General features: G+C 41.7%; 1 long non-coding RNA gene across 1 annotated transcript; it reads left to right on the forward strand.

Annotated features, from left to right (window-relative positions):
- The first annotated feature begins 930 nt into the window (after window positions 1–930).
- Window positions 931–34419, forward strand: LOC124717324. The gene is made up of 4 exons (XR_007005736.1): window positions 931–1117; window positions 33063–33297; window positions 33429–33691; window positions 33892–34419. It is a non-coding gene; the product is annotated as an uncharacterized LOC124717324 (long non-coding RNA).
- The last annotated feature ends 37670 nt before the right edge of the window (window positions 34420–72089 follow it).

Here is a 72089-nt window from a genome sequence, read left to right on the forward strand (position 1 = left end):
TTTTATCTTATCAGAACAAGGCAGGAGGGTATGGATTTTTTATTCCCAAAACAGTGAAAATGTGCAAAACGATAGAGGTTGCTGTCAGGGAAAGTGTTACAAATTTGCACACAGTTATTAGCCAAATATGCCATGCCAGGTTGCGATTTTTTTTCTTGTCTAAACTCCAACACATTAAATTTAAATACCGTGGATGCACATGTTTGCAGAGCAATACAATATCTGAACATTATACTGAAGGTCCACAATGCCCATGTAACCAAACTCGATCACAGACCTGTTTATAGCAGACTGAGCATTTTCAGGGATATGTAAATGTAACCTGTCAGTTTCTTTTGTATGACTGCATTATTCTGAAACGAAATTAATGAAAATACAAAAAATTCAGTTTCCCTTTACTTTTCGTATAGTAGTGGTAGCATGATTGTTCAGTACGAGTTAGTATACCCTAACGACTTACCATGCATTTAGGGTTTTATTTATTGATATATTACTAGTTTTGAGTTGGTTTCTTTTTCAGATGGTACACTTATTATAGCAGAACTTCTGGAAATGGGACATAACATTTGACGTTTATAATTCTGTTTACATCGGTGTTTTTTCGAACATTTAAGCGTTCTGTGGAATCTTAACATGTTAGTACAAGAAACTTGTGTTCTTCTTTGTTATTCGTGGTCTTGTGATATGTACAGTGATGAGTCACTTTGATTTCGTGGCGTTACTGTTTTATAAATCTCTTCAGCTTCGATCAACTTTGGATTTTCTTCGAACAGTCTGCTCGTTATAAAAGTGCTCCTATAAGTATAACGTGCTGTTCGTTTTTATTAAGAAGTATGTTAACTCATTTTAGGTTCTTACGAAAACTACATCTACTTTAAACATGTGTATATGTAATTTGATGTTCTCATCAGAACACTATTCTGCAACGCATGTGTTAGTTAAACTCAACTACGACGTGCATATTAGCTGAAGTGCAGAACTTGTTTTGACCAGTTTCTAAAGCTTACTTCGTCATTTCTTTTCAGAAAATCGATGTGTATAAACTTCTTGATGTTTGGTGAGGTACGAAGGCGGCATCAGGCTTCAGTAACAGGTGCATCTTTGCCGGCCCACTAAGGTACGCCTGTGAATCACAGCTACGTTTCGGACATCTGACTGCTTACTTTCAGTTTTAGTTTCTTTAAATGAAATAATGTTCAAAAGTCATCATATATAGTCAGTTCATGATATCCAGTATTACAAATTCATTCTTTCTGATGGACACACGTCCAGATCGTCCGCTCTCAAAATTCTGCCATCTCTCTGCCCACATCCACCACTGCTGGCGGCTCACCTCCAACTGCCCAACGCTACGCGCTGTTGTAAGCAGGCTGTTTAGGTTTTTATATTGGTAACGCCACGTAGCACTTTGTATGAAAATCACTGGCTGTGCTGTGTGCAGTCTGTGGTTGGTTGGTATTGTTGAAATAGTCGCCATTGTAGTGTTGGTCAGTTGGATGTGAACAACGCGTAGCGCTGCGCACTTGGAGGTGAGCCGCCAGCAGTGGTGGATGTGGGGAGAGAGATGGCGGAGTTTCAAGAGCGGACGATCTGGACGTGTGTCCGCCAGAAAGAGTAAATTTGTAATACTGGATATCATGAACTGATATATATATATATTATGACTTTTGAAGACTATTAAGGTAAATACATTGTTTGTTCTCTATCAAAATCTTTCATTTGCTTAGTATGCCTATCAGTAGTTAGTGCCTTCAGTAGTTTGAATCTCTTATTTAGCTGGCAGTAGTGCCGCTCGCTGTATTGCAGTAGTTCGAGTAACGAAGATTTTAGTGAGGTAAGTGATTTGTGAAAGGTATAGGTTAATGTTGGTCAGGGCCATTCTTTTGTAGGGATTATTGAAAGTCAGATGGCGTTGCGCTAAAAATATTGTGTGTCAGTTTAGTGATGATCAGAATAAGTAAAGACAGAAATGTCTGAGTACATTCAGTTCTGCTCAGCTGTTTAAAAATCAAATAACATAAGATGTTTATCAGCACAATAATTCATTAATTTTTCTAAGGGGACGTTTCACTGTTCACATCCAACTGCCCAACACTACAATAGCAAATATTCCAACAATGCAAATCAGCCACAGACTGCACACATCACAGTCAGTGATTTTCATACAGGGCGCTACGTGGCGTTACCAACACAAAAACCTAAACAGCCCACTTACAAAATGTACAGAAAACAAATAAATAGATGAATAAAAGTCAACTATACTAGCCCCATACGTGATTTTGGCGAGTAGACAAGCACAAAAAACCTAAATTATCTGGCGCACAATGCGAGAATGTAACTGGGCTCTAAATCGTTAATATTACTCTAAACTAGCCCTCTGCCAGCTGCCACATGTTGTACATTGCCTTGTATAGACATATGTCTCTTTCACCATTGACTCTTTCATCATCAACTTACAAAGACTACATCCTGTTTCTGCAGACCGTGCTACAGATACCATTCCAGAATTGTTCGCAGCACTTACTGAACGGTGGACCGTTGACTGTTCAGCTGTCGTGATGCAGCTCGAGATCGCACACTGCGTCCAGCATTCTCAGCCGTGGCAGCACTGACTTCTTCAACAATGTGAGGTGTAATTGGCCGTCGGCCTCTCCCAGAATCGAGTCCCAAACGTCCGGTTAATCCGGACTTCCGAATCATGTTGTTGAACTCCGGTGCGGAGAAAGGTACTCTCCACATTCCTTTAATGCACTGTTGGCGTTGTTTTGATGAAGCACCTGTATGACCCCCGTTGACTGTCTACAACTCCAATGCACTCTGATGCTCGTGTATCAGAGCCGGCGCCTAGGGGCGTTCGTGACACTAACGCTGCTAACAATGCTAATTCTGCCTTGTACAGTCTGAATATCATTCCTGTGAATGTTGGTACCCATACGGTAAGTGGTTTTTCCGCGTACACTGGCTGAAGCTGCGAAAGTTTAATTGTAAACACAGCGTAGTTTTGTCCAGAGCCTGTACGACGACTCTTTTGCACTGACCGCAGCCTGAGTTTACAGCGCACCCTTGTAATGCTCTCCCGCTTACTGAACGAGCCCGTGACAAAACGCGCCGTTCTCCGTTGGAACTTCTCTCTGTCTTCATATAATCCTACTTGTTATTTTTCCGTCTGTTGTGAAAGCATAATCGCTCGCGGTGAAACGTACCCCTTTGAACAATTACAAATGACTGTGCTTATACTGACACACAATATTTTTAGCGCAACGCCATCTGACTATCAAAGATCCCTGCAAAAGAATGGCCCTGAGTAACATTAAAATATACCTTTCACAAATCACTTACCTCACAAAAATCTTCATTACTCGAACTACTGCAATACAGCGAGCGCCACTACTGCCAGCTAAATAAAAGATTCAAACTACGGAAGCCACTAACTACTGATAGGCATAGTTAGCAAATGAAAGATTTTAATAGAGAACAAACAATGTATTTACCTTAATAGTCATAATATATATAGCAGTTCATGACAAATTACAAAACTCCGCCATCTCTCTCCCCACATCCACCACTGCTGGCGGCTCACCTCCAACTGCGCAACGCTACGTGCTGTTCACATCCAGCTGCCGCTGCCCAACACTACAATGGCAGACAACAATGCAAACTAGATACAGACTGCACACAGCACAGCCAGTGATTTTTATACAGAGGTGGCGTTACCAATAAAAAAACCTAAACAGCCTACTTACATAGCCCCCATGCTCCCCACAAAAAATTTTACAAATTGTTTTGGGCAGTGGCCAATAATGATTTGATAAAATTTTTCATAATTACAATAACAAAGATATCAAATGCACCCACTTATAGATACAATGTTGGTCAAAAGCTAAAATTTTCTCACAGTCCATAAAGATAGTCCTGATCATTCATCATAATAGTAATTACAGTTTTTTTTTTTTTTACAAAGTCTCATTAGTAAAAGAAATTGCACACAGAAGTAGTGGATTTCCATGCAGTCTTGAAGAAGTAGTGTTGTCCTTCCGAGGAAAAGACAGTGCTGACTCTTCACATGCAGACAGGTAATGCGCCACAACACAGCAAACCCACAGCAGAGTCAGTCGAAGTTTTGAAGAATATTGGTAGGTAGGTCATCACAGAGTAGACCCCCTGTAGTCCTGGTAGAGATTACGGTATTTGTGGGCCACCAGAGGTGCAGACCCACTGCAGTCCTCGTAGAAATAATGGTATTGGTGGGTCATCAAAGATGCAGACCCACTGTAGTCCTTGCAGAGATGGCCAGCAGCCATCTGTTGTGACTGTGTAGGTGCACAATCACCATTGAAGAGTCTTGCGGATAATATAGCAAGTCCATAACCACCACTTGTGCACTCACAAAGTTTTTGGAATTGTCCTTAGAAGTCTTGCAGACAATATAGCAAGTCCATAAACCACCAATTGTGCACTCATGAACTTTTTTGGAATTGTCCTTAGAACCAGCAATGCTGTTAATCAGTCCCTTGCTGAATTATTAACACACGTCCAGACACTAACAGTCCTCTCTTTCTTCACATATTGTGCATATACTATGACCAACAAAAACGTGTGCAGTGAAATGTAACTTACAAGTTACTTAATTTGATGAACTGGTGTCAATTACAATTTTATAACATAAGAATACAATAACAAAGGTACAAAATACATCATTAAAGAACATAACAATACAGATAACATTTGTAGTAAAACAGGCTTTACAAAAGAATAGAAATAGACATATACATCAGTGTTACACTAATTATGACATGAGTACATACATAAAAGATCAGAATAATTATTGAAACATCGACTTCACACATGAGCATTAAAACAAAACAGAATAAATAATGTCTAAACATCTTTACAAAGAAAATAACATATTATCAGAAAAATTCTACAACATAACTCTTTTTAGCTAAACACATTAAGACTGGAAAAACACAAGTTCACAAGGGTACACAAACACATAGTAGAATAACACAAGAGGAAAGTGCAGGGTTTGTTTTCAGTGTAACATTTGGTACTGCAGTCCAACCCAAAACTTCATTCCATAGATCTTTCGTCTTATTTCAACATTTGTTTCCACCAAAAAAATTCTATCCAAGCATGCTTTCTGTATTTATATGTTCACATATTTCTTACTTCATTATTTATTTTCCATTATCTTACCTCATCATTTATTTCCAAGAAAATCCTACCTATACCTGCTTTCTGTACTTTTTTTCGTATAACTTCTCAATGCATTTCTTCCAATTCATCATAGTTAGTTTCTTATATAGTCTACCCCTCTTAACCTAACTTAAATCTACTGAGCTCAGATGCTAAACTAAGGGACGAGGCAATGCAGCAGCACAAAACAATTAACACAAACAGGAATGACAAAAAATGCAGATTTGCAAAGCAAGCAGCATAAATTACAACTAATATAAGGCAATGAGCAGCAAACAAGAAAAATAAATCAGTAGTAAAACTGGCTTAACAGAGTAATGTATAGTGAAATTTAGTAGCACTATGCCTGGCAGACAATAGCAGAAAATGAAATACCTAAACATGACATAGCTCAAGCAGAAAAACTAGTACACTAAAGATAACAATGCAGATAAGGGAAATGTATAATCACATCTTAATGTCTAAGTAATTAAAGTGGTGCACCACAAAAACTAATTCTACAAAAAATTACGAAGTACTTGAAAAGAAAATTATGTATGTAGTTACTGTTACTAGTCCCTTCTTATTGTTCTTTCCTTTCCAAGAGCTCCTTTTTTGAAGAATGTGGATCACAAAATTATTATTTAATAGATCTGTTGACAGAAAGTGTTCACATTAGCAAATGCATTTAATTTTATTTTATGAAACCAATGCTGCAAGACAGCTGGAAACCAGATATCAAATGAAATAAGCAACTATGTACAAAGTAAAGTATAAAATAATCATTAAGTAGTCATGATGCATTTCATAAGTTAGTAGAAATTCTCTCAATTCTCGTAGATAGACACTTGTCCTAATCAGGTGTGCAGATGTAAGAATGTTTCCAAGTTATGAGCGTGTCGTATTTGCGATGCTTTCTACAAAGGAATGTCAATAGCGAGGTTAATGGTCTCTCTCTTTTTTTCTCCAGGCAGGTGGCACAGCTGGGCATCCACGACACATTGCGTGAAGGTCACTTAACTTTCTTGCCGAAATATTTACGACCAGTGACAGTCTCACCAAAAAAAAAATTTCACAAGTCGAGAATTTGCGTTACAAATGTGTAGAAACAAAATCCTGTAAATATAAGTGTCCAAAAAATTTTCGCCGGCATTGTGATACATTCACGCATTTACACACATTTCGTAACTCTTATAGTACGATTCCTGGTTTCCAACATCCTTTTCATAAATCAGAGTCCCTAACCACTACTCATTATTACTTACCTTAATCATCGACACTTCTTCAATATTTCATCATAACAGATACGTGGCATAATCAAATTCCTCATATAGCATCAGCTTATTGATCATAAACATACCTTAACAGCATAATACACATAGTCGTCGTAATAATAACATCATAACACCTCAGTCAAATCTCAAAATCGTCATAGCTTCCTCCAATAATTTCAAAACCTAAAAAAATTCTCTGCTCATGTCAAAAGTGTCATCTGCCTCAAACACACTTTAAAAATCATGATCCCATACCAAATATATCATTCAAAGCTCTCATAGTATCACAATGGTTCCGAAAAAATATGAACAGTTTACAAAGTACAGACAAAATACAATTTCGTAAGTGTGAAGTTACCCAACTGTGTAATTGCATAAACATGTGTCACTGATGTAGTAAAAAAGTTTGTCTCTCTCAGTTAAATGATCAGATAGCTGTGTAATTATGTGTTAGAGAAACATGGTACCGATGTCTAAAGTTGTGTAAGCAAATACCATATTAGCTAGGGCTCCTTGTGCTTGCCAAACACATGATACACAAACTAAGCGTGTACCCTCCTGAGGATTAATGTAATTATACCCTCAGGTGTTACAGATTACAGCAATGGAAAGAAATGTATCACGGAAAACCTTTGTATCATTGTACTTCAAATATCTTTAAAAATAAATGATTTAAGTGCAAAATTAATCACTCAAATACGTGTCCTGTAGCGCTAAATGTGCGTCTTGCTGTAAGATAGTCTTTGTGGAAGTGCCGTAGTTATTGTCCTCCGAAAGCTAATTTCTGCAGAAGTCAATGTACTTACCTCATGATAAACAAAAGTGAAATGCTTTGCATATAGATATCTTAGTTATTACGCTTATTGCCGTGATGAAGAAAGTACTGTGCTGTAACGTATTGTTGTGCTACGGAAAAGGCAGTCTCATTGTAGCTATACCACAAAAGTTACTACTAAAACATGTTTTACTTTCCAGAATAAAACAGAAAACTGTGCAGATATAAAACAGAAACACTGCAAAAGCAACATTGTAAATTGTCACTCATTAGTAGCGTCGTGATAAAATCGTGTAGCTGTCACATAAACTAACCACTGTGTCATCTGGTATTTCACTGAAAGTACCTTAAATCCAGAATGTATTTTCAAGTAAACGAAAATGTTGCATTAGAATCTCATTAGCAGTGCCAGTATATGTTGTAAGTATGTAAGCCTTATAGTCGTTACGTAATCGTGCAACTAACAAGCAAGAATGTACAAATAACAACACTGTGTCGTCTGTTCACTATAACAATGCTTTCATAATTTCTGTTGAAATAAGTTCTCTTGGTTCTTGACTGGATATTTAACTTCAAACATTGTTGAATATTAGCAGATTCTAAGTCTGACAAAGCATACTAGTAACGTGAAGTGAAAAATTTTATAGCAAAGACTAAGTTATAAAGCAGATTATCTTTCATAAACGGTTTTACATGTGAAATTTGGTGCAATCCTTTAATCTTCCTAGTATGCAGAGGTTCAACTTGAACGGAATTATCATGTGGTATACGTCGGTGAGGAATGCTAAAATTTTTCTCAAGGTTAGCGTCTATGTTATTTTTCTCTGAGCCAGCCGGCGCACGCGGCTGCCTGCGGTGCAAGTCATTGTCTGTTCCTTTGTTGGCGCGTGTCGTTATTGGGATTAGGAGGTCTAACTTCTACAAATTCACCTTGCCCAGAGGGCCCAGCCCTGTTTAAATCCCGCCAGTTCTGATGAAATTCAGGTCTGTCGTTATGATTATATCGTCTGTCGTCATGTCGGTAGTTCCTGTAGTTTCTTTCTTGTCGGTTAAGTGGTGGAGAATTTCTCCCTGAATTATCACTGCATGGTGGACCGTTGCGTCTGAAGGTATTCTGTCTCCCGTGATAATAATAGTTCTGGTTGCCAAATTGTCTGTTTCTATGATTGTCTCTGTCATATTCATTACTACGGAAATGCGATCTTTCTCTGTAACTATTACTCTGCCGGTGGTTGTCATATGGGTGGTGTCTGTTTTGGTCACGATTTACGTTGTAAGAATAGGCTTGTCGTGTCCAGTTATTGCTTCTGTCATCACGGAATTGTGACGGATGTGACCTGTAGTGATTGTTTTCCTGTTTTCGCATCCCGCGACTGTCTGTGTCAATTTCTAATTCTTGTAAGAGTCCTTGAAAAGCTTCAATGTCGTCTTTGCAACGTCCTGCTAAAATAATATGCCGTAAATGTTCAGGTAATTTGATTAAGCAAATGTGGATGAGTTCTGAGGGGCTGTATGGGTTTGAAAGATACTGATTCTTATGAAACATGTCTTCAAAATATTTCATAAGACTGGAAAATTCAGATTGTTCGAAACGTTTCATCATTATGATGCTATGTTTTACTCGGTCTTGTGTAGCTTGAGACCAATACGCTGAGAGGAAGGCATGATAAAATTCTCCTTCACTGTGACAATCGTGAATGACCGATCGCATTCTTACAGCTGGTTCATTCTCCAAGTAGCCACACATAAATTCTAACCTGTGCTCCAGTGACCAGTTGGGAGGAAAACAATGAGAGAATTGATGGAGCCACGCTTGTGGATGAATGTCGTTGGCAGAATTCTTAAACGTTTTGAATTTACATGTAGTAATGAACAGCTTATAGTCAAAATCATCATGTCGGCGAGTCGCAAGTCGGTCATTGTTACGTCGTGTCGGCTGTTCCATCTCAAAATTCGGTGCACATTGCCAATTTCTTTCATAACTTCCGAAATGCCCTGTGTTATTATTTTGCGGCTTTTCCGTATTTCTAAGTCCCTCTTCCCGTGTTGGAGCGCGAGTGTCCTCTGAAATTTGTAATTTTTATATTACTTGTGCCAACTGATCTTGTACTTCCCGGATTTCTCTTTTGTACTGTATATTAATTTGATTCTGATTTTGTTTGAATTTCTTAATTTGTTCATACTCTTCTGTGTCAGTGATGGCTACAGGTCTTGTGTCATTCAGATCATCATCTACCTTTGCAGATAAGTTAGTGAACTGATCCGAAAGTTCGGCTACTTTCTCTGACAGTGTACTTATTTCCTCAGTGTGTTTTTCTGAAAACCTAAACAGCCTACTTACACAGAGCCAGTGATTTTTATACAGAGGTGGCGTTACCAATAAAAAAACCTAAACAGCCTACTTACATAGGCGCCATGCTCCCCACAAAAAATTTTACAAATTGTTTTGGGCAGTGGCCAATAATGATTTGATAAAATTTTGCATAATTATAATAACAAATATATCAAATGCACGCACTTATTGATACAATGTTGGTCAAAAGCTAAAATTTTCTCACAGTCTATAAAGACAGTCCTGATTCATCACAGTAAAATTACAGTGTTTTTCTTTTTTTTCAAAGTCTGAACAGTAAAAGAGAATCCACACAGAAGTAGTGGATTTCCATGCAGTCTTGAAGAAGTAGTGTCCTTCCAATGGAAAGACAGTGTTGACTCTTGACATGCAGACAGGTAATGTGCCACAACAGAGCAAACCCACAACAGAGTCAGTCGAAGTTTTGAATAATATTGGTAGGTAGGTCATCACAGAGCAGACCCATAGTAGTGCTGGTAGAGATTATGGTATTGGTGGGCCACCAGAGGTGCAGACCCACTGCAGTCTCTTGTAGAAATAATGGTATTGGTGGGCCATCAAAGATGCAGACCCACTGTAGTCCTTGTAGAGATGGCCAGCAACCTTCTGTTGCGACTGTGCAGGTGCACAATCACCATCGAAGAGTCTTGTGGAGAATATAGCAAGTCCATAATCCACCACATGTCCACTCACAAAAAAATTTGTTTGAAATGTCCTTAGAACCAGCAATGCTGTTATCCAGTCCCTTGCTGAATTATTAACACACGTGCAAACACTAACAGTCTCTACTTCTCACATATTGTCCATATACTATGACCAACAGAAACGTGTGCAGTGAAATGTAACTTACAAGTTACTTAATTTGATGAACTGGTGTCAATTACAATTTTATAACATGAGAATACAATATCAAAGGTACAAAACACATCATTAAAAACATAATAATACAGATAACATTTGTAGTAATAGGGGCTTTACAAAAGAATAGAAATAAACATATACATCAGTGTTACAGGAATTATGATATAAGTAAATACATAAAAGATCAGAATAACTTTTGAAACATCAACTTCACACATGAGCATTAAAACAGAACAGAATAAATAATGTCTAAACATCTTTACAAAGAAAATAACATAGTATTTGAAAAATTCTACAACATAACAACATCAGCTAGACACATAAAGACAGGAAAAACACAATTACACAAGAGTACACAAACATATAGAGGGATGACACAAAAGGAGAGGACAGGGTTTGTTTTACTGCAGTATTTTGCATGGAGATCTCCCTTTGTTTATCATTATTCCCAAAAGTACTATCTAAGCCTGCTTTCTGTATTCTGTTCACATCCTCTTTCAAAATAGTTTTTCTCCACTGTACACTACTTTTTTTTTGGCCAAACCATTTTCTTATATCTTCTCAATGCATTACTTCCAATTCATCATAGTTAGTTTCTTATATAGTCTACCCCCTCTTAAGCTAACTTAAATCTACTGAGCTCAGATGCTAAACTAAGGGACGAGCCAATGCAGCAGCACAAAACAATTAACACAAACTGCAATGATAAAAAATACAAAAGGCAAAGCAAGCAGCATAAATTACAACTAATATAAGGCAATGAGCAGCAAACAAGAAAAATAAATGCATAGTAAAACTGGCTTAACAGCGTAATACAAAGTCAAATTCAGTAACATTATACCTGGTAAACAGCAGCAGAAAATGAAATACCTAAACATGACATAGCTCAAGCAAAAAAAATAGTACACTAAAGATAACAATGCAGATAAGGGAAATGTATAATCACATCTTAATGTCTAAGTAATTAAAGTGGTGCACCACAAGAAGTTATTCTACCAAAAAAGTTACCAAGTACTTGAAAAGAAAATGATATATGCAGTTACTGTTATTAGTCCCTTCTTATTGTTCTTTCCATTCCAAGAGCTCCTTTTTCGAAGAATGTGGGTCATAAAATAATTATTTAATAGATCTGTTGACAGAAAGTGTTCACATTAGCAAACGCATTTAATTTTATTTTATGAAACCAATGCTGCAAGACAGCTGGAAACCAGATATCAAATGAAATAAGCAACTATGTACAAAGTAAAGCATAAAATAATCATTCAGTAGTCATGAGGCATTTCATAAGTTAGTAGAAATTCTCTCAATTCTCGTAGATAGACACTTGTCCTAATCAGGTGTGCAGATGTAAGAATGTTTCCAAGTTATGAGCATGTCGTATTTGCGATGCTTTCTACAAAGGACTGTCAATAGCGAGGATAATCGCCTCCCTTTTTTTTTCTCAACCTGTACCTCTGAAAGGCACACGCTAATGGCTTTTTTTTTTTTTTCAGGCGACTGTCGCCCAGCTGGGTGCCCACGACGCATTACGTGCAGGTGGTCACTTAACTTTCTTACCGAAATATTTATGACACCAGTTTCCGCTACAGTGAGTCTCATATAAAAATATTTCACAGGTCAAGAATTTGCGTTACAAATCTGTAGAAACAAAATCCTGTAAATATAACAGAGTCCAAAAAATTTTCGTCGGCATTGCAATACATTCACGCTTTTACATACATTTCATAACTCTTAAAGTACGATTCTTGGTTTCCAACATCCTGGTCCACAAATCAGAATCCCTAACCACTACTCATTATTCCGTACCTCATTATACATATACATATTCATCAACACTTCTTCAATATTTCATCATGAGAAATACGTAGCATAATAAACATTCCTCAACAACATAATACACATTGTCGTCGTACTAATATCATAACACCTCAGTCAAATCTCAAAATCGTCGTAGCTTCCTCCAATAATCTCAAAGCCTAACAAAAATTCTCTGCTCATGTCAAAAGTGTCATCTGCCTGAAACGTACTTTAAAAATCGTGATCCCATACCAAATATATCATTCAAAGCTCTCATAATATCACAATGGTTCCGAAAAAATACGAACAGTTTACAAAGTACAGACAAAATACAGTTTCATAAGTGTGAAGTTATCCAACTGTGTAATTGCGTAAACATCTGTCACTGACGTAGTAAAAAGGATGTTTGTTTCTCTGTCAAATAATCAGATAGCTGTGTAATTCTGTGTTAGAGAAATATGGTACCGATGTGTAAAGTTGTATAAGCAAATACCATATTAGCTAGGGCTCCTTGTGCTTGCCAAACACATGGTACACAAAGTAAGCGTGTACCCCCCTGAGGATTAATGTAATTATACGCTCAGGTGTTACAGATTACAGCAGTGGAATGAAATGTATCACGGAAACCTTTGTATCATTGTACTTTAAATATTTTTAAAAATAAATGATTTAAGTGCAAAATTAATCACTCAAATACGTGTCCTGTAGCGCTAAATGTGCGTCTTGTTGCAACATAATCTCTGTGGAAGTGTCGTAGTTATCGTCCTCCGAAAGCTAAGTTCTGCAGAAGCCAATGTACTTACCTCATGATACACCAAATTTCAAGTAAACCAAAATGTTGCATTAAAATCTCATTAGCAGTACTGGTAAATGTTCTAAGTATGTGAGCCATATAGTCGTTACGTAATCGTGCAACTAACAAGCAAGAATGTACACACACAATAACACTGTGACGTCTGTTCACTATAACAGTGCATTCGTAATTTCTGTTTAAAAATGTTCCCTAGGTTCTAGACTGGATATTTAACTTCAAACATTGTTGCATGTTAACAGTTTCTTAAGTCTGACAAAGCATACTAGAAATGTGAAGTGAAAAGCTTTATACCAAAGACTAAGTTAAAAAGCAGATTATCTCTCAATAAATGGTTTTACATGTGAAATGTGGTGCAAACCTTTACTTTTCCTGGTACGCAGAGTTTCAACTTCAACGCAATTATCATGTGGTATACGTCGGATTCTGTATGGTCCATTGTAAACTAGAAAGAATTTGTGACTTAAGTGTTTCTTCTTATGTGACAATGAATGAGCTTTAATGATAACTTTCTGACCAATATACAATTTCTAATTTCTTTGCATTTGCTTTACCGTGTAGTTTTCTCCTTTTGTTTGCTGCAGATTTTATATTTTTAAGAGCCAAATCAATTATGTCTTTGTGTCGAAGTTTACGTGTATTCGGAAAAGGTACAAGCTCTCTGATTCTGTTCGGTGGTTCTTCATTCTTCAGTACAAGAGTAGGTGGTAAAGCAGTGGAATCATGAGGCATTTCATTCAGCACGTTTTGAAATAAGTGTAAATATCTGTCCCAATGCTGATGCTTTCTGTGACAATAAAGTCTGCAAAGCTTATTGATTTCTTTCATAATCCGTTCAGAGGGGTCACAATGTGGTGAGTACAATGAAATAAAAGCAGGTTTGATTTTATGGTTGCGAAGCATGCGTGACTAAACAGCATATCTGAATTGCGGTCCGTTATCTGCAATGACTTTACTAACGTGTCCAACTTCACGTAAGAAATTTTTAACAAAGGCGTTGGATACAGACCGTCCAGTGGCTTTACGTAACAGTGTGAAAGAAACAAATTTTGAAGTAAGTTCAACAGCGACTAGAACGTACGAAAATCCATTAGATGTTCTGACAAGCGGTCCCAAGAGATCAACAGCAGCAAATTCTTTTAATTTAGAAGGAATGATAGGAAACAGCGGAGCACGATGTGAGATAGTAGATGGTTTCGTCTTTTGACAAAGGTTACAAATAGACAAGACTCTTCGAATTCGCTTTTCCATATTGTTAAAATAACAAGTCGTTCGAAGAATATGATAACATTTTCGTGGGCCAAAATGTGCGTAGCTGAAATGAATGTACCAAATGAACTTATTAACAAAATCGTCTGGAATACAAAGTACCCATAGCTTGTCATCAACAGTGCAGCGTTTGAAGAGTATGTTGTTTCTAACCAGGTAATAATGCCGAATCTGAGTGTGTGTCTTTTCATGCCATTTACTTTTGATGTCTTTCCAAATCGGATCTTTATCTTGTTCATGAGCAATGTCCTTTAAAGATGTGGTGATGAAGTTTTCAAAGGCGACTTTCTGAATGTAAAGAATACTGAAATTTTTCTCAAAGTTGCCTTCTGTGTTACTTTTCTCAAGCCCAGCCGGTGCGCGTGACAGCGCGTCCTCAACAATGTTCTCCTTGCCGGGAATGTAGACTATTGTGAAGCGGAATTCTTGCAGAAACAATGCCCAATGTTTTAACCTGTCATGATTTAATTTTGAAGACATAAGAAATTGTAATGCACGATGATCACTGTATACTATTACGTGCTTACCAGAAAGAAAGAAACGGAATTTGCTAAATGCCCAAACGATAGCTAAAGCTTCTAATTCAGTAACGGAATAATTTTTTTCAGATTTTGTTAGCACTCGGCTAGCAAAAGCAATGGTTTTCTGAACAGTAATGTCATTTTCTATGGCTTCTTGAAATAAATGGGCACCAAGACCGACTTTAGAAGAATCCGTGCTAAGGCAGAAATCTTGTGAGAGATCTGGATGAGCTAGTACTGGCGCGTTAAGTAACGCTTCTTTCAAGGAATTGAATTCCAACTGTGATTGTTCGTCCCAGTTCCAAATAGTATTTTTTCCAGTGAGAGAACAAAGTTTTGGTGTAACTAGAATTTTCATATTCGGAAAACGACGGTAAAAATTTACGAGACCTAGAAAACTGCGGACTTGTTTTTTTGTGGATGGAACTGGAATGGCTCTGATTGCTTCTAACTTTTCAGGATCCGGCTGAATGCCTTCAGAAGAAATAATATGTCCCAAAAACCTCACCTTTGACCTACCGAATTCAGACTTTTCCAAGTTAACTGTAATTCCAGAGTCTGCAAAAATACGTAACAGACTGTTGAGGATGCGATTATGTTGTTCCCATGAAGCTTCTGCTATTAGAATATCGTCCACATATAAGGTGGTGTGACGTTTTAAGAACTCAGGTATATGGAATTTAGCCCGCGAATGAATGCTGCTGAAGAAATGTTCAAACCAAAAGGAAGTTTCCGAAACTGATAACAAACGCCGAAACAAAGGAAAGCTGTGTATTTTCTACATTCTGGATGAAGTTCGATCTGATAAAAGCTGGATCTGAGATCAATAGAAGACAACACTTTTACACCATTAAAATTTTGAAGAAGTTCTTCCATCGTCTGCGGCCTGTCTGTTTCAGGAATAATGATAGTATTGATTTGTCTCGAATCTAAGACAAGCCTGATCGATCCATTTTTCTTCTCAACAACATGTAACGGATTGTTGTATGAGCTTACTGCAGGCTCAATAATGCCCTCGTCAAGCATAGATTGTATTTCTGTTCTAACACAGTCCCTATAATGTGCTGGAATTACGTATGGTCTAACACAAAATTTAGTATGCTCACGAACACGAAATTGGTATTGAAATCCCTTGATTGTTTCTGTTTTGTGAGTAAAAACTGTGGAATGTGCTTGTAAAATCTCAAAGAGGTCCTGCCTATCAGTGTCATTACAATTCTCAATTGTTTGAAGTTTATTCTGAATTAACTCATTAGTTTCAAATATGCCGTCGATATCATCCCTGTCAGTACTTGCAGAGTGATTGTTAGGGTCTAGTTCCGTAGAAAATTCCGAACTGTTGTCTAACAGAAGGTAAAACCGATTAATTTCCTCGTCATGGTTTGAGAGCCAATCTTCAAATTTCAAAGCTACTGACTTACCTTCTTTTTCTAAACTTATTTCAGCATCGTGAAAGTTTAAGATTGCTTTGTATTCATTCAAAAAGTCTACTCCCAATATAATTTCCGTCGACAATAATGGAACAATAAGAAAGCTCATAGAGAAGCTGTGGCTTTGAAAAAGAATTCTAAGTTGGTTTGTTGGCGTACATCTACACTTTTTCCAAAGATTGCACCTTGTAATTTAATCTGACGTAACGGAAGTGTGGGACAATCGTTCGATTTGTTGCATTAGCTAAAGGCTGTTTCACTAATTACTGAAATGGGACTGCCAGAGTCAAGTACTGCCGTAAATTTTACATCATTTACTGTAATGTGAATCACAGGATATGCAATGTTGTTATGTTTTATGTCGTGTTCCTGGAGTAAGATGTCCCTAATGTCTTCCATTTTTACGTAATTACTAGCTACGGCAGCTGCGTCGTCAGTTTCATACGTACGTTTCGTGGCTGCCAGCGGTATGAGTCATTGCCTATTGTCTCTTTGTTGGCGCAGGTCGTTATTGGGATTTGGAGACCTAACTTCTACAAATTCACCTCCTCGAGAGGGCCCTGCTCTGTTTGAATCCCGCCAGTTCTGATGCAATTCAGGTCTGTCGTTACGATCATACCGTCTGTTGTCATGTCGGCAGATGCCATAGTTTCTTTCTTGTCGGTCACGTGGTGGAGAATTTCTCCCTGAATCGTAACTGCGCGCTGGACCGTTGCGTCTAAAGTTATTCTGTCTCCCTTGATAATAATTATTTTGGTTCCCAAATTGTCTGTTTCTCTGATTGTCTCTGTGATAGTCACTACCGCGGAGAGGTGATCTTTCCCTGTAATTATTACTACTCTGCCAACGGTTGTCATACGGATGGTGTCTGTTTTGGTCACGATATGTGTTGTGAGAATAGCCTTGCCGTGTCCAGTTATTATTTCTTTCATCGCGGAATTGTGACAGATGTGACCTGTAATTGTTGTGCTCCTGTTTTCGCGTTTCGCGATTGTCAGTGTCAATTTCCAGTTCTTGTAACAGTCCCTGAAAAGCTTCAATGTCGTCTTTGCAACGTCCTGCCAAAATAATATTTCTTAAATGTTCAGGCAATTTCATTAAGCAAATGCGGATGAGTTCTGAAGGGCTGTATGGGTTTGAAAGACATTGATTCTTATGCAACATGTCTTCAAAATATTTCACAAGACTGGAGAATTCAGATTGTTCGAAATGTTTCATCATTATGATGCCATGTTTTACTCGGTCTTGTGTAGCTTGAGACCAATACGCTGAGAGGAAGGCATGATAAAATTCTCCTTCACTGTGACAATCGTGAATGACCGATCGCATTCTTACAGCTGGTTCATTCTCCAAGTAGCCACACATAAATTCTAACCTGTGCTCCAATGACCAGTTGGGAGGAAAACAATGAGAGAATTGATGGAGCCACGCTTGTGGATGAATGTCGTTGGCAGAATTCTTAAACGTTTTGAATTTACGTGTAGTAATGAACAGCTTATAGTCAAAATCCTCATGTCGGCGAGTCGCAAGTCGGTCATTGTTACGTCGTGTCGGTGGTTCCATCTCAAAATTCGGTGCACATTGCCAATTTCTTTCATAACTTCCGAAATGCCCTGTGTTATTATTTTGTGGCTTTTCCGTATTTCTAAGTTCCTCTTCCCGTGTTGGAGCGCGAGTGTCCTCTGAAATATGAAATTTTTCTGTTACTTGTGCCAACTGATCTTGTACTTCCCAGATTTCTCTTTTGTATTGCGTATTAATTTGATTCTGATTTTGTTTGAATTTTCTAATTTGTTCATGCTCTTCTGTGTCAGTGAAGGCTGCAGGTCTTTTGTCATTCAGATCATCATCTACCTTTGCAGATAAGTTAGTGACCTGATCCGAAAGTTCGGCTACTTTCTCCGATAGTGAACACATTTCCTCAGTGTGTTTTTCTGAACCAAGTTTCAGAGTGTCCATTTGTGTTGAATCTACTGTGTCCTTTAAGTTTTCCAGAGTTTTTGCAAGTTGCGTAACCGAATCGGTAGATGCAACTGAGTCAATTTTAGCCCACAAGGTCTCATGATTTTCATGAACAATGGTTTGCAGTTCTTTTATGGCTGCTTCGTGATTCTGTAATGCATTTTCATGCCGCGAAAAAATGGGTTGAAAATGCTCACAAATTTGTGTTTTTACGTCATTACAGACTTTTTGACATTTCGATTCAATGTTATGTAACTCTGCAGTTAAATCTTGACGTGTTTGTTCAAGTGTTGTGTCTAACTTTTGAAGATTTTGTTCCATTGTGTCTAACTTTTTAAGATTTTGTTCCACTGTGTCTAACTATTGAAGATTTTGTCCCATTTGTTTCTGATTTTGTTCAAGCGTTGTGTCTAACTTTTGTAGCCTTTGTCCCATTTGTTGCATTAACTGTAATAACAATGCACTGGTGTCTGAAACATGTTCCTCAGTGCTTTTCGGCAGTGAAGTTGCACCGGCAACATTTACATTTTGACAAGCAGAAAATGTGTCTTGACTTATCTGCGAAAACGGTGAGGACTCAAAACCTGAATCTACAGTATTTGCAAAATTGTGTCCTGTCATTTCGGATTCCTGAGGCGAGCTGTTGCCGACCAATCGATCGATAATGCTTCCCTGTTCACTACCTGTTTCACTGCCTACGCCATTGTTTGCCGCCCGCTCCATTTCCGTATGCACAATTACCAAATTACTACTTTGAACATTAGTTAATTCATTACACGGTGGCGCTAACACACTGCTTTCGTCTTCGCTGTCATTTCTCAATTTACTTTGGAGCCTAGTGTTACGTTTTTCACACGCCATTATTATCACAATATTTCACACGATAACACAGAAAAGCACAATTTGAAGAGCAAAATAAGAGAACACATTAACATAACACTGAAAATAATTTCTAGTTAATTGCAAGCGCAGCTGCGAAATACTTGCTGCAAATCTACATGCATGCCACAACTGTTTTACTGTACAACAATGAAAGACTGCAACTACAAAGGAGATTCTCTCTACAATTACGCGCTAGCAATAAACAATAGCTACACTAATTACACAAACTACAAGAAAAAAATCAGAAGATTCCAGTGAGGTATCCTCGGCTAAGGGTCGACATATGAAACGTCCCCTTTGAACAATTACAAATGACTGTGCTTATACTGACACACAATATTTTTAGCGCAACGCAATCTGACTATCAAAGATCCCTGCAAAAGAAGCCCTGAGTAACATTAAACTATACCTTTCACAAATCACTTACCTCACAAAAATCTTCATTACTCGAACTACTGCAATACAGCGAGCGCCACTACTGCCAGCTAAATAAAAGATTCAATCTACGGAAGCCACTAACTACTGATAGGCATAGTTAGCAAATGAAACATTTTAATAGAGAAAAAACAATGTATTTACCTTAATAGTCATAATATGTATAGCAGTTCATGACAAATTACAAAACTCCGCCATCTCTCTCCCCACATCCACCACTGCTGGCGGCTCACCTCCAACTGCGCAACGCTACGCGCTGTTCACATCCAGCTGCCGCTGCCCAACACTACAATGGCAGACAACAATGCAAACTAGACACAGACTGCACACAGCACAGCCAGTGATTTTTATACAGAGGTGGCGTTACCAATAAAAAAAACCTAAACAGCCTACTTACATAGAGCCAGTGATGTTTATACAGAGGTGGCGTTACCAATAAAAAAACCTAAACAGCCTACTTACAGCGGTCCATTTCCGTAAATTATTGGTTTTTGGCCTGGGCATATTCGTAATTTGAAGAAGGTAGCAATGAGTCGATGTGAACAGCGCGGAAACACACACACAACTGATTCATATTCCGAAATACCAACAATAACTAGTAGGGTATTGTCGGCGCACTGCAGAGATGAGGTGAGCGACGTGAACACTCATTAACTGCGGACAACAAATATCGAAGCACGTGTCGACTCTGATAATCCTTCTTCGAGCAATGAACCATCACAAGTCCTTAGCATCCTAATCCGAGAGGCTACCTAAGTGGAAAAACAAGGCTATGTCCCTCCATTAGCTACCAAGTGCCCAAGAATCGGTCGAACGAGTGGTTTTGTAAGCCACTTCTTTGGTAGATGAATTATATTTCTCTAAGATTTTTAAGGGCACATTTGGAGGATGGGCATGATATTATTGCAAAAACGTAGATATAAGTTCAGAATATAAATAAAGAATTACTTAAGATGGTAATTAGTATAAGCGGTTGTATCAATTGTGGGGTGCAACCGCTGAAACATTAGAATAATTATGCAGTTCAGTTGTCTTGCCGAGAAGACGGCACCCTTTTTGTTATTGAAGCGTTCCAGATAGGACTCAAATCTGCCATCGCTGCAGATAATTACGTGGCACACCGCCATTATTCCAATTTAATTGAGACGCAATCTCACTGGGCGTACTCATAGTTACACACAGCAACAGAATTAATGGGCCTATGTTACTTAATTTAGTATAATATTTTGTGAGTATAGCACTATTATTTAATCTTGTCATTCATTTATGTTGCAAGCTATTGTTCCAATCAAACGGCGTCTTGCCTCGCTGAAGATTCCGTGTTACAAATGGCCCCTTACGAGCCAAAACTTTGGAACTATTCAATCTACCAAGTCCGACAAAAAAATATTTTCAGAAAAGTCACTCATAGTCTACATCTACATCTACATGGTTACGCTGCAATTCACACTTAAATGCCTGGCAGAGGGTTCATCAAACCATTTTCATACTACTTGCCTACCAGTCCAGTCTCGAATGGCGTGTGGGAACAAGGGACACCTAAATCTTTCCGTTCAAGCTCTGATTTCTCTTATTTTATAATGATGATCATTTCTCCGTACGTAGGTGGGTGCCGACAAAATATTTACGCATTCAGAAGAGAAAGATGGTGATTGAAATTTCGTAAATAGGTCTCGCCGCAAAGAAAACCGCCTTTGTTTCAGTGACTGCCAGCCTAACTCGTGTATCATGTCAGTGACACTCTCACCCGTATTGCGCGATAACATGAGACGAGCTGCCCTTCTTTGTACTTTTTCGATGTCCTCCGTCAATCCTACCTGGTAAGGATTCCACACCACGCAGCAATATTCCAGCAGAGGATGGACAAGTGTAATGTAGGCTGTCTCTTTAGTGGGTTTGTTGCATCTTCTAAGTGTTGTGCCAGCAAAGCGCAGTCTTTGTTTCGCCTTCCCCACAATACTATCTATGTGGTCTTTCCAATTTCATTTGCTCGTAATTGTAATTCCTAGGTATTTAGTCGAATTAACAGCCCTTAGATTTGTGCTATTTATCGTATACCCAAAATTTATCGGATTTCTTTTAGTACCCACTTTTCTTTGTTTAGTGCCAATTGCCACTTTTCGCACAATACAAAAATTCTCTCTAGATCATTTCGTAATTGGAATTGATCATCTGACGATTTTATTAGACACTAAATTACAGCGTCATCTGCAAACAATCTAAGGGGGCTGCTTAGATTATCACCTACATCATTTATGTAAATCAGAAACAGCAGAGGACCTATGACACTACCTTGCGGAACGCCAGATATCACTTCTGTTCTCCTCGATGATTTACCGTCTATCACTACGAATTTTGATCTCTCTGAAAGGAAATCACGAATCCAGTCACACAACTGAGACGATACTCCACATGCACGCAGTTTTATTAATAGTCGCTTGTGAGGGACGGTATCAAAAGCCTTCTGGAAATCAAGGAATATGGATTCCATCTGAGCACTACTCATTACTTCATGGGAATATAGAGCTATGTTGCACAAGAACGATATTTTCTGAATCCATGTTGGTTATGTATCAATAAGTCATTTGCTTCGAGGTGATTCATATTGTTCGAATACAGTATGTGCTCCAAAATCCTACTGCAAATTGAGGTCAGTGATATGGGTCTGTAATTCAATGGGTTACTCCTATTTCGTTTCTTGAATATTGGTGTGACCTTGCTACTGTTCAGTCTTTAGGAACAGACCTTTCGTCAAGTGAGCGGTTGTATATGATTGCTAACAAAGGCGCTATTGTGTCTGCATACTCTGAAAGGAACCTGATTGGTAGGCCTATACCATCAGGACCGGAAGACATGCCTTTCTTAAGTCATTAGAGTTGTTTCGCAACACCTGAGATATCTAGTTTTATGTCACTCATGCTAACAGCGGCTCAGGTTTCGAATTCTGGAATATTTACGTCTTCTTTCGTGCAGGAATTATGGAAAACTGTATTTAGTAACTGCTGTGGCCTTCTCCACCAGACATCACGGCGGCTAGAGTATGAGCAACCAAACTGACAGCCTGCAGCCGCGGGTTGCCCGCCTCGCAGGCACACCCAAGCACTACACAACCAACAGGTAATATTGATGAACGGCCACAGCAACAACCACAACAACAACAACACAGCAAAGACCCCAGCGGCCACCAGGGGCCAATACCGGCCCATGTAAACATAAGGAAGAGGTAACTGCAGATCCCGGAACTATTTTCACACTTCAAACCACGTGATGTAAAATAGTTCCGAGGTACTCATCCGCCGAAGCGCTCTAAAGGCCGGCGCTCGGCCGCGCATCGGCAGCTCATCGACCGCCAGCAGACGTGGATAGCTGCCGCCCTGGCAGCCTGGCTTGGATTTTCAAAATGGTTCAAATGGGACTTAACGTCTGAGGTCATCAGTCCCTTGGAAGTACTTACACCTAACTGACCTAAGGACATCACACACATCCATGCCCGAGGCAGGATTCGAACCTGCGACCGTAGCAGTCGCGCGGTTCCAAACTGAAGCGCCTAGAACCACTCGGCCACCATGGCCGGCTTTGGATATTCTCGCTGATCTCTGGATTAGGCTTGGTATATCGGCTGAAGTCTCTGGCGGAAGCTAATAGGAAATTATTTTAGTTGTTTTCTATCTTATTCTTGTATGTAGTTGTGATTCGAAGACGGATCACTGTTTTGTGTTGGTGTTATACTTGGAGAATTTGTTTTGGTTAATTGAACAGTCCAATAAATTGTTTTCGGACTTTGACCGTTAGTTTCTTCTGCTTACGCAGACATATCAGTAACTCCGCTTTAGTGGCACCATCGTCGGTAACATTTCAGTCGCTATCGCGCAGTGACGGTATTGACTGTTTTTTTGCCACTGGTGTACTTTACATACGATCAGAATCTCTTTGGGTTTTCTACCATTTTTTGAAACGATGTTTTATTGTGCAAACTATTAAAAGAATCTCGCATTGACGTTCGCACTAAATTTCGAGCTTCCGTGAAACTTAGCCAATCTTGGGGATTTTGCGTTCTTTTGAATTTCGCATGCTTCTTTCGTTGCTTCTGCAACAGTTTTCTGACGTGTTTTGTGTACCATGGTGGATCAGTCCCGTCTTTTATTAACTTATGCGGTATGAATCTATCTAAGGCTGTCGAAACTGTATCTTTGAATTTGAGCCATATCTGGTCTACACTTATATAATTAACTTGGAAGGAATGGAGACTCTCTATTAGGAAGGCATCAATCGAATTTTTATCTGCTGTTTTAAATAGATATATTTCGCGATTATTTTTAGTGGTTTTGGTTGATATCGTTTTTAGTCTCGCTACAATGACCTTGAGTTCACTAATCCCTGTATCTGTCATGACGCTCTCTATTAGATCAGGATTATTTGTGGATAAGAGGTCAAATGTGTTTTCGCAACTATTTACAATTCTTGTGGACTCATGAACTAATTGTTCAAAGAAATTCTCAGAGAAAGCATTTAGTTCAATTTCGGAAGATGTTTTCTGTCTACCATCGCCTTTGAACATGTATTTTCACCAACAAATCGAGGGTAGATTGAAGAATCCACCAGTTATAACTGTATGAGTGGGATACTTATTTGTAATGAGACTCAAGTTTTCTTTGAACCGTTAAACTATTGTATCATCTGAGTCGGGGGAGTCAGTAGAAGGCACCAATTATTATTTTGGTACGGCTGTTGAGTATAATCTCTACCCATAGTAATTTGGAGGAACTATCTATTTCATCTGCAGTACAAGATAAACTACTACCAACAGACACAAACACACCACCACCTACTTTATTTAATCTATCCTCTCTGAACACGGTTTGAGCCTCTGTAAAAATTTCGGCTGAATTTATCTCCAGCTTTCTGTTCCCATAATGATTTCAGCTTCAGTGCTTTTCATCAGCGCTTGAAGCTTTGGTATTTTCCCGACACAGCTACAACAATTTACAACTACAATATCGACTGTTGCTTGGTCGATTCTCGTCGTTTCTTTGTCCTGTACCCTTTGAGACTGGTGCCCGTTTTGATCTTTCGCGAGACTGTCTAACCTAAAAAAACCGCCCAGTCCACGCCATACAGCCCCTGCTACCTGTGTAGCCGCCTCCTGTGTGTAGTGTACACCTGACCTATTTAGCGGAACCCGAAACCCCACCACCCCATGGCGCAAGTCGAGGAATCTGCAGCCTACACGGTTGCAGAACCGTCTGAGCCTCTAATTCAGACCCTCCACTCGGCTCTGTACCAAAGGTCCGCAAACGGTCTTGTCGACGGTGTTGCAGATGGTGAGCTCTGCCTTCATCTCGCTAGCAAGACTGGCAGTCTTCACCAACTCAGATAGCCGCCAGAAACCAGAGAGAATCTCTTCCGACCCATAGTGACACACGTCATTAGTGCCGACATGAGCCACCACCGGCAGTTGGCTGCACCCTGACCCTTTATGGCATCCGGAAGAACCCTTTCCACATCTTGGATTGAGCCCCCCCCCCCCCCGCAGTATTCACACAGAGTGCACATTGGCTTTCTTCCAGTCCTTAACTGCCATATCCCTAAGGGGCTCCACCACCCGCCTAACATTGGAGCTCCCAATGACAAGCAGTCCCACACTCTGCGCTTGTCCGGACCTCTCAGGAAGACCAGCCACTGCCGCAACAGGCGAGGCTGCCCTTGCTGGCTCAGAAGTACTTTCAGCAGTGGGCAGTACCTCAAACCTGTTGCGGAGGTCGCCTTCCGCCCAGGGATTCGCGACCCCGCCACTGTTCGTCAATCACATTCAAGCAAGTGTCGACTTGCAGGGACGTCCGAATCCGAGGGCGCAGTGGCATCAGAGATCCCCTGGCGATGCTACAGGTTCCAGAGGCTCCAAAGCCTCTCGGGTGTCCCAATGTCACCGCGGCCCAGGGCAATAGCCTGGAGTCTGTCGACCACGGCCAACACATCTTCCAGCTGTTTATGGATGGTGGCCGATTCCCCTGAATCCGTACACAACAGGCGCAGTCCCTATTCATCCCTCACATTTTTTTTCCTCTCACAAGCCGTTTAAAAAAAAAAAGAAAATATGACTGACGATTACGAGAATTTACACTATACGGGTACTAAAACGCAAAAAGCCATTGTATTATACTCTGATCACATACTACTATCATTAATTATTATTATTTGTCTGTTCTCTGATATTCTCAAACCAGATAGGAAAAGTCACGATAAAATGAAAGATTCTCTCAGCGAATACTTTCCTAGAATTTCTTTTGTGGGGTCATTTTGCAAGGTGCCAGGGCTAGCAGTATATTTAACACTAAATTCTTCTAGAATCTTCATATGGAAATGATGCTCTAAGCCCCCCCCCCCCCCCCCCTACTCTAACTTCGACTTTTGCTGTCGGACATGGATTAAAAAGGAAACGCGAACTAACTGTAATCGACCCTGCAAGTGGAGTAGAAAAGAGTTAGAATTCTGCAATAATTTAATTTGATAGAAATTAATTTGATAAAGGAAAGTTTCATTAACGTAGTGAGAAATGAAAGCGTTGCTTTACCGATCCACAGAATGAAAGTTCTGTCCAAAATAACAATTTGAATTATTATGACTAAACTCAAAATAATAATCAAAACACATGAAACATTTACAATGTGTCAAATTGGATACTCAAATAAATGTTGTGAAGGTGAAGTTGTCCATAAACTAGCTTGTCACGTTGTTGACCAAGTGGTATGTGGAGCCAATTCCTTGCAACTCAAATCTTAAGAGAAACACTGAGCCAACTCAACATTAATTGCTGCTACAGTAGTGAGAACTCAGACAATGAACATCCAAGACAGAACCACGTAAGAAAAGACAGGATCAGGCGCGCTCTGCTCAGCTCTGATTATCACAGAGCAAAATTCCGTAATCTGCCGGTGCTGCGGTCATACATTACCAAGCTGTCTTCTTAACTGCAAGGACACTATCTGGCGTACTGGAGGCGATGGCTGGTTGCTTCAACGTCCTGTCGTGGTGATGATAATGTCGCGAGTATAGCACGAAACAAATTATCCTGGTCTGGTTGTTCTAGACTAAAGACTTCCTATCAATACAAATGCGCCTGTGAGGGAGACGAAGAAGGCTCATCACACAATCACTGCAATCACTGAAGGTACAGTGATTGAAGAAATTGCTGAAGTTTCGACTTCAACGTAACTTTCCGAGTACAGTTGGCGATTGAGCGTTCTGTGTACAAGAGGCCTATGTTGTCTGTATTGAGCAGTTTTGGCTAAAGTTGACTGTATCAGAGTTACTGTGTGACTTCGCTTGTTAAAATCAAACAGTTACAATTAAATGAAAGTATATTAGACAGCCAACAGAAGGCAGGCTGTCCAGAGCAGCAAGAGCTCAGTCTTGCAACCTACTCTGACCGAAAGGCGAGAGCCAACTCGCTCAAGAGAACCCGTACAAGCCGAACACAGAACATTCCCGCCCCCATGACAGTGGCAGTGGTTAAACGTTCCAATCAGCAACTCGAAAACCGGCGGAAAATTCCACTCTATTGCCGACGCACTACTATTCGATCAATGAAGATACTTGGCGCCAATTTCTGCGCCGATTTTGCTACGTCACGGAGCTATCCCCTGAGCAAGGCAATCACAGTTATGATTTTGCAGGAAACGTGGGAATTTGCCCGCCAAGACTGCATGGAAACACAACACGCCTCGCTGGTAGCCCGCCAGAAAGTGTTTTCACTAAGTTTCTGTGAAGTAACGGAATCTCTAGCCCAGCCGCTCCGTCAGGCCCCTGTGGGCGTGTCGCCGCCGCTCTTATGACAATGTCGGCATCTGGAAAGCATCCACTCGACTCCCTCACACCCGTCGGCTTAACCCTCTCTAGATCAGGAGAAACCGCCTGTCACCGGACCACGCGGGTGACCAGAGACGCTGCGTGGGAAGTCCGCATGTGAAGGAATAGCAACTTTTCACCACATGCAATTAGAGAGGAAAATCGAATTACTCAGAGTAGGATAGAAATATGAGAGGGGGCTCATGCCACCTATCAATTTCACTTTACGATCTTCTGGGTGTTTGCTCGTAGGTAACAAGTGTGGCAGTGAAACTGGTGATGTGGGAATCCTGGAAATAGCGAATTGAGTTAAGAAGCAGAAGACGATAATGGTGTCATCTGGACAACGAACCTTTGCCATTGACCCTGACATCGATGTTCAGTCGAAATGACGTCACGGACCGTGGACATCGCACTGCTGCAGTCCAGGCATTTTACAAAAACAACGACAGCTACGGGGCCGCGCAGCGTGCATGCCGTGCTCCAGTCCCGTCGGCAGGTGGGTACAGAACTCTGAGGAAGCGGATGACGGGATTTGCACGTGCAAAACGCGTGAGAATGTTGCAAGACTTGGAAAGGCTCCCAGACGTTCTGCTCGCTGCAACATGACATATCGGATCGCAGTGGACGCGAACGCTGCACAAGGACCTGCAATATCTCTTGTACAAAACTCAGATAATGGAAAAACAGAATGCGGACGACTTCACAAAGAGACTACGCATTTGCTGACAATTGTCGGAAGTCATGAACGACAATCCTGAAATGCTACATGAAATGCCACTTCTGAGACAGAAAGTGGTAGTGTCGTGCGGCATATCATCGTTTGGAATCACAGAGTCTTATTATTTTTTTTCTTTTTACTGCGAATACAGAACGTTATGTTCACATGTTGAACCATCTCCTAGTAACAGCTTGCAGTTGTTCCTCTAACTGCAAACACGTGCTTCCAACAAGATGGGGCCACATGCCATACCTCCCGGCATTCCATAAACGCGCTACAGAACATCTTTCCTGGTCATCTCATCTCCAGCAACGGGGACATTTCGTGACCTGCATTATCTCTTGACCCTTGAGCGTGTCACTCATTCCATTTGGGCCATTTGAAACTGATGACACACCATCCGGGAACTCAACGATAGTATTCGGGAGTAAGTTACTCCAAGTCCAGCGTGTTTCCTGCAAGACGCGATGTCTAAGTTCCGTAACAGACTTGAAATTGGTTCAAATGCCTCTGAGCACTTTGGTACTTAACATCTGAGGTCATCAGTCCCCTAGAACTTAGAACTACTTAAACCTAACTAACCTGAGGACATCACCCACATCCATGCCCGAGGCAGGATTCGAACCTGCGACCGTAGCAGTGGTGCCGTTCCGGACTGAAGCGCCTAGAACCTCTCGGCCATCTTGGCCGGCAGACTTGAAATGTATGTGAAGGAAATTGGTGGTCACCTACGTCATGTCATTTTCAAGTGAGTGGCATTTTAAATCGCGGGCGTTGTAACTTTGTGTTCCATTTCCTTTATATCACTGTGAATAAATCTGAATCGCTGGTGGATGTTTCAAAGTCGCCCTTTCCACTGTCACACCTGGTATTTTATGCTTGTACTGAACCGCTCACAGTTTGAGTCGGTAACTCATAAAACCACCTGGAACTAACACTTTGTGTTCACATGAAATGGAATGACCGTATAGGGTCAGTCGTTGGTAAGGTAGGTAGAAGACTGGCAGCGAAATGAACGCAGTCTACTAAGAAGACTGGTCACACATGACTCGTGTGCGCCATCCCAGAATATTGCTCGCGTTCGTTGGACCTTTGTCAGACAGGAGTAACAGGTGCTGTGGAACGTATACAGAGAAGGGCAGTGCGAATGGTCACAGGTTTGCTTGGCCCGTGCAGGAGTGTAACAGAAATGTTGAAGAAACTGAACTAGGAGACACAGACGCAAATTATTGTGATAAAAATAAACTTACTGAGTTTCAGGAACACACATTAGATGATGACGCCAGGAATATGCAGCAACCCCCTATGCATCGCGTCCGTATTGGTCGAGGTCAATAAAGGCTAGACGCAAATTAAGACGCGTATAGCGCGTGTGGCGCGACGCACCGCAGCGCGCATTTTTGTAACTTGTCGCAGGTTCGAATGGGACCGCGCAAACTGCGACGCGACGCGACTGGGACGCGACACGCGCCTGCGCCAGGTCGCGCGGCGTTGTGGTTGAGGCACAGTTTCTCGCGCCGCGCGTCGCGCGACCACTGCGGCAGGGGATCGGCAAGGCGGTCCTGTCGTATGTTCACTTCAGCATGGCGCATATGAGCAGTGGAAGTGTTGCCCAACCGAAAAATACGGCCTTACTGTATACTGAGTTTTATTACCACCAAGTAGTGTTTCGCTTTTCGAAGTTTAGGCGCTCCATCTCTTTTCGTTAGTACATAATAGTTTTCAGTTACATATATCTGTACAGTTCTTTCGTTTTGTTTATTCTCTTGTCAAGAACAATGCACAGTTCAGTAACTGGTGAGGCGTTAGCCACTGGGATTATATCTTCTGCCTCCATAATGATTTCAGATAGTAAGAAGGGACAGACGATTCATCGTGAAGGGAATGAGTAAGGAAGTAAGGAATATTACAAAATCACGTGATTTAGAAGCAAGGCAGGAAAGCAAAACAAGGTTATCTATTTGCTGCCTGTTACGCTGACGTATCTCTTCGATTTGTTGCAAAAAGTCGAAAAGGTGTAATTTCCACAGATGTGACCCCTTTGTGCATCTGTTAAAAAGCGTCCAAGGAATGAAGTACATAAGTGGAGTTCGGATTTTGCATATCATTTTTTACGGTATCTGGTGTTGTATCTTTGCGAATTATGAAAATTTGGAGGTTTAAATTGAAATTTAAAATGCATATATTTGCATATTTTTGGCGTTTGCACGTATTATTGTCATATTTAGAGGAAATAGCCGTAAAGATGCGTATTTTTGACAATTAGGTCATACTGAGGTTCATTTTGTTCCCTGACAACCCAAGAACCTTCCAGAATATTAGCCCAATAAATTTGCAAAATGAGATAATAAGGGACAAGACATCAGAATAAAAGCCTTTCAGGTAAACGTGGGTAGCCAATGGAGGGACATGGTCTTGTTTTTCCACTTAGGTAGCCTCTCGGATTAGGATGCTAAGGACTTGTGATGGTTCATTGCTCCAAGAAGGATTATCAGAGTCGACACGTGCTTCGGTATTTCTTGTCCGCAGTTAATGCGTTTTCGGGTCGCTCACCTGATCTCCGCTGTGCGCCGACAATGCCCTACTAGTTATTGTTGGTATTTCGGAATATGAATCATTCTCATTGTTTCCGTGCTGTTCACATCGACTCGTTGTTACCTTCTTCAAATTACAAATATGGCCAGCCCAAAAACCGATAATTTACGGAAATGGATCGGGAGCGATTATGCTTTCAGAACGGACGGAAAAATAATATTCTGCCAACTGTGTGAAAAAGAGGTAAGTTTAATTCTGTTTTTTTTTTCTTTTTCGATAATTTTTCCAAGAAATTAAAACACTTATTAAGTTCATTTGTAAATTTGCGTGCATGTTTTCTATGTACGAATGGGAAGGAACAAGATAAACCTTTAGAAATTACCTTCCGCGTTCTTGCAAATTAAAAAAAAAAAATGTTCAGTGTTGTGAGGGGATCGAGTTCCAATTTTTAGAAACTTACTGCGGCTACAACTTTGCTTCCGCCGTTTTTCTCAAAGTTCGAGGCTTTATTGCGAGCATCTCACAAAAAATTTACATTTCAAAGTATTGGCTTTCGTTGGCCACTTCTTTCTCCCATGTTTCGGGCAGCATACGAATCCCGCCTCGGAAGAACCGTGCGTCTTTCGAGAAGATCCATGCATCGATCCAATTTCGTAGTTGTTCATATGACAGGAAGCGCTGGGCAGCCAGGTCGTGTGGCATTGAACTAACAAGTTGGCAGAGAAAGGGAACAATGTCTGGAGAATACGGCGGGTGGGGTAGGACATCCCATTTGAACGTTATGTATGTTTTGGCGCGTTTTGCGACATGGGTCGAGCACAGTCATGCTGCAAAATCACCTTTTCATGTCTATCGCTGTATTGTGGCCGTTTGTCTTTCAGTGATCGGCTCAAACACATCAAGTGCTCTCGATAAAGATCTCCTGTGATTGTTCCCGTCGGTTGCAGTAGCATCGGAAGCTTTCTCTCTTTCACGACCATGCCGGTCTTCAACGTCAAAATCACCGTTCTTGAAGCATGGAAACCATTTTCTGCTAAATCTGTGACTAACAGGCGTCCCATCATAGCTTTTACCCAGCCGCAGATTTCTTCATATCAAAGCAGAAAATTAAAACCTCCCGCAGATAACGAGAATTTGGCTCGTAAGTTGGCACATTCAGCCGAGAATAACTTTAAGATGGAATCAAAAATCGACTAATATTTTGATGGCGCTATGTTCTCAAATGCCTAAGTTTACTGTATCACACTTACGACCTACGACTTGCGTCACTACTTTCCATTAATACCGTGCACTGCAAAACGGCGGAAGCAAAGTTGTGGACCTAGTATTTGTAGTCTTAATTCACTTTTTTGAGTGGCCATCTCGCAGGTACATACTGTTCTCTTACATTTTTGTACAGTTGTATGTACATATTGATATTTATTCACTTCTCCAACGCTTTAGGCCAGGTTTGAGAAAAAATTTCAGCTGGATCAGCATAAAAAGACATCTCAGCAGCAGAACAACGGAATCAAGACACGGTTAAAAACGACACAGTAACCACTGATCTCCTCATTTTCGAAGCATATGGACGTCAAAAATGAATTCAATGAAGATATTTGCGAGGCTTTAATAAAAACGAACATCTCGTTGAATAAGATGGAGAGTGAAGGACCTTCTTGAAAAAATACACAGGAAAAGATATTCCTCACGAGTCAACGCTCAGAAAGAACTATGTGGACCCATTGTATGAAAGGGTAAGGTTTTTCGGTAGTTTTTCTTTGTACGAATTAACTTACTATTATTTTGATAAATGTATATACATAAGAAAATAGTCAAAATGTAGGTAGGTGCTAAAACGGATGTTGTGACTTGGCAAGACATCCAAGCCACTATGAGGAAGCCGAAAGGCACGCGTTTAAGCTCACGCAGGCCTGCGTGAGGTCTGGAACAGGTAAAGTAATTGAGACTAGCAAATAAAGTACGTAGCTGCTGGAATACTTAACTTTAATCCATAATTGGTGAACATCGGTCTGACGGTACATGCCTCACAAGATAAATAGCAATTGATAATGGCGCCTTGCTAGGTCGTAGCAAATGACGTAGCTGAAGGCTATGCTAACTATCGTCTCGGCAAATGAGAGCGTAATTTGTAAGTGAACCATCGCTAGCAAAGTCGGCTGTACAACTGGGGCGAGTGCTAGGAAGTCTCTCTAGACCTGCCGTGTGGCGGCGCTCGGTCTGCAATCACTGATAGTGGCGACACGCGGGTCCGACGTATACCAACGGACCGCGGCCGATTTAGAGGCTACCACCTAGCAAGTGTGGTGTCTGGCGGTGACACCACAGCGGATATAGTTTGTTTTCCTGTGTGTGTCTCCTGCGTAGTGTCCACATGTTTATGTGTATTTTTTTTAATTTAGTTTCTCTATTACAGACATTGGAGAATATTAGGAAAGACATTGGCGATTCTCCAGTCTGGCTATCCGTTGACGAAACCACTGATTCTTGCAGTCGTTATATGGTGCACGTCATAGTTGGAAAACTCTCTGCTGACGAGACTGGATGAGGACACCTCATACTGTGCAAAGAAGTGAAATGAACAACACACGCCACGATTGCACGCACAGTCTAAGTTTCGCCAATATTGAATAGTTTAAAATAAATTACAGGTAATATAAGCGTGCAGTTTTTCACATCATATCCCGAGCCAATAATTAGTTTTTCACACCATGTCCCGAGCCCATAATAAAATAATTTAAAAAATGTGTAACATTTGTAAAATCCTTTGATTTTTTTTCAGGCGTGCTGTGGAGAAGTGAAGATCAGAAACGTGGGGAGAACAAGGTTTTGGCCATTTTTACGGATAGTGCCACATATATGATGAAGGTTGTAGAGTGTCTCTGGGTGTCATTCTTCACCTCACGTGTCGCTGAAGAGGTCAGAGCCGCATTGCCAGAGGTCAGCTGCCTTATATCTTCGGCAATGAAGGTTTTCATCACGCCACCAAGTAAAGTGAGAACTTTCAAGACTGCTCACTCTGCCACCTGAACCAGTCTTGACGAGGTGGGTAACGTGGATTTCAGCTGCAAACTATTATGCAGACAATCACAGAAAAGTTGAAGAGGTTTGGATGCGTATGTAGTTCTGGATAAATTGAATAAGCAAAGAAAACGAACACAACATAGAATTCCAATATTATTTATCTGTACAGCAATTTTCAGCTTGAAACCGACATTCACTACATTACTACTTTCTTGTTCCAGGTCCTAAAGGGTTTTGAAGATAGCGAAAATTGAGCCATACCAAAATCCAAGGGCGCCTTGAAGAATTCCAGCATGTTACACAGCCTATCTTTCACCCGAGTGCACTTGGGTGACCTTCCAGACCTAAGTGAGAAACTTGAGGCTCGTAACATGGAAGTTACGAAGGCAGTGGCTCTCGACGGAGGACTCAGGACACAGAGCAAGAATTGGCCAGGCCCGATCGCTGAGAGATTTAGAAGAAAATTGGATGCAGTTCTCCACAGAAACCCTGGTTGACCTACGATTCGGAAGAAGGCTCAGTTTCTCGGAGCATTTCTGTTCTTCCAGTATCTAGATGATTTCACGTCGTCTAATGTCGCTGCTCTTAAATTTTTACCTGTAGTGTCATGTGATGTTGAACGATCATTTTCAAGATTGAAAATGTTATTATCCGGCCATAGGAAAAATTATCATTTAGAGAATATGAATAAATGGGAACCTATGTTATACTTCATTTTATTCATTGAATTATAGCCATTATTGAAAATATTTGATGGTTATTCATTAATTTTCCCAAGTAAGATACATATTTTAAAGAATATATCTAAGAGAAATGAATAATTAAGGAATTGTATCTGCATATTTAAAGGCATATACTGGCAGTAAGAGCATATTTTAACTGCATACTTCGAGGAGTTTTGGCGCATATTTCGATCCGAACACTATTCATAAGTTTTACTATCGTTACTTGGATATGGATGTAATATGAGACATTATACTACGTACATGTGGACATCACATTTCCACTGCAAGGTAGAAACAGTCGAAAAGCAGTCACAAATAACGATGTTTTAATTGGATCGCCGTGTTGAGAAAAAGCATTTCAGCTGTAGCATACACATAATCAGCATTAATAAACTAATTATACAACAGGCTACACAAATGGAAAAAAATGGTCGGTATTATTACGAAAGTAGGAGCATCCTGAAAGAGTATGGTGATTAAATATATTAAATTTGTTGAAATATATTGCTGACAAAGGCAGATCTACTTTCATGACAATGTTTTTCGAACTCTCGCTCAGCAGCTTCTTCCGCATTCCTTTCGCGCGCGTTATGCTCAGCTGCTGACAATGCACTGACAGTTGTGTTGTGCGACAGATCAATTGTTTATTTTGCTGGGTAACAACTATTTTATTAGCGAATCACACATTGTCAGTTTGGCAAGCCGCAGGTGAGTAACCAGTATCTGGCATGTGCCTATCATTCCATGTGAAGGGAATAGTCGTCATTATTTTAATACTGCTCAGATCAGGAGAAGGAATAAAATTCTTTGGTAAGTTTCCATTCCAGTCGTTCAGTGTTAAAAATACGATGGTTTACGGGGATTCAACCGAAATTCCAACAAAACTGGCAATTTATTTTGTGTGAATTGTTAACCTTTTCTCATTGAAGAAGCATTACCGTTTATGAATAACGGTCAAATTTGTCTTGTTGACAGGTTTAATTGTACGTCCTGTATCAAAATACAGTGTAATTTGCACAAACTCATCTCACAGCAGCTATTGTGACAGAATTCTGAAACAGAGTGCCTCATTAAACAAGTATTTGGCAGTCAAAGAGCTCAAAGTTTACGAAAAACCTTATACTGTCTCTTTGCAGTAACATAAGAGAAGAAATTTCGCGTTTATTTTCATACTAGGAAACTGTTGTTTCACTAGCTGTCGAAACATAAAAAAATGCGGTCACTGGAGTGAACAAAATAAAGAAGGAAGTATAAATATTGATATATCGCCATAGATAAGAAAGTCCGTGTGCTTACGAATTGGCAAAAGACTCTCCTCCTTGTGTGTATCATTCGCCAAAATTTCGTTTCGATATCTCGAGCGGTTTAGGAGATATGAGGGATGCTGTGAATATTTCATTTCCGTGGGCGTGAGATCGGAACTGAGTACGTTACATAGGATCCATTTTCTCGAGATCGGAGGCAGATCGTCTAAGGAAAAAATTAACATGTTAGCCAAATTTCATACGCAACAACATCTTGTGTGATACGCACCAAACGAAAAATCATAGTGATCCCTATTTTTCATTGCAAACTTTTCGAATTTTGTGTAGCGTCTTATTAAAATGTGTATACCTTAATAATTATGACCATTAGCGAGATGATGGGCACTTCGCCTCGAAGCTGAGACATAACGCTACAAGAAAGGTAAGAATGAAATATTTTTACCGGTAAGTTTCTGTGAAATCGTTCGAGGAAGACTGCAGGGTGTGTTCGCTTCGTTTCTGTCAGCGCAGAGCAGTGTGTGTACGACGCTGCACGTGGCGCTGTAATGTCGTGTTGCGTCACGGCGCGCACACGGCCGTTCCAACGTTCGTTTCTCCCGCGCTCCACGCGCCAATAGGACGGGAAAAGCCCTGATAACTGGAACCGTGGGAAATGTTCTTTGCCATGCACTTCACAGTGGTTTGCAGACTGTGGCGTTCGCTGTTTTATTCAGTGGTTTGGTATTGAACTAATTTCTAAATGAAAATGATAATCTTATTTTATTACATTGAGTAATTACTAAATAGCCGGCCAGAGTGGCCGAGCGGTTCTAGGCGCTACAGTCTGGAACCGCGCGACCGCTACGGTCGCAGGTTCGAATCCTGGCCTCGGACATGGATGTGTGTGATGTCCTTAGGTTAGTTAGGTTTAAGTAGTTCTAAGCTCTAGGGGACTGATGACCTCAGAAGTTATGTCCCACAGTGCTCAGAGCCATTTGAACCATTTTTGAAGCCAATTACTAAATAATTTTTCTCCCGGCTAAAGATTTGGTCAAGTTGCTAAGGAACTCCAAGTTAACATCGTGTTAAAGTGTTGTCTGTGAGTTCTGTAAGTGTCACTAACTCACAGTTCATGCAACAGATTCTTTACAACTATTGATTATGATGGAAGCAGTTACCTTCAGCAAAATGATCATTAAAACCACCGAATATCAGCCGCGCACAACACTGACGTATGTTACGTGAAACAATATTCTTCGCAACTGGTGCTTAATTAATTTCGGCTCCATATATCAGCTAGAAAACTTTGTTATAAGGATCGAGCTATGAGCACTGTTTTTAAAGAACCAATCTGATTCGAATTATTTTCATTAAAATGAGTTCGGGACGACCGGTGCACATTTATTTTTACACATTTGTATTACCTTCGGCATTTATGTCTGCAGAGTTGCGTAATTTGAATTTACCGCTGAGATAATTGTTGAGATGGCGGCAGACAATTGATGGAGACTTTCTATTGTTAGAGCAAATAAGATAAGTATTTGAAATGCTTATTAAACTTTACTTTCGTATTGTGCACTATTTAGACTTCATCAAGCAAACATTTAATTTTTTTCTAAGGAAAACACAGACGAAAACGCGATACAAATCGCTAGCATCAATGGCTGCTCTCCTTGCAGCGGAAAGAAATAATTAACACAGATAATGCTTACTGATAGAGGAATCAAAGTTACAAATAATTATTCACTCATATTTATAATAATAATGAACTCTATTCTCAAGTAATAATTAACAAAGAATTAAAATTTCTTAACAGACCTCAGTTTGATATGCGTCCGAAACCTACAAAAGCCATCCAATAAAAGGTAAAAACAAAGGAAGACAAACGCAGATCATAAAAGGAATTTACAATTATCATTGTCTTTGTATGATACACATCGATATGTCCAATTACGTCATAAAATATTATATAAATAATTAATATTTATCATCGTTTTCACTGTTTTTTCATATGTTGAACATATAATGTTTATAATTGTTACAGGCATAATTTCCTCTCGTCGCACTGTAGCTAAAATTTATCTCGTGGATGTTTCAAGACTATGGCTGTAGATGAAGGTGTACGTTTATAAGGGGCGATCAAAAAGTTTCCGTTCGAAGGCCGTAGAATACAGAATCGGTACGCCAATCAGGGGAAATCGCCGTGAAGATTTAGGCAATCATCCGAGCGACGAACTTGAAACCATCCGTTTGGTCTTGCTAAAGGGAAGAAGTTGGTAAATTCCAGCTGCACACCCTCGTGGACCCTTCGAGGTCTTTCTTAAGGGACCGGAGGGGGGGGGGGGGGGTAATCGCTGGGACAGAGATCACGACTGCAGGGCGGGTGATCGTGTGTCTCCCACTTCTGCCCCATACACATTCCTCATTCTACGATGGACATGTACCGGTGTTTGTTCTCCGACAGCCAAGAAAACAGTAACAGCACGTTTGACCTGTCTGGACGCATTTGGTAATAACGTCGCCGTAGTGCACGTGCCCGCACCTATCCCACACCCGTCGGGAAGACACGAATGCCGCCCTAGTTCCCGCCAAAGTCGCATCGCAGTGACGCTACGTTGCATAGACGCTCCAGGAACGCCCTCAAACGGAAACTTTTTGATACCGAACCATATGGAATTTACTATTTCCATTAATTTATCGCCAGTAGTGCAATCGAACTGTAAGGGCACCTCTTCACCCGTTTATGCGCGACACGTTAGGTTTATTTAGGTTAGGTGCCAACCGTGAGTGCTCTGCAGGTCTTGCTCCGTCTGCGCTACAGTCTGCTGGGGGTGCGACCTTCCTGTACACAGTGGGCTGTCGGAGCCGCCGGGTCATCGATCTGCAACAGTAGCCGGTAGCGGCCCTGTAACGCGCTCTTGGGATACTCCCGAAATCTGTCGATTTGGTTTCGTGAATAACGGGAAGTTGAGCTCTTTCTGCAAAGAAGACAGGTATCCGACCACAAATCTGGTCCGGCACGCAGTAAGTTCGTATTGTATTCACGGAACGCGAGCGCAGAACTGTACCGAATGTGTTCCGCAAGTCTCCTACCGTGGCATCAAACAGAACAGAGCGAAACAGTAGGAAATTCGCGACTGCACCGTTGCGCTGGCAGGAAAAGCTAAGAAGACCGTCCTTTATGTTCTGCTGTTGACACTATTTCACATGAAGTTAGATGGATTCTGCTTTCCTTATATTCCTTTTATCGTCTTTCATTAATTTAATTCCTAGTTTTAATACATGAATTATCAGCTTTATTGCTGATTTATTATTGTTTCTTTTCCTTTAGCTTTGGCTCGATCTAATGAGCGGAAAATGGTCCATTCTCAGAGAGAATGTAACTAATATGACCACAAGGGAAAGCTAAGGCAATACGTCAAGACGCCTTTGTTCTACAAGTTGCGCAGAGATGTGGCAAGTTGTGAAATTTCTCTTCTATAAATACACAACGCCTTTTCCCTTGTTGCACTGTATGTTATTTGTTCCTTACATGTTTCGTGTTTTACTTTAAGGTGTCTTAAGTCCCATAGTTCTCAGAGCCTTTAAGGTGTCTTCACTGGAATCCAGCGTGATACAGTTTTGTTTTAATACGCGATATGTGTATATTATAGAACAGTTCACGTCTTACTTTTTACGTAAATAAGTGACTACTTATAGTTATTCGAGTTTCTAGCTGGCATCTAAGTTTCCTATGATCTGATCACATGCTGGCGGTCGCACTACAACTTCACTTACGAAACATAAGCACATTTTCACGTTACGAACTTTTTTCTGTACAGTTTTAATGTTCTTTCCGCTAATTGCTGTGGAGAACTATTATTCTTCTGTCACAAGCTGTACATATTTCACGGAAAACGCTGATTTAAAGTCGTAAGCATTGTGTGTTCACTTAATGTCTCTTCCTGTTTCGTTTGTTTCTGTACATGCTGCCAACCTAACGAAGTATATGCTGAAGGCTGATGTCTGTACATTTCTGTTCTCTTTATATCTGCGCGTGTGCGTGTGTGTACATGTGTGTGTGTGTGTCCGTGTAAGAGAGACAGACGGAGAGAGAGAGAGAGAGAGAGAGAGAGAGAGAGAGAGTGGGAAGGGTATATTATGTATGGTTTATTATTTTGACTGTGTGTGTGTGTGTGTGTGTGTGTGTGTGTGTGTGTGTGTGTGTGTGTGTGTGTAGGCCAGTGTAGTCGTGAGTAGGCGAGTGTAGAGGAGTGTCGGCGTTCGTTGGCGTGTATAGGTCCGCTTATAGGCGCATATTACCGCGTGTAGACTAGTATAGGTGCATGTATGCGCTTAAAGGCGCGTGCAGGTGCGTGTTGGTGTGTATATATGTGAGTAGAGATGTGTGTAGGTGTTGTAGGTGTGTGTAGGTGTGCGTGCATGCGTGGTTAGTTGGGACGAGTTGTAGATAGTTGAACGTGAATGTAATATCTGTCAGAGAGTGGTTGGAAGTTTTGGTGCTCAGTTGATTTGAGTTTCGGTTTAAATATTTTGAGGTGAGGTTCAGCGAGGAGTGAGGGGAATGGGGTTGGGTGACTTTACGGTAATCATCTGTTGCACTGTTATTCTACTTCATTATTTATTAATGTAAACAGTGAATTGTTTGTTACGTGTAATTGATCATTCAACAGGGTTTTCTTTTCCGATTCTGTTCACTGTACGAGGTAATATTTTTCTAATGTGCTAGAAGCTGTCTCGTATTGTTTATTCTAATCATTTTCATGTCCTTCTTCTTTAGAGATTGACTTGTAATTGTTTTCTCTTAGGTGTTCCGCAGACAAACTCGGGACGAAATTTCTGTTGGTAGCCCTGGGCAATTATTCACGGTGAGTAAAATAATCATCTCAGACCATCTTGCCATTTAGTTGACATCAGTGAAACCCCTTTTTTTTTTGTTGGGAGAATCGATCTCAGCTTCAAATGTTTGAGCACTTTAGAAGAGAGTTAATGTGCTCAATATCTGACGTTAAGCACGTAAGTGAGAAAAGTTTAGAGTAGGTTTGAAATTACGCTTAAAGTGTCTTGGACGTCGCTGAAGGCCTGGCCAGCTCTCTCGAGCTACCTCGCGGCTCGGTTCTCGCCGCAACGGCAGCAGGGGCGGGGGAACGCCACACAGGCGGCGAGCGGTTCCCGTACTGCGGCTGACAGCAGTGCACGAGGAAAATAAGTTTCCGAAATTCTTGCTGTAAAAAATACCGTATATCAATGAAACGAAACTACGTCAACTCCTGTAGTTAGTTTTTCTATAAGGAATCTTCTCTTAAGGAATTAAAAACCACTTCTATCGGTTCCGTGCGTTTTCTTCGCTATAAAATACCTCTCATTCGATTCTGAAGCACAAAAAGTTCATATTTGCATACATTATAATTTCAAATTATAGACTGATGATAAAGCGTCTATTTTGTCGGCATTGGTGAAAGTTACTATGATACCTATTTTTCAAGTATTATGTAGCATGAATTTTGAAGGGTTTGCAGTGAAAAAAATGTGGTCGCCGGCTACTTTACTTTTCGTCCGGTTTAGGTGATACGTTGCAGCGAAATAAATGCAGCTAATATATGGAAATAGTTTTTAAATTTGGAACGAAAGTCATATCTCAGTACACAACTGAAAAAGTAGAAGTTAAAGTGCTTGACTCGTGCGCGCTGGCGGCCAAGTGCTGTAGCTTGCAGCTCAGTCGCGAACATTTCGTGGAAATAGACTCACTTTTTTCAAATCAGTGATCGCAAATTATTGTTGTACTTACTACTGGAAGAAAATCATGATGAACAAGCCATCCTACTCGAACTGTTGCATAATGAAAAAGTTGAAACATGTCCTATCTTTAAGACAAGGCTTGACAAAAATATTGTTTACGACGCTTACAAGTCGTTGCACACACACTTTTCTAACATCACAGACGAAGAAGATACATATGAAAGGCCCCTGGAGACCGGAGCAGACTGCAGATTGATTACACTCTAGTGAAAGCACGTTTTAGGAACCAGGAAGTAGATTGCAGGAGCTATCCATCTGCAGACATAGGCAGTCACCATAACCTGGTCCTGATGAAACGTCCACTCAGATTCAAATGTCTACAGAAGAAGAAGAAGAAGAAGAAGAAGAAGAAGACAGTAAAACTTAAATGGGAACTTGAGAAACCGAAGTCCGAGAGACTGGAAAAACGCTATGCTCACGAAACATACAACCTAGTTAAAAATATTGAACATGGTAAAGTAAATGAAAACTGGGATCAAATTAAATCTGGTATATATAAATAAGCAGAAAAGATAGTTGGAAAAACAAAACCCAAAAACAAGAGGAAATGGATTACAGCAGATGTTATTGAGCTTATGGAAAACAGGAGATTATACAAAAACGCGACTGATGGACAAGGAAAGGAAGAGATAGAAAGAATACATGGAGGAGTTGTATGCCGGAACACCGCTTTCGGAGGAAGTGATAGGAAGAGAAGAGCAAGAAGACGAATATAACAAGGAAAATGACATTCTCCGAGAGGATTTTGACAGAGCTCTAAAAAAACTACAAGACAACAAAACAACAAGTATTGATGACATCCCTGCAGAACTAATAAAGAATGCTGGTGACAGCATGAAAACGATGCTGCGTAAACTTATTAGGTCCATCTATAACACAGGAGAGAGAACGACAGACTTCCAGAAATGCGTCATTGTTCCCACACTAAACAAGGCAGCAGCTACAAAATGTGAACAGTACTGAACTTTAAACCTGTTATCTCATGCGTCAAAAATTCTCATAAAAATGATTCTGAAGAGAATTAAAGAGATGGTGGAGGATATGCTGAGTGAAGATCAGTTTGGTTTCAGAAGGCGGCTGGGACCAAGAGAAGCGATTCTGGCACTGAGACTCCTTATCGAAAAGCAATTATAGAAAAATAAACCAACTTATATTGCCTTTGTAGGCCTGTAAAAGGCATTTGATAACGTTATGATGTTGATGTTCAGAGTACTGAGGAAAAGTGGAATGAAGTACAAAGGCATCCGTATGATGGGCAGAAGGTAGACATACTACGTTATGCAGATGATGATGTTATTGTCACGGAGATAAAAGAAAATTTAGAGGAAGTCCTCAGAACAATGGAAAGAATTCTATGCAATCAATATGGAATGAGAAGAAACAAGAAAAAGACTAAAGTGATGGTATGCAGTACAGAAGAGAATGAAGATTGGAAGAGAGGAGCTGGAAGTGATAGAGGAATTTACCTACCTCTGAAGCAAAATCACAACGGATGGTAGAAGCTGGAAAGAAATTGCGAGCAAACTGGCCAAAATTGCATTTAATCTGAGGAGAAACTTACTCACCAGCAACAGCATCAGTCTGAAAATAAGGAAACGTATCATGAAAGCTTTCGGTTGAAGTGTGGCCCTATAGGGATGTGAAACTTGGATTGGAAGAGAAGAGAGAAGACGGCTAGAGGCCCTGGAGGTGTGGTGCTATAGAAGGATGATGAAGATCAGCTGGAGACACAAAGTAACAAATGAAGAGGTGCTTAGAAGAGTACAGGAAACCAGATCTCTGTGGAGGCACACCCAAACAAGAAGAGACAGACTTGTAGGGCACATCGTACCACATAACAACATCATTGGAACCGCTACGGTCGCATGGATGTTTGTGATGTCCTTAGTGTTATGTCTGCGTAAGCAGAAGAAACTAACGATCAAAGTCCGAAAACAATTTATTGGACTGTTCAACTAACCAAAACAAATTCTCCAAGTATAACACCAACACAAAACAGTGATCCGTCTTCGAATCACAACTACATACAATGATAAGATAGAAAACAACAGAAATAATTTCCTACTAGTCTTCGCCAGAGACTTCTCCGATATACCGAGCCTAATCCAGAGATCAGCGAGAAGATCCGAGCTGGGCTGCCGGGGCAGCAGCTATCCACGTCTGCTGGCGGTCGATGAGCTGCCGATGCGCGGCCGAGCGCCGGCCTTTAGAGCGCTTCGGCGGATGAGTACCTCGGAACTATTTTACATCACGTGGTTTGAAGTGTGAAAATAGTTCCGGGATCTGCAGTTACCTCTTCCTTATGTTTACATGGGCCGGTAGTGGCCCCTGGTGGCCGCTGGTGTCTTTGCTGTGGTGTTGTTGTGGTTGTTGTTGTGGCCGTTCATCAACAGTGCCTGTCGATTGTGTAGTGCTTCGGTGTGCCCGCGACGCGGGCAACCCGCGGCTGCAGGCTGTCAGTTTGGTTGCTGATACTCTAGGCGCCGTGATGTCTGGTGGCCACAACAAATAGTTACCTGTAACACGCAGGCCTTACAAAATTATCATAAGTAGCACGTAGGCGTCCAAGAGAGGTGTCATTATAAATGTTGAGTGTCCCCATCACACACGAGCGCACGCCAGGTACTGCCGAAACTCCGGCTCTGTACTTACACTGCAGGCCGCATCGTGAGATGGCGCTAGCAGGAGAGGCGCCAATGTGTGTCACAGCTCGCGTCATAACAGGCTCTGCGTGTGTGCTAACGCCACGTCATTAGGGCTTGTGTATAATTCTAGAATTACTGTATCACGTAAACATATACAAAACTTATGAAAGCTGCACACATACACAACTGCACATCTGCCTGGTCACATATACGACATATCGAAAAGCAAATGCAAATTTCATGAGAACTGCGGAATTACAAAAATGTACATCTGTCTGCTCCTATACGTAATAAGATGCGACAATACACAGATATTTAATGGGATCTGGACGGTTATACACAGCACATCAGTCTGGTGATATATAAAATCTACCGAGAGTATATACAAATTTTAAGAACATTACAGGGTTACACAGTGCATACACGTCTGGTCATATATAAATACAAATTTTTTCCGGTCATATCAAACGCACATCTGCCTGGTGACACAGAAAATATAACGAAGAGAAATGCAAATTTTCTGGGACTGCCGAGTTTCTGACTGTAATTCTCATCTTACTGTGTAAAACGTTTAATACGCTCCTGGAAATTGAAAAAAGAACACATTGACACCGGTGTGTCAGACCCACCAAACTTGCTCCGGACACTGCGAGAGGGCTGTACAAGCAATGATCACACGCACGGCACAGCGGACACACCAGGAACCGCGGTGTTGGCCGTCGAATGGCGCTAGCTGCGCAGCATTTGTGCACCGCCGCCGTCAGTGTCAGCCAGTTTGCCGTGGCATACGGAGCTCCATCGCAGTCTTTAACACTGGTAGCATGGCGCGACAGCGTGGACGTGAACCGTATGTGCAGTTGACGGACTTTGAGCGAGGGCGTATAGTGGGCATGCGGGAGGCCGGGTGGACGTACCGCCGAATTGCTCAACACGTGGGGCGTGAGGTCTCCACAGTACATCGATGTTGTCGCCAGTGGTCGGCGGAAGGTGCACGTGCCCGTCGACCTGGGACCGGACCGCAGCGACGCACGGATGCACGCCAAGACCGTAGGATCCTACGCAGTGCCGTAGGGGACCGCACCGCCACTTCCCAGCAAATTAGGGACACTGTTGCTCCTGGGGTATCGGCGAGGACCATTCGCAACCGTCTCCATGAAGCTGGGCTACGGTCCCGCACACCGTTAGGCCGTCTTCCGCTCACGCCCCAACATCGTGCAGCCCGCCTCCAGTGGTGTCGCGACAGGCGTGAATGGAGGGACGAATGGAGACGTGTCGTCTTCAGCGATGAGAGTCGCTTCTGCCTTGGTGCCAATGATGGTCGTATGCGTGTTTGGCGCCGTGCAGGTGAGCGCCACAATCAGGACTGCATACGACCGAGGCACACAGGGCCAACACCCGGCATCATGGTGTGGGGAGCGATCTCCTACACTGGCCGTACACCACTGGTGATCGTCGAGGGGACACTGAATAGTGCACGGTACATCCAAACCGTCATCGAACCCATCGTTCTACCATTCCTAGACCGGCAAGGGAACTTGCTGTTCCAACAGGACAATGCACGTCCGCATGTATCCCGTGCCACCCAACGTGCTCTAGAAGGTGTAAGTCAACTACCCTGGCCAGCAAGATCTCCGGATCTGTCCCCCATTGAGCATGTTTGGGACTGGATGAAGCGTCGTCTCACGCGGTCTGCACGTCCAGCACGAACGCTGGTCCAACTGAGGCGCCAGGTGGAAATGGCATGGCAAGCCGTTCCACAGGACTACATCCAGCATCTCTACGATCGTCTCCATGGGAGAATAGCAGCCTGCATTGCTGCGAAAGGTGGATATACACTGTACTAGTGCCGACATTGTGCATGCTCTGTTGCCTGTGTCTATGTGCCTGTGGTTCTGTCAGTGTGATCATGTGATGTATCTGACCCCAGGAATGTGTCAATAAAGTTTCCCCTTCCTGGGACAATGAATTCACGGTGTTCTTATTTCAATTTCCAGGAGTGTAGAAGGCTATACCTCGTAATGAATAGATAATGACAGCGTTTTAATTTCCTAAATTCGGTTAGTAATTATGTGAATGATTGGAAATGAAATTTTTGTTGCCCCTGGAAGGCGTTACATAACCAACCTGAAACTGTTACTGGGTTCCCGTTTCAAGTTAGACGCTTAGCAAATTAAGAGACCACGATCACGTTCTGTCAGAACATGCAATTAATCCACGGCTACGTAATTCTCAGGAAGGAGGTTCAGCGGTCGTGCGAACCGCTCGCACAGCAGGCAACATCGAAGCTGTTCGAACCGCTGCTACAAGAAGGCCACGCCGTCCCATCAGAGGGCGAGCATCGTCTTTGCCGTCCACGTGGAGAAGGAAAAGAGAATCGAGGATCTGTTGTATGGCGATCACTTTGGATTTTGGAAAAGTAAAAGCACCAGAGAGGCAGCTCTGGCGTTGCAGTTGTTAATGGAAACAGAGCTGAAGAAATCTCGAGACATTTTCATAGGATTTGCCGACTTCGAAAACACCAAGACGGAAAAATAAAAGCAGAAGACCAAGAACAAAGTGCTCCGATTGAAAGTGGTGTAAGACGGGGCTGCAGTCTTTCGCCCCTACTGTTCAGTCTATACATCGAAGAAGCAACAGCAGAAATAAAAGAAAGGTTCATAATTGGGACTAAAATTCACGGTGAAAAGATATCAATGACAACATTCGCTAATGGCTTTGCTATCCTCACTAAAGTGCACAACAATTACAGGATATGTTGAATGGAATCGTCTAATGCGTACAGAATATGGTTTGAGAGTAAATCGAATAAAGATGGAAGTAATGAGAAGCAGCAGAAACGAGGACAGCGAGAAACTTAACTCAGATTCTGGGATCACGAAGCAGATGAAGTCAGGCAATTCCGCTATCTAGGCAGAAACCATGGACCTTGCCGTTGGTGGGGAGGCTTGCGTGCCTCAGTGATACAGATAGCCGTACCGTAGGTGCAACCACAACGGAGCGGTATCTGTTGAGAGGCCAGACAAACGTGTGGTTCCTGAAGAGGGGCAGCAGCCTTTTCAGTATTTGCAGGGGCAACAGTCTGGATGATTGACTGATCTGGCCTTGTAACACTAACCAAAACGACCTTGCTGTGCAGGTACTGCGAACGGCTGAAAGCAGGGGGAAACTACGGCCGTAATTTTTCCCGAGGGCATGCAGCTTTACTGTATGGTTAAATGATGATGGCGTCCTCTTGAGTAAAATATTCCGGAGGTAAAATAGTCCCCCATTCGGATCTCCGGGCGGCGACTACTCAAGAGGACGTCGTTATCAAGAGACAGAAAACTGGCGTTCTACGGATCGGAGCGTGGAATGTCAGATCCCTTAACAGGGCAGGTAGGTTAGAAAATTTAAAAAGGGAAATGGATAGGTTAAAGTTAGATATAGTGGGAATTGGTGAATACAGGATTATAAATACATAATCAAATAGGGGTAGTGCAGGAGTAGGTTTAATACTGAATAGGAAAATAGGAATGCGGGTAAGCTACTACAAACAGCATAGTGACCGCATTATTGTGGCAAAGATAGATAGATACAAAGCCCACGCCTACTACAGTAGCTCTGCAGATGACGAAGAAATTGAAGAAATGTATGATGAAATAAAAGAAATTATTCAGATAGTGAAGGGTGAAAAAAATTTAATAGTCATGGGTGACTGGAATTCGGTAGTAGGAAAAGGGAGAGAAGGAAACGTAGTTGGTGAATATGGATTGGGGCTAAGAAATGAAAGAGGAAGCCGCCTGCTAGAATTTTGCACAGAGCACAACTTAATCATAGCTAACACTTGGTTCAAGAATCATAAGAGAAGGCTGTATACATGGAAGAAGCCTGGAGATACTGACAAGTTTCAGATAGATTATATACTGGTAAGACAGAGATTTAGGAACCAGGTTTTAAATAGTAAGACATTTCCAGGGGCAGATGTGGACTCTGACCACAATCTATTGGTTATGAACTGTAGATTGAAACTGAAGAAACTGCAAAAAGGCGGGAATTTAAGGAGATGGGACCTGGATAAACTGAAAGAACCAGAGGTTGTACAGAGTTTCAGTGAGAGCATAAGGGAACAATTCACAGGAATGGGGGAAAGAAATACAGTAGAAGAAGAATGGGTAGCTCTGAAGGATGAAGTAGTGAAGGCAGCAGAGGATCAAGTAGATAAAAAGACGAGGGCTAGTAGAAATCCTCGGGTAACAAAAGAAATATTGAATTTAATTGATGAAAGGAGAAAATATAAGAATGCAATAAATGAAGCAGGCAAAAAGGAATACAAACGTCTCAAAAATGAGATCGACAGGAAGTGCAAAACGGCTAATCAGGGATTGCTAGAGGACAAATGTAAGAATGTAGAGGCTTATCTCACTAGGGGTAAGATAGATACTGCCTACAGGAAAATTAAAGAGACCTTTGGAGATGAGAGAACCACTTGCATGAACATCAAGAGCTCAGATGGAAACCCAGTTCTAAGCAAAGAAGGGAAGGCAGAAAGGTGGAAGGAGTATATAGAGGGTCTATATAAGGGCGATGTACTTGAGGACAATATTATGGAAATGGAAGAGGATGTAGATGAAGATGAAATGGGAGATACGACACTGCGTGAAGAGTTTGACAGAGCACTGAAAGACCTCAGTCGAAACAAGGCCCCCGGAGTAGACAACATTCCATTAGAACTACTGACGGACTTGGGAGAGCCAGTCCTGACAAAACTCAACCATCGGGTGAGCAAGATGTATGAAACAGGCGAAATACCCTCAGACTTCAAGAAGAATATAATAATTCCAATCCCAAAGAAAGCAAGTGTTGACAGATGTGAAAATTACCGAACAGTCAGTTTAATAAGCCACAGCTGTAAAATATTAACGCGAATTCTTTAAACACAAATGGAAAAACTAATAGAAGCCGACCTCGGGGAAGATCAGTTTGGATTCCGTAGAAACACTGGAACACGTGAGGCAATACTGACCCTACGACTTATCTTAGAAGAAAGATAAAGGAAAGGCAAACCTACGTTTCTAGCATTTGTAGACTTAGAGAAAGCTTTTGACAATGTTGACTGGAATACTCTCTTTCAAATTCTGAAGGTGGCAGGGGTACAATACAGGGTGGTGGTTCTGAGCACCATGCGACTTAACTTCTGAGGTCATCAGTCGCCTAGAACTTAGAACTAATTAAATCTAACTAACCTAAGGACATCACACACATCCATGCCCGAGGCAGGATTCGAACCTGCGACCGTAGCGGTCACGCGGTTCCAGACTGAAGCGCCTTTAACCGCACGGCCACACCGGCCGGCTACAATACAGGGACCGAAAGGCTATTTACAATTTGTACAGAAACCAGATGGCAGTTATAAGAGTCGAGGGAAATGAAAGGGAAGCAGTGGTTGGGAAGGGAATGAGACAGGGTTGTAGTCTCTCCCCGATGTTATTCAATCTGTATATTGAGCAAGCAATAAAGGAAAAAAAAGAAAAGTTCGGAGTAGGTATTAAAATCCATGGAGAAGAAATAAAAACTTTGAGGTTCGCCGATGACATTGTAGTTCTGTCAGAGACAGCAAACGACTTGGAAGAACAGTTGAATGGAATGGATAGTGTCTTGAAAGGAGGATATAAGATAAACATCAACCAAAGGAAAAGGAGGATAATGGAATATAGTCGAATTAAGTCGGGTGATGCTGAGGGAATTAGATTAGGAAATGAGACACTTAAAGTAGTAAAGGAGTTTTGCTATTTGGGGAGCAAAATAACTGATGACGGTAGAAGTAGAGAGGATATAAAATGTAGACTGACAATGGCAAGGACAGCGTTTCTGAAGAAGAGAAATTTGTTAACATCGAGTATAGATTTAAGTGTCAGGAAGTCGTTTCTGAAAGTATTTGTATGGAGCGTAGCCATGTATGGAAGTGAAACATGGACGATAAATAGTTTGGACAAGAAGAGAATAGAAGCTTTCGAAATGTGGTGGTACAGAAGAGTGCTGAAGATTAGATGGGTAGATCACATAACTAATGAGGAGGTATTGAATAGGATTGGGGAGAAGAGAAGTCTGTGGCACAACTTGACCAGAAGAAGGGATCGGTTGGCAGGACATGTTCTGAGGCATCAAGGGATCACGAATTTAGTATTGGAGTGCAGCGTGGAGGGTAAAAGTCGTAGAGGGAGACCAAGAGATGAATATACTAAGCAGATTCAGAAGGATGTAGGTTGCTGTAGGTACTGGAAGATGAAGAAGCTTGCACAGGATAGAGTAGCATGGAGAGCTGCATCAAACCAGTCTCAGGACTGAAGACCACAACAACAACAACAACAACAACAGGCAGAAATATAACCCACAATGGACGGAGCAAGGGGCGCATTAAAAGCAGACTGGCGCTAGCAAAAAGGGCATTCCTGACCGAGAGAAGTCTACTCGTATCACACACAAACTTTTATTTGAGAATATACGTTTGGGGCACGGGGCTGAATGGTAGCGCAACGGATTGCGGGAAAAAGATCATTGAACATTTGAGTTGTGGTGCTACAGAAGAACATTGAAAGTTAGGTGTACAGGTAAGGTAAGGAATGAAGAAAGAAATGTATAGAAAATACTGACAAGAAGAAGGACCATGATGATAGGATACCTGTGAAGACATCACGTATGAACTTCCATGGGAGGGAGCTGCAGAGAGTAAGAACTGTAAGGGAAGACAGAGATTGCAATACATCCATCAGGCGCCGTCAACGTAAATAGTGACAATGAGTTTGTTAACAATTTGTAGATGTCGTTCGTAACCCATTTCCGTCTTAATGGAAATGTTAGTGATTAATATTTTCGCAACTAACAAAAGAAAATCCTACCCTCTTTCCCCAACGTCCATTGCACAGCAACACAGTTAGCACTACTAATTATAGTACACAACTCTGCAGCTGCTGCCTTAACCAAAGTCGCCCCTTTAGCATCCAGTAATGGAGTGAACGTTATGGAACTATTTGTGCTCAGGTTTGTTTCCATCAGGAGCAGCGTAATCCACGACCGTATTAATAAGATCTAAGATGGGAAGAAGGGAAACATCGGTGGTAAATTTCGTTCTGACTACTACAGATCGATTTCAGCTACTGTCCAAAGACATTTTCGGTGCAATTATATCCAAATCATGACGGCTCATTTAAATACGATACGTCATAATAACTTGGATATAACTGCATTGAAAATAGCTACACACTAGCTGGAACTCATGTGCAATAAACAGTTTAAAATTTACGACCTATGCTGTCCTTCCTTCTACCTTAGACCATCCGCGATGTTCAGGAATTGGTACTAAGATCGCTTTTTCTCTACGTAGTAGTTCGGAGGCATTTAGTGCTCGCGAGACGGAGGTGTGGCGTAGTTCGCACTAGCGCATACCCACACGACTGCTTCTGATTACATCACCCCAGAACGAGACATGAATCCCACGTAGATGAACCGAAGTTATGGGAACCTATGAATCAGTGGATTGACAGACAATTTTCGTAGTGGGGTCGCCCTGTTGCAGCGTTCAGACACACTCGGTCTACTGAATAGCTTGGTATTATCACCCCAAAGTTTCTCTTTCGCCAGCTTTCTTTCGGGTAGTGCTCAATCGACGTAATGTTACCAAATGAGGAACCGGTCATTAGCATGCAAGTCGACGGCTATAGCTCGAGGGAATATCGAGAAATCAATGGCGGAAAACTCTTCCATAACAACCTTCCACCATGTAAGTATTGGGACAACCTGTGTATCAGTCCACTCTGCATTGTTGCCAGATGTATCCAAGATGGCGGCGTACGCGTCATCCTAGATGGCGTCATTGAAGGTAGCCTTGGCAACAGTGCATAACGTCATCCAAGATGGCGGCAATGACGTCATTGAAGGTGGCGGGAAGTTCGAATTTTGGAGGGGAACTGCCACACCCCCCTCCACCAGAAAAATGGCTCGAAGTTCAAACTCCAACAGGATAATGTATCACTCGCCGGTTATTTCTACTAAGCAAAGAAAATCGCTCGAGGATATGTCACTTCAGCTACCTCCACTAACCTGTCAACCGACCGCCAATTCCTCATACGAACTGGCGCCAACTTTGAATTTTGGCACTGAAAAAAGCTCAGTTGCGGTTTCACTGCTAAGGTAAAAAAATGGTTCGAAAGAAAACACACTTGTACTAACCTAACTCGCTCCCTCCTCCTAAGGATTCGTGGGAAGAAAGGACTTCTCTTTATTATTTAAACGATTTCATGCAGATGTGTTCGCCACTAGGTCCGGAGCCCAACTGGCTTAGTAAGCATCGTCACCACTAGACGGCGCTCTCATCTGTGACGTAATCCAAGATGGCGGCACGCAGTGTATTAAACAAGAGCTCCAGACTCCAACTGACTTAGTACATATCGCCACCGCCAGAGGCCGCTGTCGTAACGTCACGTGATGACGCAAGTACCGTTATTGAAGATGGCGGCATACAGTGTGTTCACCACGAGGCGTAGTACATATTGACATCACCAGAGCGCGCTACTGTGGACTTGGAATAAATTTTCGCGAATGCCACACCCACCTGGACTTGGAAGGAAATAGTCAAACTCTCCACCACGATACTCAACTGACCACTACGTCCCTTACCGATCCATGTCGGCGGCTAACGTGTACTAATGTGCACTAACCTGTACTAACTTGTACTAACGTGCACATTGCATGATGTCATCCAAGATGGTGCGGTGAAATGGCCAGAAAACTGCGCTGAACACAAGTCTTTATTTTGCAGGCAGTGTCACCACCACGAGATTTAGTATCCAACTGACCTAGTACACATTACAGCCTCCAGACGGTACTGTCATCCCTAATATGACCTAATCCCAGATGGTGGTGTGTAGGGCCGAAAATGGTGCGAAAATGACTCAGGCTGCTCTTGGCTGCTGGGCAGAGTAAGGAAGGAGTGCACCTATTGATATATTTGTCACACTGATGTAACACATGCTTGGGGTCACGCCACATGGCCCACAGATCTGTGAACTACTACTAAATAACGCTCTCCATAAACGCAAACGACTCCTAATTTACCCAAAAAATGGTGCGGTGAAATGGCCAGAAAACTGCGCTGAACACAAGTCTTTATTTTGCAGGCAGTGTCACCACCACCGCACTTTCAGACTCCTCCTAAATAAAGCAGTACAGTGATGCGTAGACATGCTCAGTACTCGTAAACTGTCGAAATAGCGCATAGCACAGCCTACAGACCTGCTCGAAAAATAATGCGACGGACTCGCAACCACTGTATGCAGACACCGCCCCTGTCCACTGGAGCGCACTGGAGCCGTGCCAAGTGACGCGGCCGTCAGCTGTCAAACCACACACAGCTGCCTACAGGCATGATGCAGATACATCCCTTTTCATACTTGACACGAGAGAAATTCCTATCCAAATGATGACGCGATCGGATGGGAGGGAAGACTTACGTACAGAGAGCAGATGCTCCGAGCTGTGCTGTGCGCGCCGGCGCTCGACGCGGCCGGCGCGGGTGGAAGTTGCGTCTGTACAGTTTGCGCTATACCGACGTCACAGAATTCCAAGGCGCAGTCCCCATACGCGAGATGCCTCTGGACAGCACACGTCTTTATCGCAGATGGCAGAATAGCACAGGCTGCTTCCGTCTAATGGAACATACGAACTGCCTTCAGCCGTGTGTACCCGTCCCAGCATGGCTCTCGCCTCGCCGCGAAACGTCTGCGTAGTGACTCGCCATCTAAAACTTTCTCAATATTATTCTTACATCAAATGTCTTTGTAAAAAAATAAGAGCCAACTCGACCTTTCGGGAACTGCATAGTGTTCCAGAAATAGTTAACGCTCGCATTCTAGATGTCTCAGCTTGTATGCACGGAAATTCCTACTCTAACAGAACCTGTTTACGAGAATAACATCGAATGCACTCATCCCAGCCTTCCTAACGTTTTACCCTTCCAGATTTCAACATACGTAAACGTTCCCTCCGCTATGTAGAGCTCCTATATCCCAGCACAAACGATGACAATGAATCGAACATTCTGATTGGGTCTTATCGAATTTACCCGCCGAATTAGATGTGCCGCCTGTATCGAAGGACCATCCACCTATTCTTTCTGGGGCTTTCAGGGGTTATTTTACACAGATAGCTAAATTGCATTGACAATTAAACCCGCAAAGTTGTCTCCACATTATCAAATACATGCAAGACTGACAAGAATATTTCAAGCCAGGGAGATATTTACCACTGTGACTACAATTAAATATTACGATTGTAGCTTACGTCTGACACGAATCAATGTATGGGTAATGTCTCCTCTTGATGACTGTGCTTCAGTACCTATAGCGCATATGATTTTCCACCTAAAAACTCTCTCTCATACCCTCGTTGTTATTGATGTGATGAATCTATATGTCCCCCACGATAGGACACAGACATCCTCTCTAGTCATGCCATAACATAAACCATATACAATATTAACACATTTTACACATTGTAAGCCACACTAACTTTACAATATATACACATTTTACACAAACAGCGCACAATTTTGATATCTGTTCAGCACCCGAAAAAATTATCGTACACCTACACTCACGCCGGCTACACTTTACGATGCTCCCCAGTCCCAGGGAAGCGCAGTCAGCCATTTTTTTCTTTCTACAGACGCGACATTCAGCGGTAATAAAGTACTTTACACTGATCAGCATTTCGCACCGTCAACTAAACCTCACAAAGTTGTCTAAACGTCATCAATTACATACGAGACTCGCAAGAATATCGGAGCATGAAACCGATCAGCGTCCCAGCATTATATCACCGAGTACCGTGTCGATCTAGTGAACATACAGTTCATATCGCCCACCATACAAAATAACCCCTTTTACATCAGCGGGCCGAAGTCGCTCTCAGAACTCTTCTATAAATTCCGGATCGCTCCCCTCGACACAAACGCTTTACTGTCTCTACTTCCTTGCCTGTCGCTTTTCTGTGCACATCTCCAGACTCGCGGATCACAATAACACACTTATTTTCGCCATAATATTATCCCATTTCCGCAATACTTCTGGATATCAAGCACCAGGCAGCATGCTACCGATCGCTTACGCATTCCCCGAGATTTAGACTAAATTATTTCTCTACAAACACTACATGGAGCGTGCTTTAGACGGCTGACAAACTGAAAACACATGAAAAATCATATTTCCACCCACGAATACTCCAAATCAACCATATAATTGAAACGTCCCCTTAGAAAAATTATACATGACTGTGCTTAAACTGACACACAATATTTTGTAGCGCAACGCAATCTGACTTTCAAAAATCCCTACAAAAGAATGGCCCTGACTAACATAACCTATACGTTTCTCAAATCACTTACCTCACAAAAATCTTCGTTACTCGAACTACTGCAATACAGCGAGCGCCACTACTGCCAGCTGAATAAAAGATTCAAACTACTGAAGGCACTACCTATTGATAGGCATAGTTAGCAAATGAAAGATTTTGATAGAGAACAAACAATGTATTTTCCTTAATAGTGTTCAAAAGTCATAATATATAAATATCAGTTCATGACATCCAGTCTTACAAATGTACTGTCTCTGATGGACACACGTCCAGATCATCGGCTCTCAAAACTCCGCCATCTCTCTCCCCACATCCACCACTGCTGGCGGCTCACCTCCCACTGCGCAACGCTACGCGCTGTTAACAGCCAACTGCCCAAATTTCCAACAATGCCACCCAGCCAGAGACTGCACACAGCACAGCCAGTGATTTTCATACAGAGCGCTACGTGGCGGTGGCGTTGCCAATATAAGAACTTAAACAGCCTACTTACATAATCTACAAGACAACTAAGGTCTTTCCCTTCTCTAGAGAGCAGGCAAACGTATCTTCCAAATGCCAGATGCACACACCATAATCGATCTTCTCAGATGCGAAATGTGCAGAAGCAGTCAACCGAACAATTTACTTGTGAGGGAATGACGGTCCAGCGCAAATGCACCTCCATACACAATCTTCGCAAATTTCCACTTGATCAGGAGAGCCGCCCGTCTTCCGATCGCGATCTCAATTGAACGTCATTTGAGAACGAGCGAAGTACCAGAAATACACCCTACTGTAGGCGGTGGCTCTGGAAATGGAAATGTCTGTAACCGCTTTATGACTGGACATACTCTTCCCTTTGCTGTCCCAGTACTCCAAGTCAAATACATACGTTCCCTACAACAGGGCATAGTCATCTCCTTTCCACAAACACATACTTCATAAACCTGATGCTCAAATACGTACATATCATGCTCCCACCACTACTACTAATTATAATACTTCGTCAATAAATCATTGCCTACGATACGAAATAATACTGACCCAAAATCAACAATGCGTGTGCTTGTCCCTTATGTTCTTCTTGTGAGTCCTACCACCGTGTCATAGAAAGAGAGATGTAATCGACCAGATGTTAAAGAAAAGCAAACATTGTCGCTAATATAAGGCAATGTGCAGCAACAAGAAAAATAAATCAGCAGTAAAACTGGCTTAACAGAGTAATACAAAGTGAAATTCAGTAGGACTATGCCTGGCAAACAGCAGCAGCAAATGCAATAACTTATACCTAAACATGACATAGCTCAAGCAGAAAAAATATTACAGTAAAAATGGCCATGTTTAATACCTATGTCACATCTTAACACTAGAGTGATGCATCACAAGAACTTACTCTAGCAGGCAAATTACCAAATTGTAAAAAAATTATTTATGCAATTCCTGTGAAGGGAAATGTCTATTTATGTTCCCTCGTTTTCTTGGAAGTAGATCATAAAATTATTATTTACTGGATCTGTAGACAGCAGATATTTATATTAGTACATCTACAAAATTTTATTTTAACCAATGCTGCAGTGCAGCTAGAAACTAGATATTAAACAAAACAGGCAAAGCAAGGCGTGAAACGTCATTCACTAGACATATGTGTGTGCATCTGGCATGTGGAGGATATGTTTGCCTGTTCTCTAGACATGGGAGGGAACTTAGTTGCCTTGTAGATTATATGGATGATTTGGAGTATGTTAGACCAGCGAGAGCGGTATTCGCGAGTGGAAATATGATTTTTCATGTGTTTGTTTCTAGTTAGTCAGTGGTCTTGAGCACACTCCACGCAGCTAAAGTTTCGTGTTTGTAGAGAAATGATTTCGAGTATATGTCCCAAGACTTGTGTTGCATTAGCGACCGGTAGGATGCTGCCGAGTGCTCGAAATGGAGAAGTATTGCGAAAATAGGATAGTATTATGGCTAAAATACCTGTGTTCCTGTAATCCACGAGTCTGGAGATGTGCGTAGAAAAGTGAGCAGGCAAGGAAACAGAGTCAGTAAAGCGTTTGTGCTGAGGGGAAGCGATCCCGAATTTGTACAACAGTTCTGAGAGCGACTTCGGCCCGCTCATGTAAAAGGGGTTATTTTGTATGGTGGGCGATATGAACTGTATGTTCACTAGATCGACACGGTACTCGGTGATATATTACTGGGATGGTGATTGGTTTCACGCTCCAATATTCTTGCGAGTCTCGTATGCATTTGATGATCTGTAGACAACTTTGTGAGGTTTAGTTGTCAGTGCGAAATGGTTATCAGTGTAAAGTACTTTATTACCGCTGAATGTCGCGCCTGTAGAAAGAAAGAAAAGGCTGACTGCGCTTGCCTGGGACCGGGGGGCATCGTGACATATAGCCGGCGTGAGTGTAGGTGTACGATAATTTTTTCGGGTGCTGAACAGATATAAAAGATAAGTGCACTGCTTGTGTAGAATGTGTATGTATTGTATTGTAAAGTTAGTGTGACTTACAATATGTAAAATGTGTTTATGTTGCATCGTAAAGTTACTGTGGTTTATGTTCTGGCATGACTAGAGAGGCTGACTGTTGTCCTATCGTGAGTGACGTATAGAGTCAGCATATTGATAACCATTAGTGTATGAGAGAGAGTTTTTATGTGGAAAATTATATGCGCTATAGATACTGCGAAGCACAGTCATCAAAAAGATTCATTACCTGTACATTGATTGGTGTCACACTGTGGCAGGAATGGTAATATTTAAGTGTAGTTACACTGGTAAATATCTTGCGAGCTTCCAACATTCTCGTGAGTCTTGTATGTATTTGATAATCTGCAGACAACTTTGCGAGTTTAGCTATCAATGCAATTTAGCGATATGTGTAAAATGGGCGCTGAATGTCCGAGAAAGCATAGGTGGATGGTGCTTCGATACCGGTGGCATGAGTAATCGGCGGGTAAATTCGATAAGACCCAATCAGAATTCTGGATTCATTGACATCCTTTGTGCTGGGATATATGAGCTCTACATAGCGTAGGGAACGTTTTCGTAAGTTGAAATCTGGAAGGGTAAAACGTTAGGAACGCTGGGATGAGTGCATTCGATGTTATTCTCGTAAACAGGTTCTGTTAGAGTAGGAATTTCCGTGCATACAAGCTGAGACATCTAGAATGCGAGCGTTAACTATTTCTGGAACACTATGCAGTTCCCGAGAGGTCGAGTTGGCTCTTATTTTTTTACAAAGACATTTGATGGAAGAATAATATTGAGAAAGTTTTAGATGGCGAGTCACTACGCAGACGTTTCGCGGCGAGGCGAGAGCCATGCTGGGGTGGGTACACACGGCTGAAGGCAGTTCGTATGTTCCATTAGATGGAAGCAGCCTGTGCTATTCTGCCATCTGCGATAAAGACGTGTGCTGTCCAGAGGCATCTCGCGTATGGGGACTGCGCCTTGGAATTCTGTGACGTCGGTATAGCGCAAACTGTACAGACGCAACTTCCACCCGCGCCGGCCGCGTCGAGCGCCGGCGCGCACAGCACAGCTCGGAGCATCTGCTCTCTGTACGTAAGTCTTCCCTCCCATCCGATCGCGTCATCATTTGGATAGGAATTTCTCTTGTGTCAAGTATGGAAAGGGATGTATCTGCATCATGCCTGTAGGCAGCTGTGTGTGGTTTGACAGCTGACGGCCGCGTCACTTGGCACGGCTCCAGTGCGCTCCAGTGGACAGGGGCGGTGTCTGCATACAGTGGTTCCGTGTCTGTTGCATTATTTTTCAAGCAGGTCTGTAGGCTGTGCTATGCGCTATTTCGACAGTTTACGAGTACTGAGCGTGTCTACGCATCACTGTGCTGCATTATTTAGGAGGAGTCTGGATGTCTCTACTCAAATTATTTGGGTAAATTAGGAGTTGTTTGCGTGTCTGGAGAGCGTTATTTAGGAGTAGTTACAGATCTGTCGGCTGTGTGGCGTGACCCCAAGCATGTGTGTTGCATCAGTGTGACAAGTATATGCAATAGGTAAATAAAATGTTCGAAAATAAATAGGGTGCACTCCTTCTATACTCTGCCCAGCAGCCCAGCGCAGCCTAAGTCACTTTCCCACCATTTTCGCCCTTACAGATCACCATCTCGGATTAGGTCTTAGGAGGGATGGCAGTACCCTCTGGTGGCTGTAATGTGCACTAGGTCAGTTGGACACTAAATCTCATGGTGGTGACACTGCCTGCCAAATAAAGACTTGTGTCCAGAGCAGTTTTCTGGCCATTTCACCCCACCATCTTGGATGACGTCATGTCTGTGCACGTTAGTACAAGTTAGTACTCGTTAGCCCGCCAACATGGGTCGGCAAGTGGACGTGGCAGTCGCTTGAGGACCGTGGTGGAGAGTTTAACTATTTCCTTCTGAGTCCAGGTGGGCGTGGCATTTGCGAAAATTCATTCCAAGTTTAATGGAGGCAGGCTAAGTGAGCTATTTTCCAGCGATTTTCTTTGCTTGGTAGAGATAACAGCAGTGTGATGCATTATCCTATTGGAATTCAATCTTGGTGCCAATTCTTAGGAGGAGGTGGCAGTCTTATGAATTAGGTTACTAGAAGTGACCTATCTTCCTGCAATTTTCTTAGGTTGGTTGCGAAACCCCAAGTGACCTTTGTTTACGTCAAAAATTCAAATTTGGTGCCAGTTCTTAGGATGAATTGGCGCTCGGTTGACTTAGGTTAGTGGGGGTATCCCAAGTGAGATATGTTTCAGCGATTTTCTTTTTTTAGTAGAGATAAGAGGGGTGTGGTGCATTATCCTTTTGGAAATCAAACTTGGTGCCAGTTCATAGGAGGATGTGGCGGTCAGGCGACTTAGGTTAGTGGAGGTAGCCCAAGGGGCCTTTCTTCCCGCCATTTTCTTTGTTTAGTAGAGATAACCTACGTGTGGTGCATTATTCTGTTGGAATTTGAACTTTGCGCCATTTTTCTGGGGGAGGGGGGCATGGCACTTTCCCACCAAAATTCAAACTTCACGCCATCTTGAATGACGTCATCGCCGCCATCTTGGATACATCTGGCAACAATGCAGACTGGACTCATACGCTCTTTGTCCCAATACTTATGGTAAGCTGAGGGAAAGTTTGTTAGAGGAATTAAAAGATGTGGCGAGTGAAGTCCACCCAATAATTAGTATAGAAATCAACAATGTAATTGTAGCATGAGTCACCAACACAGGCAGCGTAACGAGTGTGTTGAGGGAAGATGTGTTTAACTGCTGTAGTGTAACAAAGCCATGGCCAACATTGCCATTACAGAAGACTACAGTGAGATGAGCAGTTTCAGGAAAGGGAATAGAAGTGAAGTCGCAAGTGCAGGTAGATTTTGTGCGCCAGTCAAAGAGGTTTAGCACTTTGTTTATGATTGTGTCATCATTAACTGTTGAAGGAATATTGGGAGTAAGTTTTTTGAATCAATATAAAGCAGTTGTTAACATGCGAAATGGGTTAATGGCGTTAAGTCGAGGTTCGGAAGAAGTTATAATGAAATACGATGATTGTTTGTGTGCTAACGAAGATGTACACTTAGCACTATGTCTCGTAGTGAAGTCCGATAGACACGAACAGGTTATGGGGTTGAATCAAGGGAAGACTGAAATTCAGAAATGTTTGGATGAAGAGATTAGTGAGAAAATCTGGCACATATGAGGGACCACGGTCTACGATGATTTACGAAAAATTTTGTACATGAACAAGAGTGTGTTTAAACAGGATGCAGGTGCGATAAGGAATATTGTATATAGATTTCAGGTCAATCGTCATAAACAGTTTAGAGCCCAAGTATACCCGATGCCTGTCGTATACAAACAAAGAGTAGAGGCATAAATCGAAAGTATGCTGCAACAAGGCACTATAGAACCAGCATCCAGTCCATACAACAGCCCCTTAGTCTGTGTTGAGGAAAAGGATGGTTCTGTCAGACTAGTTTTGGACGCAAGGAGACTCAATAAAATAACAGAGGCAGAGACAGATCGGCCACTGACGCTCGATGAACTATTACAAAGGTTCCATGCGATAAGATTACTCAGCTCAGGAGATCTGAGGATGAGTTTTTGGCAGGTGGAGTTAGACAGGGGGTGCGGGAAATACACGGCGTTCCTGTGTTACGGGAAATCTTATCAGTTTCGGAAACTACCATTTGGATTAAATGTGTCATCCGCAGCATTTATTGGAGCATTAGACACCGTCATTCCTGATGAAATAAAAGATAAAGTGACGCTGTATGTAGATGATGTCCTTATAGCAGAGAAGGATTGGCAAGATCGCAATAGAACATTAAGTACATTGCTCGATGCATTACAGAGACATTGAGTAACCGTGAATTTAGGAAAGTCCGAATTTGGACGGAAAGAAATCGAGTTTCTAGGTCACATTGTGACGCCAGAGGGAATAAAGCCGAACCCAGACAAACTCGAAGCAATCTGATATGTTCCTGTACCGAGAACGAAGCGCCAGTTACGTGGTTATTTAGGGTTAATCAGTTTTTACAGGAGGTTCATTAAGATTGAGGGTGCGGCGACACCCAGACCATGTCAACTAACTGGGAAGAAAACTGTATGGAATTGGGATCCTACAGCGCATTAAAGAGGGCACTGTTATCGGTACTTCTTCTCGGGCATCCAGATCTAGGGAAAGAATTTTGCATGGCCACGGACAGTTCCTGTAGTGGACTTGGTGTGACATTGTTCCAAGAGCGAGAGCGTGGAGAAGAGGTATTACAACAACCAATTGCTTTTGCGAGCCGACTGCTTAGCAAAGCTGAGAGAAACTACACGGTAACTGAGCTTGGAGCTTTGGTAATAGTATAGGGTTCTAGTAAGTTTCGCTACTATTTGTATGGGAGGCAAACTAAAATCTGTACTGACCACAAGTCACTACAGTTTTTGATGTCAGCCAGACTCAATCATAGAGGGCACTATATTTACAGGAGTTTCAGTTCACAGTTATGTATATTCCTGGACCACAGAATATTGTGGCAGATGCATTGTCAAGAAACCCGGTGGGCCATGGTCAATGCTTTGACGAGGTGCTAAATGAGAACAGGTATAACATACTGTACATGCAGGGCGTGCCGTTCGAGAAATACGTAGGATCGGCACTCAAGAATGTGGCGAAAGAAGAAGATAAAGACGCGACATGGAGAAAGGTGAAGGACAAAGTTTGAGCAAAGTTAGATATCAGTATAGCACGTTTCTATACGATCCAGAACGGGATCCTTTTCTTCAGGAGGAATCCGATTACACAGGACTGGGTGTTATGTATACTGGATGAAACTGTCAACAAGCTGAACTTGTACACACATTTAAGTTTTGGTCATTATAGGGCAAGGAAATGCTGGAGGAAGTTAAGAGAATCCGTTTACTTCATTAGAATGGAAAGGAGGATAAAGAACGTGCCGAGCAGTTGCAAATTGTGTCAGAAGGCAAAATCATTAACTATCTCGTGCAAAGCACCGCTTTTTCCAATAGTGCCAGGTAGGTTGAGGGAACTTGGAGCAACAGATTTATTTGGCCAAGGCAGTACAAGAATATAGGTATGTTTTCGTGGCAGTGGAATTGGTTTCAAAGTTCGTAAGTTTTACCCCCATTGAAACGTGCAACGGGAAGGACAGTAGCAGCAGCAATAGTTAACAATTTTCTGAGAGAAGTAGTAACAGTAGAAAAGTCCATAGCGGACAATGGTCCACAATATAGATCCAGACAATGGCTAACCACAATGAAGAGAAGGATAAGACCAGTATTCATATCCAGATACCATGCCTCAAGTAACCCGAGTGGTCGGGTTGTAAAGCAACTAGGAAAGTTGGGTACGATCTGTTGCCATAGGCAACAAAGAAGCTGGAGTGTTTTTCTTAAGGATTTTCAGAACATCCTCAATGAGCTACCACATGGAGCAACTGGATCGAATCAGGGAGCTGGTAGATTTCCCGTCAATAGGGAAACACAGGCACACCGAAATTGTTAAGGCTGCAATAGAGCATATCAAAAAGCCGGCTAAGAACAGTCAGGAGAAGCAGAAAGGGATGGTTCGCAAGATCAAATTGACAGTAGGAGACAAGAGCCTAATAAAACCTCATCTTATCAAAGAAGCACAAACTAACAAATTCTTTACTATGTACAGTGGACCGCTCAGAGTAAGGCGGATAGTTCATGAAAAAGCTGTACTGGCAGAAACAATCAGAGGAAAACGTTCGCATGGGCTTCATCACATGAAACTGGAAAAATTAAGGATAAATAGAAAGCAGGCAAGTTATGGTAGCTAGTGAGTGCATTTATTTTTGCTGTTGTGCGTAACGCTGTGTAGCGTCGAACCGAACATAAGAATTTGCAGGTGGGACGTCAGGAAGTATGATGGAATAGACTGGTCGAATGAGTCAGGAACAGGAGTCGATAGAGTGGTGTACACAAGAAATTTTTGTCATATAAATAATGACTGAGAAGAAACGACGAGACGAGCAGTAGCGGTTAGCGATGGTGAATAAAGAGAGAGACGACGTGACTAATAGTAGTGCGTAAGGATGGTGAATAAAAGGAAATTCGACGCGATGAAACAGGGGTGAATAAAGGTGAATAGAGGTGAGTAATGTAGAGAGGTTCTAGGCGCTACAGTCTGGAACCGCGCGACCGCTACGGCGCAGGTTCGAATCCTGCCTCGGGCATGGATGTGTGTGATGTCCTTAGGTTAGTTAGGTTTAAGTAGTTCTAAGTCTGGGGGACTGATGACATCAGATGTTAAGTCCCATACTGCTCAGAGCCATTTAAACCATTTTTAGATGTATGTAACAGAGAGGCCTGTGTATACTACATTTGAGATTGATGCGAATGGCGAAGGAGGACCAAGAAATGACGGAGCAATGGATGGACGGAAGGCCGAGATACGAATGAAGTGATGAGGGTAGCTGCACAACGCGAAGAACATAAAGGGAGTATAAGACCTAAATCATAAATATTGTGGAATACTGACGTGAGATAGAGACTAAAGAGGAAACTTACCTATTACATGAGTGATAATTAGTTATACCATAACGTTTGCAATCTAGCAAGATAGTATTTTTTTATGTTGAAGCGTGATACCAGTAGAACTATCAAAACAATACAAAGAATGTGTGCCGTTACTTTGCAGAATGAATAACTGCTATTTTTGTTGTTGTTGTTCTTAAATTAAAGGTAAATGATGTGTGCCGTTACTTTGCAGGATGAATAGTTGGTGTGGTTTTGTTCTTTGATAAAATGTCGCTAATCTGAGCTGTTGTTTAGCGGAATAAATAATTAATAAAGTGGATGCAGATGTTAGACCAGAGTGAAAGGATGTAATTGGACGCTGAAATGCTATCTACAAGACAACTCCATGGATTATATGGTTGAGTATGATGAAGTGAAGGTATGGTATGGTAACGTGAGTGTAACTGTGTTAGGGTTAGTATATTTCTAGACCGATTCTGCTGGTGTGTTAGTGCGCTGAATGAGAAGGACGATGTGGTGTTAGTTGAATGTGTGCTGTAGACTAGTGTGATCTATGAGCCAAAGACTTCCAAGACACGCACTCCTACAAAGAAAATGAAACCTATCTACCCTAGAATATTGTTATATGTTAGGCATAATCGTACTTTGGGAACATGTTTCTATTTTTGAAAGGACGTCATTAATCATACGATTCAGATGTTGTATCTTTTTTAGGGGAGTATTTGACTATTGTCACATGTTTAAGTCATAATTATGCTTTAGAAATGTTTTTGAGATGAACTTAGTTTAGTACATGATGTTATGTGTCTGGCAGAAGTGTTACAGAGGTATTTTTTAGAATGAAATGTATAATGTGTAAAGAAGTAGCACTTGGTTCTGTCAAAGGCACAAAAGTGCACTGTAGATTATAGATTCAGTACCATTCGTTTCAAAATACTTATTGTGACAGGATTTTGTAACAGTTTACTACTTGATATTATGTGGTAGGCACTTATGAGCTACAGAAATATTTCTTATTTTTTTCTGAGAACACTTTCTTGTTTTGTGATGAGGTACGACATGTACTGTCATCAGCACTAGAGTGGACTGTACATAGTTAAGGAGTAAAAGTATTGCTGTTATGAAAGATTAGAGAGGAAAGTAGGCCGCTAAAGTATTGTGTGTTCATGTTGCATTTGTACAGAATTTTGTGTTTAAATAATTAAGAGCTAAGGTGAAACAAGAGATGGAAGTTGATAATACATTCATAAGTACAGAAAATTAGTTTAAAAGGGCGTGTCATTTCATTTTGGAGGTACACATCATCATCATCATCATAATCATCATCATCATTTAAGACTGATTATGCCTTTCAGCGTTCAGTCTGGAGCATAGTCCCCTCTATAAAATTCCTCCATGTACCCTATTCAGTGCTAATATTGATGCCTCTTCTGATGTTAAACCTATTACTTAAAAGTCATTCTTAACTGAATCCAGGTACCTTCTCCTCGGTCTGCCCCGACTCCTCCTACCCTCTACTGCTGAACCCATGAGTCTCTTGGGTAACCTTGCTTCTCCCATGCGTGTAACATGACCCCACCATCTAAGCATGTTCGCCTTGACTGCTACATCTATAGAATTCATTCCCAGTTTTTCTTTGGCAGGAGGGTGTCCACAATGAGAAATAGTACCTACAATCATCCTAGCTACTTTCATATCTGTAACCTCAACCTTATTGATAAGGTAATCTGAACCCACCCAGCTTTCGCTTCCATACAACAAAGTTGGTCGAAAGATTGAACGGTGCACAGACAACTTAGTCTTGGTACTGACTTCCTTCTTGCAGAAGAGAGTAGATCGTAGCTGAGCGCCCACTACATTAGCTTTGCTACACCTCGCTTCCAGTTCTTTCACTATGTTGCCATCCTGTGAGAATATGCATCCTAAGTACTTGAAACCGTCCACCTGTTCTAATTTTGTTCCTCAATCCGTTTATATCTCTTTCCCACTGACATTACTTTCGTTTTGGAGATGCTAATCTTCATACCATAGTCCTTACATTTCTCATCTAGCTCTGAAATATTACTTTGCAAACTTTCAATAGAATCTGCCATCACAACTCAGTCATCCACACATGCAAGACTGCTTATTTTGTGTTCACATATCTTAATCTCACCCAGCCAGTCTATTGTTTTCAACATATGATCCATAAATAATATGAACAACAGTGGAGACAGGTTGCAGCCTTGTCTTACCCCTGAGACTACTCCGAACCACGAACTCAATTTACCGTCAACTCTAACTGCTGCCTAACTATCTATGTAAAGACCTTTAATTGCTTGCAAAAGTTTCCCTCCTATTCCATAACCTTGTAGAACAGACAATAACTTCCTCCTAGGAACCCGGTCACATGCCTTTTCTAGATCTATAAAGCATAGATACAATTCCCTGTTCCACTCGTAACACTTCCCCATTATTTGCCGTAAGCTAAAGATCTGGTCCTGACAACCTCTAAGAGGCCTAAACCCACACTGATTTTCATCCAATTTGTCCTCAACTAATACTCGCACTTTCCTTTCAACAACACCTGAGAAGATTTTACCCACGCAGTTTTGGAAAATTTCTTAGGTAATTATCTATTGGTTTCTGCATGTAATCAATGTTTGTGTAATGTGTATTAAAAAGACTTGTAAGAGTTTTTTGTCAGTAATGTTGCGAAATGAGCGGTCGAGATGAACTGGTTGGGTGTCGCAGCACTGAAGGATGCGAGCGGTTCAAAATGGTTCAGATGCCTCTGAGCACTATGCGACTTAACTTCTGAGGTCATCAGTCGCCTAGAGCTTAGAACTGCTTAAACCTAACTAACCTAAGGACATCACACACATCCATGCCCGAGACAGGATTCGAACCTGCGACCGCAGCGGTCGGTTGGCTCCAGACTGTAGCGCCTAGAACCGCACGGCTGCACCGGCCGGCGATGCGAGCGGCACGGGCCGGTAGACGTGGGGGACACGGCAGGCCGAGGTCACGTGGGCAAGGCAGAGGCGGGCGCGGCTTCAGGTCACTCCGCGCGCTCGCTGCGGCCTGGGGCAGCCCACCCCACCCCCCTGCCACTGCTCCATTCGTGAGCCGCGCCACCCCCACAGCTGGGGAGAGAATCCCTTGAAAGCAGGAGCGGGCGGCCGTCCTGCTCTCTGGCGGCGAGAGAGCCGAATGAACGACCCGAGGCACCACTAAGAACGACTGTAAACTTGTTTGACCAGTCGTTTTGTCTCACGGCTCCTCCCTCTATCTAAGTACGCGTCATCGAGTCAGAGAAGTGAAAGACTGGTGAATGCACACTCCGTGTGGCAGAAAATGTTTTGTCTTTTAGCAGACAGGACAATTGTTTTGATTTCGCTCGACCACTGAACTATGGGATTCATATTCTCTTGAAAGTGACGCGTTCACTGTACCTTGTCAAAGGCAGGAGTGACACTTTGTATAGCTATAAAGGACAGTTGTTTGGTTATCAATTATTATCTCATTAAAGAACATTAAACGGAAGGAACTAGAGTTGATGCTTCGCAATGACTTTGGGTTTATGTAAACAACGGTTGTCGGCAGGCAGATTTAAAGTGGAATAACAATTATGCTATAACTGAAAGGACAGTGCCACGGATTGTAGGAGTTGCCGTGTTGAATCATCGAGAAAGGAACCATTTGTGGGTAGCCAGCTATTTCTGGAATGTGATATAAAAATGACATTGACATTTGCATTTGTTGTAGCAGACATTTCTCTAATTGGTGCGTGAATTAGTGCCGATTTGATAGAACTAAAGACTTTTAATTACACCATGAGCTGAAAGGACAGAACCGTGGATAGTGGCAGTTTTAATACCATTTCTGGTCCACCAGATTCTTGGGGAATGTAATCTACAGATGACTTTCTCTGGTTAGTGCGTCGTTAAATGCGGATTTGAGTGAGCTAAAGACTTTCATTCGGGTAACCATGGAAGATCTTTGAGACTGAGACAGTTTTTCTAGGAAACCCTTCAGCAACTTTTTGAACCTTACAATATAACAGAGTGAAATAATTCCGCGTGACTCGCAAGACAGGGAGTGATGTATTTCTACTGGTATACTGTGATTTGTTATTCTTTTTTTCATGAAGAAACAACAGGTTTATTTGTACTTCATTAACAAACGTGTTTAGAGTAGTTAGTATGTCTTTCTGATGTGGGTTACCAAATTCATATATCTTGTTTATTAGAATGTTTGGTACGAATTTCGCTCTAATTGTTGGCCACTGTGGTAACCTAAACGTAACGCCTCTTGTTAGACTGATAAGTAGGATTGTCATCCTTATAATTGGCAACAGAACAATGAGTAGTTGGATAGTATACAAAACTTACTAGTGAATGCAAGCACTTGTCGCTGATTATTAGCCATATGTATTGATCAAAGTTGATGGACTGACTAGCTCAGCAGTAGGTATTTATTATTTTTTTTCTTTTAGTGGTACATATTTCAACTTGTAAACTAGGAAAAGGTTGAGGTCACAGTCAAGTAGTGGTTGTAGTTGCATAAACGATTAACGTTACTGACAAACCTACAAAGCTGAATTTGTGTGTGATATGGTTAGGTTTTGTACATGGATTTATAATTGTATGACGTATGACATGATGTCTTAGCTGATCTATATTATGTAACCAGGATGTAACTCGTGGTATATTTCATTATTTTTCCCCTTTAATTTTTGTATTCGGACATTGCTTTTAGCGTAATTGTGTGGAGATTAGTACTCTAGATGTAAATAGTGTACTTTATTTTTTTCTTTCTTTCGTTGTTTAGTTTTGTAATTGGACATTGCTGTAAGGGTAACTATGTAAAGATTAGTACCCAGTATTTCATGTATGTCAGATTACTCACTTTGTGTTTTGACTGTAAGCTATTTAGAATTTCATGACTGCAATTGGTCATTTTTATGTTATTTGTTATGGGATTAGTAGAGTTTGAATTACTCCCCAAACTACTGGAGATCCCGGTAACTTATCATAGTTTATCTCACTGCTCTTGCAATTTGTGTGATGTGATGTTTTATTAGTCATTGGAATTAGTGCAAATTTATATGTGTACATTACAGCGGATTGTGGAGAGTACAATAATTCAATACCTGTGACATAATTTGGTAGAACTAATGAGTAATGGAATTTAATCATCTGTTTGGGATCACCAGGGGCTAGGGTCTCCCCCTGGCTATGATCACGTGCTAGGTTTAACCAAATAAAGATTTTTAAAAAAGTGTTCGGGACTACCCTCTCATTGCAAGGATAGTACCGTGCCATTTATTTTCTACGTGGGTAGCCAGTGGTGGAAGGGTACAGCACTGCCCGACATAGAAAAGATGTACAAGAACATAATGCGTTGTTTTTTTAAAAAAGTGTTCGGGACTACCCTCTCATTGCAAGGATAGTACCGTGCCATTTACTTTCTACGTGGGTAGCCAGTGGTGGAAGGGTACAGCACTGCCCGACATAGAAAAGATGTACAACAACATATTGCGTTATTTTTTAAAAAAGTGTTCGGGACTACACTCTCATTGCAAGGATAGTACCGTGCCAATTATTTTCTATGTGGGTAGCCAGTGGTGGAAGGGTACAGCACTGCCCGACGTAGAAAAGATGTACAACAACATATTGCGTTGTTTTTTTAAAAAAGTGTTCGGGACTACCCTCTCATTGCAAGGATAGTACCGTGCCATTTATTTTCTACGTAGGTAGCCAGTGGTGGAAGGGTACAGCACTGCCCGACATAGAAAAGATGTACAACAACATATGGCGTTGTTTTTTTAAAAAAGTGTTCGGGACTACCCTCTCATTGCAAGGATAGTACCGTGCCATTTATTTTCTACGTGGGTAGCCCATGGTGGAAGGGTACAGCACTGCCCGACATAGAAAAGATGTACAACAACATATTGCATTGTTTTTTTAAAAAAGTGTTTGGGACTACCCTCTCATTACTAGGATAATACCGTGCCATTTATTTTCTACGTGGGTAGCCAGTGGTGGAAGGGTACAGCACTGCCCGACATAGAAAAGATGTACAACAACATATTGGTTGTTTTTTTAAAAAAGTGTTCGGGACTACCCTCTCATTGCAAGGATAGTACCGTGCCATTTATTTTCTACGTGGGTAGCCAGTGGTGGAAGGGTACAGCACTGCCCGACATAGAAAAGATGTACAACAACATATTGCGTTGTTTTTTTAAAAAAGTGTTTGGGACTACCTTCTCATTCCAAGGACAGTACCGTGCCATTTATTTTCTACGTGGGTAGCCAGTGGTGGAAGGGTACAGCACTGCCCGACATAGAAAAAATGTACAACAACATATTGCGTTGTTTTTTTAAAAAAGTGTTCGGGACTACCCTCTCATTGCAAGGATAGTACCGTGCCATTTATTTTCTACGTGGGTAGCCAGTGGTGGAAGGGTACAATACTGCCCGACATAGAAAAGATGTACAACAACATATTGCGTTGTTTTTTTAAAAAAGTGTTCGGGACTACCCTCTCATTACTAGGATAGTACCGTGCCATTTATTTTCTACGTGGGTAGCCAGTGGTGGAAGGGTACAGCACTGCCCGACATAGAAAAGATGTACAACAACATATTGCGTTGTTTTTTTAAAAAAGTGTTCGGGACTACCCTCTCAATGCAAGGATAGTACCGTGCCATTTATTTTCTACGTGGGTAGCCAGTGGTGGAAGGGTACAGCACTGCCCGACATAGAAAAGATGTACAACAACATATTGCATTGTTTTTTTTAAAAAGTGTTCGGGACTACCCTCTCATTACAAGGATAGTACCGTGCCATTTATTTTCTACGTGGGTAGCCAGTGGTGGAAGAGTACAGCACTGCCCGACATAGAAAGGATGCACAACAACATATTGCGTTGTTTTTTTAAAAAAGTGTTCGGGACTACCCTCTCATTGCAAGGATAGTACCGTGCCATTTATTTTCTACGTGGGTAGCCAGTGGTGGAAGGGTACAGCACTGCCCGACATAGAAAAGATGTACAACAACATAATGCGTTGTTTTTTTAAAAAAGTGTTCGGGACTACCCTCTCATTACAAGGATAGTACCGTGCCATTTATTTTCTACGTGGGTAGCCAGTGGTGGAAGGGTACAGCACTGCCCGGCATAGAAAAGATGTACAACAACATATTGCGTTGTTTTTTTTAAAAAGTGGTCGGGACTACCCTCTCATTACAAGGATAGTACCGTGCCATTTATTTTCTACGTGGGTAGCCAGTGGTGGAAGGGTACAGCACTGCCCGACATAGAAAAGATGTACAACAATGTATTGCGTTGTGTTTTTAAAAAAGTGTTCGGGACTACCCTCTCATTGCAAGGATAGTACCGTGCCATTTATTTTCTACGTGGGTAGCCAGTGGTGGAAGGGTACAGCACTGCCCGACATAGAAAAGATGTACAACAACATATTGCGTTGTTTTTTTAAAAAAGTGTTCGGGACTACCCTCTCATTGCAAGAATTGTACCGTGCCATTTATTTTCTACATGGGTAGCCAGTGGTGGAAGGGTACGGCACTGCCCGACATAGAAAAGATGTACAACAACATATTGCGTTGTTTTTTTAAAAAAGTGTTCGGGACT

The sequence above is a fragment of the Schistocerca piceifrons genome, chromosome 9 (genome assembly GCF_021461385.2).
Source record: "Schistocerca piceifrons isolate TAMUIC-IGC-003096 chromosome 9, iqSchPice1.1, whole genome shotgun sequence".
In the NCBI taxonomy this organism is placed as follows: Eukaryota; Metazoa; Arthropoda; class Insecta; order Orthoptera; family Acrididae; genus Schistocerca; species Schistocerca piceifrons.